Consider the following 72089-nt stretch of genomic DNA (forward strand, 5'->3'; position numbering starts at 1 on the left):
AGGGATTAGCTTTTATAATTCCATCTTTAAGTTCACAGTTAAACGAACAAATGTTAAATCAAAACAAACAAATCAAGAACTAAAAAATCAGCAAACACATTAAATTAGAAAGATAACATAGATGAATCTAGATAGCTTTCAGATACAACAACACACGAGAATTATACTGGTTCAGATCCTAAGTTCAATGTGAACTTGGTCATACTCCAGTTTGAAAGCATTACCACCAATCTTTATTGATAATGAGAATTAGGGATATCAATCTCACAAGCTACAAGGAAATAATCACAGTAAGTCATCTATGGTATAATCATTCAACACTAATTAACTCACTAACCCAAGCCAACATAATCGATAATGTTGCTTAATATAATTTCTCAATCGTAGTTCTCTCTCTCTCTCTCTCTCTCTCTCTCTCTCTCTCTCTCTCTCTCTCTCTCTCTCTCTCTCTCTCTCTCTCTCTCTCTCTCTCTCTCTCTCTCAAATATCTCTCCCAATTTCTCACTCTAACTTTTCTCTCTACTGTGTTGTGTCTCTTTTTTTATTCCTCTACCTCTTCTTTTTATTCTCTTTCTATATTCCCTTTTCAAATGAGATGAGTAGTCTTCTTTATATGGGCCAAAGGACCCAATATGCAAGCTGTCCTTTTTGACAGTTAAGTTAGTTAAAGACTAACTAACTAACTGAATGTTGGTTGGGGTTTAAGGAATAATACCACATAATTGAAATAATAGTCTTTCTGATTACAATAATATTGAAAAAATTCAAAAAAAAACTTAAGAAGCTCATTTTTTTTTATAGTTGGAACACTTTTTTTTTTAAAGTTGGAACTCAATATCTATTCTACATAAAGTGTGCCCATATAACAGAATTCTTGGTTTATGATAAATTCATGGGTGACTTTTTATTTATATTAAAAATAAAATATTTTATTAATAAAAATAAAATGGTTTATGAGAAATTCATGGGTCACTTTTTATTTATATATAATAAAATAAATAAAAGAAATCCCATTAAATAAAAAAAAATACGATTGGGTTTTTACTGTTGTACATCTACGATTGGCTTTTCTAAATATACTTACGTTATTTAGTTTGATTTTATTCTAAATAAGAATTTACTACTGTTTATATATTATATATATTTTGCTAAAGAATTTTTCTATTTATTTTTTTTGGCTCGATCAGGTTATAATTATTTGCCTCCACATCTGAATATATAAAATGTGGCAAATTCTTTGTTTATGAGAAATTATTGGGTGACTTTTTTTTTTAAATATATCTTTTTTTATATAAAATGTGGCTATGCAACAGAATTCTTGATTTAATGCTATTATTTATTTTTCTATCAAAATGTTAACAGAATATTCTGATTAGAAAACGTTAATTATAATTGATTAATTTTAGCTAAATAATCCTACCAAAATTTAATCTAACAAATTTCTCTCTAGAGCAAAAACCTTAACCTCCAACACAACCTTTACCAGTTTATAACCTTAGTTATAATTTCTTAAGCTATATTTTATAATTTTAATTTTCATTTTAAAATTTAAAAAATACTAATACTTTGGAAAGTTCATCTTGAATTAATTATTAATATATAATAAAAGATATTAGTTATTATACTATTACTTCAAACAAAGGAAAGTTCTAGCGGTGCTTCTACTTTCTAATCATAAACCTCAATTTTGGCTTCTTTAACCAGCTGTCACATACAAGTTAATTACTCTGAATTTATAACCATTTAAAATTTTTTAACACTTATAAAGTTACCGAGTTTGTTTTCTATAGCTCTACTTATTAAGGTAGAAAAATATTTTTAGATTGACTCCATTCCATTTATTAAAGGAATTATTTTCAAGTTGACACATTAACTTAAAAATGACACAGTAATGATCTACTACAAAGTATACACTTATATTCATTCTATTTATTAAGAATCAAAATTTCAATCTTCTTCACTAGATTAGCCAGACACACACAATATTTGGACATAAACACAGGACACAATATTATAACTCAAACTCAGAAACATTTAGTCGAAACTTGAATGAATAATGCCACTCTTTTAAGTTTTATGACTGTATATAACTAGGCAATTTTGGTTATTGTATTATCATTCCTGCTACATAGTTGATCATTTTTAGATTTTTGATGTGAAATTTCGTTTTGTGAGCTTTTTAGAGTTTCTAATAGACTTCAATGAGTAATAGATTTATATAATTATACTTGGAATAAATTTTGATAATGTTGTTTGGTGGATTCCTATTTTGTTATTAGGTAACATAATATTATTATTCGTTAGGTCTGTCACAATTATTAAGTGAGAATAAATCAATTTAAAAACCTTTCACTATATTGAAAGGTGAGATTGATTCTAATATGAGCTTAATTATATTTTTTATTTTGTATATCTATTATTTTATTTGAAAACAGGTGAGTAAATGACTACACTATATACAACAATTAAGGACATCACTCTAACTACAGAAAGTTGGAAGAATAAAATGAGTGTCTAAGAAAAATTTGAAAAGCGGACAAATAAGAGTTCACCACTCAAAAATCAAAAGTTTAATGTTAGCAGACAAAAAAGTATACAATTAGTTAATTTACTGTTGAAATTGTCAATTCTCTACTAATAAATGTTATATTTTTTGAATTTTGCCTGTACTCGCGTTGCAATAAAGTATTATTTCATAAATATATTTTTTTTCTTTAAAAATGAATACAGGGTAATGATGTTGAACCTAATAACAATTAATATTTTTTTTTAATTTTTAATTATATCATTTTTTTAATAACGTAGAAAAAAACTAGCATAAAATTTAATATATGTGCCTCGCGTCTAATTTTTTGCTAGTATATATATCTTACCTACATATATAAATGTCTATCTAACCTTTTTTGTTGTGCATTTAACTTCTGTTATGTTTTTAACAGAACATACTTATAAAATTGTTAACTTTAATGGAATCAATTATTATTAAAGGTAATATCAGAACAGTCATATCCATTTACTTTTTTGTAAGAAACTTAAAATTACATCCATTAGCTTTGAATAGACACCTCACTAGAACGTACCGTATGATCTACACAACTATTCACTAAAAATAAGTGATAGTTAAAAACAAAATAAAATCACCTTTGTATATTACATTTGGCAATTGATATATTTTTTCTAATTGAGCTGTTTGCCCAAGGAAAGAATTCATGTAGATTAATGATTGAAAGGAAAAAGGAGAAAATAATTTTGTGGCGCCATCGTTGCGACTCTAGCGGGAGACGATTGACCAGATCTTCCACGACCAGTCGGAGAAGTTTTAGAGAGATCTTGGCATCAGCGGCGCCGCCACTGAAAATGAAATACTCTTCATGAAGAAAACAAGGATGAGGAAGAGCCGCGGTGGGCCAACATTGAAAGGCTTCTGACTTATGACCGTCTTTGTAAAGGGATGCTTAAACAGTTCTTGACATTGGTTGAAGTTCGATATGTGAGGTTATGTATTGAAAGAGATGTGTATGTTGTGAGCAAAGATAAGGTAATGGCATTGTGTATATTATATACACAATATAGGTACCCTGGGATAGTCTCTATATACCTTATACAGAACTACATATATACTATGTATTTGGGTTAGTTGGTGACTTTGTTTTGATGATGACAAAGTACCATGAAATTGGTTGGACTAGCTCCATCAAATAATAACAATAATAAAACAAAGACAGATACTTATCTTGTTTTTCTATTTGTTGGCCTTTGCATTGGCCCTTATGCAATCAATATTTATCAATGCTTCTCACAATTTATACTATTCTTAGCTATAATATTTATGATGCAGAAAACTTTTTTTTTTTCAACTGGTTTAATATCATGGCAGCAATTAATTAGGTTATTTATAAAAATATGAGAAAATGAATATATATTTTGATATATATAGCATAAAAACTTAATTACCCTAAATATGACATTTTTTTTAAAAAAAAAACTTACAAATATGGGAAAAAGTAATGAGGAATGCCATAAAAAACTTTAAATTTGTGTTTCTTTTTATTATTTTTTCTTTTTTTAAAAAATAAAACACTAAAATAAAGAAAAAATGATCTCAACTGTAGATGTTATTTTTTTTTTACAGAAATTAAAGTTGTTTTTTTATTTAAATTACTGTTTCTTTTTTGTTAAAAACTAATTATTTCTTTAAAAGCAGCAGAAAAAAAAAAAACCAGTTTCATCAACATCATCCTGAAAAAAAAAACCAGTTTCATCAACATTGAACGAACCTAATAATTTCATTTAAAAAAATAAAAAAAAAATAGTTTCATTATGTTATTACAAATTTTTTATTTTAAGTTACTTTTTTATTATTTTGTTTCTAGGTTGGAAACTTACACTTATATTTTGTTTTTAATATTTGTATGCATGGTGTGTTGTTTTGATTATATTTGTGATTAATATATATATATATTTTTTTTTTTTGTATTTTTGTGTGTGTGTATTTTTTTTTTTATTTGATTGTCTGATGAAACTAGTTTCAGTTAACTTTATAATTAATATTTATATTTTGTTATGATTTTTTATAGCGTCAAAACTGGTTTCATAGGTCGAAACTGGTTTCACATGTTTTAACTGTTCTGTAATGGGGTTGCTCCATTTTTATGATATTATTGTATTTTTTTTAGTTTGTATAAAACAAGTTTTATTATTGTATTATATTTGAACAATAATTTTTATTTTATTTTAATTAATCAGTTTCTGACACACATATTATTTTATTATTTTCATAACTTGTTTTTTTCAAGTAACTAGTATATATATATATATACTAGCAAAAAACTACGTGCGACGCACGTATACTAAATTTATGCTATTTTTTTTCTATGTTATTTGAAAGTGATACAATTAAAAATTAAAGAAAAAATATTATTAATTATTAGGTGAGATTATTATTATGTGTATCTAAATATTATATTTTATAATGTTGTCAATTAAAAGTGAATACCGAATGCAATATATTAGTGTTTAAGAAAGCTTGATGATTTAAATATGTTCTTAAGTTAATCCAAAAATAAATTAAAAATTGATGTTCCAATACTTAAAGAAACATTACTTAATTGAGTGTAAGATAAAAAGAAAATTAAAAATCAATCTCTAAATTATTGATAATTGAAGATAACATTTGTCTAAAAATTGTAGATAAGAAAACTAATGATAGTCATTGGTGGATTTCAATCTTCATTTGCTTCGATAGAGACAATAGTGTAATTTTTGTATTTTGCACTTTTCATTCTAGCCGAGTCCGCATATATCTGGATTGTCCATTTTTTCGTTGATAAATTGAATATGATAGTGTCGACAAAAAGTGAAAACCATGTTTTACAAAAAGTGATAGTATTCTATAACAAAATACAATTAAATTATTTTAAAATACTATATTTTATTAAAATAAAACTCTATATGATTAAAATTTCATATTTATCTTTTCTCAAAATAAAAAAAAAAAAATTGATAAAAAAAAAGAAAAAAAATGAAAAGTTTCTATTATTATCTCCACTGCCTTTCTAGATGTGAATAATGGTCTCTTCTTTCTTCCATATTCTTCTTTATTTTTTGTATATTGTGTTTGCAACATATATGTAAATTATTACGTAACTTTAAAAAATTTTGCTCCTAGAAACTAATGCATATGCCGAGCACTTAGAATCATTTATTAGCTGTAAACTTTGTTGGATTTTTTTCGCCATTGATGCTTGGTTTTGTGAACTTTGATAAAAGTCACGCTTTTTTTTTATTATTATTATTACTTATATATTTTGTTATTAATTTGTGAAGAAGAAAAAAAAGAAGTGCGGATTGGAATATTATGTGTGATCCCATGGGAATGTCCAAATTGTAATAGGAAAAGGAATACAATAAATAATTAAAGAAAACCTAATCGTAGATGTACAACAGCAAAAACCCAATCGTATTTTTTTGGATTTAATGGGATTTATTTTATTATATATAAATGAAAAGTGACCCATGAATAAAAAGAAAATTAAAAATTAAAAAGAAACACAATGTGTGTAAGATAAAAAGAAAATTAAAAATTAATCTCTAAATTATTGATAATTGAAGATAATATTTGCTTCGACAGAGACAATAGTATAATTTTTTATTTTGCACTTTTCATTCTAACCGAGTCTGCATATAACTGGATTGTCCATTCTTTTGTGTATAAATCGAATATGGTAGTGTCGACAAAGCGGCGGTGTTCCTGCAAATAGTTATTTATTTTCATTTAAGATGATTAGACATGGTGTGCATAATTAATTTAATTAAAAAAATTTACTTATGAAAGACAAGTAAAGTTATTTTATTTCTTTAAAACTACACCTCTGCAGTATAATCCATTAATTGGACACCAGTACACGAAAATATTTTTTCCTGTGAAAAAAAAATAATTAGAAAATTAAATTTCTTTTTTCTTAAGATAAAACGAAATTAGGGTAAGTAATTTTTTTTTTTTTGTTTTGATATTATTTTTATAATATTTTTTAAGATCATCAAAAAAAAAATTAAAAAAATATCAGTGTATATTTTTGTAAAGGATAATTTTATGATTTTTTTTGACTCATGTGGACCCAACGCGCATGGATAATTCAGTTTTTTTTTTATTATTTCATATTAGAGAGAGTAAAAGAAAAGCTATATATTATTTCAAAAAAAAAAAAGCTATATATTATATTTATTAACTATCCTTTCGAAGATAGAAAAGAAAAAGGACTGTATATGAATATACTGCATAGTAAAACACATTAAGCTAATTAAACGTATTCTTCATAAGATCAAATTTTTAACATAATCCAAATATAGAATATAACAACATGTTTTTTGATGTGAAGGTTAAACATAACAAATGTCATAGTTTAGTCTCCGCATAACACAACAACGATGTGAGCTCATTAATTTTGATAGAAACAATGCAGATTTGAAAAGATTCAATAAGGAGACAAAAATTCCAAAATGTTAAAAAATGAAAAATTAATCTTTAAAATTGGGGGATGATTTACGAATAAAAAGAAGACCCAATTGGATCAGAACCTGAAATTGGGGGACAATTTTTTTGAATTTCTCACAACGAATTTGCGTCAGATCCTCCATTTTTCGCAGATTCACTCATCCTTCTAGACAGCAATAAGAATTTGCTTGTCGTCTAGGAGGCTCTGGTGGAGTTGGAACAAAAATCATTCAAGTACACACACAATATCATATATCTTTTCTTTTATTTCATGACTCTTCTCTAGTTCTTAAAAAACTGCCCTTTTTTGATTCGAGGCAGCTAGCAAAACATGTTTTCGGGGCGTCGAAATTGGCTGCAACCGCAAGCACAGCCAAGCTTGAGTTGTTGAAAAGGTTGGGAGCTGATTGGAGTATTGATTACACAAAGGAGAATGTTGAGGAAATTCAAGAGAAATTTGATGTAGTGTATGATACAGTTGGTAAGTTTATTAAGCTTTTCTGAAGTTTTGTTTAAGTTTCAAGGCTAAAAATCTATTGAATAAAAAACAGGACAAGTTGAACAAGGTTTAAAAGTAGTGAAAGAAGGTGGGAAGGTTGTGTCAATATCTAAGCCAGCAGTTGGAGCAATATTTTATGGTTTGAGTTCAAGTGGTATTACTTTGGAGAAATGGGAACCTTACTTGGAGAATGGTAAGGTTAAGGCAGTGATTGATCCCAAAGGCTTATTCCCTTTTGCCAATAATACTATGGAGGCTTTTGCTTATCTTGAGACTTCTACAGCCACTGGAAATGTTGTCATTTATCCCATTCTATGAATGGTTGGGTCTTTTTTGGCTTTAAAGTCTATATTTAGTGTGGTGTTACTCGTTACTGTTTTATCTGAATAAAAACAACTTGTGATCATGTTGTAAATTGTAATTCTGTGAGTGTAAATTCATGGACGATTATTTTATATATATATTTTTAATTTTTAGAATTATAGTTGTGATTATATATAGAGTTAAAATATACTAAATATCAGTTTAAATATTAATAGGATTTGTTTTATTATTATTTTATTATATTTTATTATTTTATTAAATATAAATAAAAAGTTACTCATAAATTTCTCATAAACCAATAATTCCAGTTATATAAACAACTTTATATAGAATAGATATATATATATACTAGCAAAAATCTACGTGCAAGGCACGTATACTAAATTTTATGCTAGTTTTTTTCTATGTTATTTGAAAGTGATACAATTAAAAATTAAAAAAAATATATTATTAATTATTAGGTGAGATTATTATGATGTGTATCTAAATATTATGTGTATCTAGAAGAAAATTACGTGCGAAGCACGTATACTTAGTTTTATTCTAGGTGCAATGATACGATAAATAATTGAACAAAAAATTTTATTAATTATATTTTGAAATTATTTTTACCTAACAAAGCATTTACACATAAATTCCATCAAAATATGCCCAAAGTAGCAATAAAAGAAGAATTATACTAATAAACAAAATCACTCATATAACCAAAGAAATGAGACTAAAGTAGAGGAAACATATTGAATTTAAAAAAGGGCATTTTCTAAAATTGGTAAGCTTACAACATGCAATTGATTCAAACTGTGAAAATAGATCGAGAGCCAAAAATCGATGGGTCAAACGAAGGAAGGGAAAGCGTCAATCGCAACTCAATTGGCTCAACTGTTGCTTACCCCAGTAGGCGCAAATCGGTAGAATTTACATCGAGTTCACTACCTTGTACTCAAATGCCAAAGAAATTTGTTTTTTATGTCTAGCAAAATCATACAAGAACCTTCTGTAGTCCTACCCGGTACATTTTTAACCTTCACTTCCTACACACAACTCATTCTCTTTCAATTAAAAATAAATAAATAAAAGCTGAATAATAGAACCTCTGAATAATAAAAGTATAGTTTTCTTGCCTCGTCATTAGAAGAACCACTTTTTGAATCAAAGCTATCACTTGATTCAATTTTTTGTTTAGGAGTAGAAGTTGGTACATTTATTACTTTAATTTTCTATACACAATCATTTTATTTTGTAAAAGAAAACTAACAATAGATTATCTGAAATATATTACTCAACAGGAGTATAACACTGAAAACATCAAACATACCTCATCAAAATATCTCTCTTCTTCAGAGCTTTCATCTAAATAATCTTTCTTGGCTGTTACAGCAGGAGCTTTCTTTGCTTGTGGAAGAACCTTATCTGCTGGTTTTTTCTGCAGTATCATCAAAAATTATAAGATTTCTTTTTTTTTTTTTCAAACTACAAATTTTTGTGTACATAATAAGTATTGTACAGTACTCACATGCTCATCATCCGAGAAATTATCATCATCATCATCACTTGAATCCTCCTCAAAACTCACTTTACTATTTTTTAGGAACAATTTTTTAATAATAATAATAATAATAATAATAACTGCTTCACTAACCGCTTTGTATGAGATTCCAAACAATATTGGAAGGCACAACAAGATCGTTGCTAGTGACAGCATGAGAAGTTGTTCATTGGATCCATAGTATTCAATGTTGAGATCGAAAGTTTGATATTAATCACTAATAATAATATCATGTTTGTCCTTTATCAATACAGTTAATTTATTGAATTCATCCCACAACTTAATCAATAACGGTGAGACTTGAAGCATGGAGAGCCAAACCAAATTTGTTGGAGCATTTGTAAATGATCGACAATGAAATTCAAAACTTCACAGATTAATAATAAGTATGTACACCAATTCAAAACACAAATACAAACTCAATCCTAAAAAATCTGAAGTAATCATAAAAGGATAAAACCATATATAAGTAAAAGTATTGATTGAAGAGACAAATAAATGCAAAATAAAATTAATAAATTATATTCCTGATATTTTAATATTATATTTATATATAACTGAGTTTTTCATCAACCCTCTTACTACCCATTCAAAATTTACGATAATTGGGAACACATATAATTAACTTTTTTTATATACTGTATACACACGTGTGCCTTAAATGGAACAATAAAACTATAGTAACCACAGTAAAAAAAGAAAGAACGATGACTGGTGAAGGTGATCGGTAGGACTGAGTCAGCAGTTAAACCAAATAATATATATATATAATAAGCAATAAACATATATATAGTGTTTCGGTATTTTATGAATTTTGTAGTGTATACGATTGGGTTGGTTGAGTTGAGAAGCTCATCTCAAATCATCGGTTGTTTTCCTTTTAAATGGGTTGTCATTCTCGAATATTTAGGATCAAATATCAGTTTAAATATTAATGAGATTTGTTTTATTATTATTTTATTATATATAAATAATATTTTATTATTTTATTAAATAAAAATTAAAAGTATGAATTTCTCATAAACCAAGAATTTCAGTTATATAGGCACACTTTATATAGAATAGATATATTTTAAAATATGTAGTACAAATGCTCTTAGGCGAGATATGTAAGAGAAAATTTGCTTCTCTACGTGTCCAGTCGAAGAACATAGGGCCCCAATGATCAGAAGAACCACTATAAGGAGTAAGGATCCATAATCTAAAGGGACAAGTCATGCCCAAGGTCCAATGTGTTGGCCCACAATTATTACACTCTCAAAGTGGAGCGATACAAGGCCTGCATTATAAGCCCACAAGACAGCTCTCAAACTTTTTCCTTTTTTTAATTGACAAAACGTATGATAAGCGCCACTATGGTGACAGTTAAAATAGTGTAAATGCTCCCGCGGAAAGGCAGTTTGAAGGATTAGTTTATTGGTGTGAGCACTGGAAAGGCAACTAAGCTCGTGGGGCTCCCCTTCCTGTCCTCAATCTCATCCATCTTTCTTTTCTTTCTATCTTTCTTATCACTTTTTTCTTTCCCATCTTTCTCTGTGTAAGTATACTCAATCTCTTCTCACTCTCAGGTAACAGAGCCACAATGGTAAAGGAAACCGAGTACTATGATGTCCTTGGTGTCACTCCTTCTGTTTCTGAGGAAGAAATTCGCAAGGCCTATTATCTTAAGGTTCATTATTTGCCATTTTATCTTTTTCAATTACGTCTTATCTTTTCACTCACATGATTGTTGATACCCTTACATTGCTTTGATCATATAGTAACCAAATTGTTCATTGATATTATCTTTCTTAAGTTGTATAATTGCAATAAAATAATATGATCCAAATGGCATGTTTGTATAGGCAAGGCAAGTTCATCCAGATAAAAATCCGAACGATCCTCAAGCTGCTGAAAGATTTCAGGCAAGTCACTCCAACACAAACAATCAAGCATTTACCTACTTTTTAAAGAAAAATATGGAAAAGGGTGTGCCAACTTTATCTAATTGTAGTTTATTGGAGTCTTTAAGTGACTAACAGAAGTAGATAAAATCAGGATCCAGATCAGCCTATTATCATTTTTCCTTATTATTGTAAAATGTTGGCTCAGGTACTAGGTGAGGCTTACCAAGTTTTGAGTGATCCAGTGCAAAGAGATTCATACGATCGTAATGGAAAGTACAGCATATCAAGGTAATTTTCTCGTTTTTCTATGACCCTTACACTTGTCTATATTATATAATATCTACTTTATTTTATAAACCAAATGGAATTGAATTAATATGCGGAACTACGTATACTGGACTCGACAATCGAGATCCTAGCTGATCGGCTAATCAATATCTTTACTGAACTGATTATAGTAAAACTAATTTGATCTCCTTATAATTTCACTTTGAAGGGAAACCATGCTTGACCCTACAGCGGTCTTTGCTCTTTTATTTGGAAGTGAATTGTTTGAAGACTATGTAGGACATCTGGCAGTGGCATCAATGGCTTCTTCCGAATTAGTTGGAGATACTGAAAACCCTGGGAAACTACATGATAAGTTAAAGGCAAGTATGCTCTAAAAATCATTACACAACTAAAAATTCCTTTCCTGACCACATGAATATCAGTCTCTTCAAAGGTTCATTACTATTTTGGATTGAATTAGAGTTCAGGATTAACTTTTCATAAACATACTCTTTGCTAATGCAGGCTGTCCAGCGAGAAAGAGAAGAAAAGCTAGCAAGGTTATTGAAAGATTTTCTAAATCAGTATGTTAGAGGTGACAAGGATGGGTTCATAAGACACGCGGAAACTGAAGCCAAACGACTTTCTGATGCAGGTTTGATTGAGGCACCTTTTAGTTTTCTATGACTAGCTAACAATGCAAGTTATTTCATTCTAGAGGCTTATTATATCATGCAGCTTTTGGAATTGAAATGTTAAACACCATCGGCTACATATACTCGAGGCAAGCAGCACTAGAGCTTGGAAAGAAAGCCATATTCCTTGGAGTACCATTCTTGGCTGAGTGGGTTCGGAACAAAGGACATTTCTGGAAGTCCCAGCTAACTGCTGCAAAAGGTGTGTACGGATAGACTACTGTATATCATTGTATTTGCTTTCATAATGCTTCACCATGCTTGGCTTGATTGATCTTAATGCTGCAAATAAACAACAATTCAGGTGCTTTTCAGTTATTACAACTCCAAGAAGACATGCGTAGAAATTTTAAGATGGAGGGAAATGGGAGTAGCCAAGAGAGCGATTTAGAATCCCACATACGGTTAAACAAAGACACACTTATGAACTCTCTGTGGAAGTTGAATGTTGTTGATATTGAAGTAACCCTTTTACACGTTTGCCAATTGGTGAGAGCCATTGTTTTCATTATCCAAAGGGCTTTCATTATGAAGTAGTATATATATATTTATAATATATGCATGTCTCTACATGTGACTTTTAGGTGCTTAAGGAGAATAATGTTAAGAAAGAAGAACTTAAACTTCGTGCTCTGGCTCTCAAATTACTAGGCAAGATATTTCAGGTCAAACACTTGCAATATTCTTTTCTCAAAACAATGCTATTCCCATATTCAAATAGAAATAACGGTACATTAGCTATGTTGATACTAAGCTTTAAAGATTATGTTACCAGGAGGAAAAACATGCTCGAAATGGCGGGACTTCCAGAAGGAAGAATGAAGCTGATAGTGATGATGATGACAGCAGTTCTGACAGCGAAGACGACTCATCAAGATCACTCACGTATCGAACACCATTTCTAACCCAGGCAAGTAATCCATAAAATATTATGTACGTTGGTTCTTCTATCCGTTTCTTCAAAGTGATACTTAAGGTTTTCACTCAATGATACATGTATTATAGATCATAAATTCAATGAGCTTGGTCAACTATTTTATTTTGTGGCAGGGCATAGGTAGACTCTTTAGATGCCTTTGCAACCCAGCGTTCGATGTGGACGATGAAGAGATTGTGTACAAAAGCAAATGAGTTCGTATACACGGCAACCATTCACTATACGCAATGCTGTTCCTTACGAAATGGCAACATTAACTTTGTATTCTGCTACCGTTGACAAACTAAGAGCTGAAGACCAAACATTGGGTGTATATCAGGAAATAAATATAAGAAAAAGTGTGCATTGATAGGATTTTTCCACTCCGACTTTGAGTTCTTATAACAGAGAAAGCTCTTGATTTGTGTTTGTATTTTCTGTATTTGTTTTACTATTACAGATATTGTCATCTCATTCGGGCACAACATCACTGATTGCAAACTTCACTGCTTTTAAAAGCAAATGAAATTATTTTCGTATTGATTTTGCTAATCATCAAACTATAGAGAAACAAGTTTGGATTCGAAAGAAAGATGTATTGTTTTCAATTTCTTTAAGCATGGTACTCAATATTCATCTTAGATATGGTTATAACTTTAATGTTGAAATGGATAAATAGTTTCCATAACCATAAGAGAAAACGCCACCACACTCACACATAACATACACTACTGGGCCTAGAAGCTTGGAGCCACACCCAGTTTTCCCATTTCATAAATGAAAATCTTGCAAAAGTTAAATAGTAGTAATTCACATAGTCTGCAGGTTCTGAAAAACCCTTGCAGCTAGTCAGTCTCTGAACACTTGGACATAAAACACATATCTACAAGGGAAAGACACTTCTTTATGGAGAGGCTAAAGGAGACAATTGACATAGCCCAGTGAGTTTTAATGAGCTGAAGGAGGCAACATGGTGGGGCTGCGGAACTGAGCTTGGAAAGCGCATGCACAATGAACAGATGTTAAATTCAAACAGCCACTCATGATGAGTGAATGCCTGCCTGAACAAGTGTGAAGCGAAGGAAATGTATCACACACTGCCTGAACAGCGGGAGGAGTAAGCGCCGTGCATTGGCTAATGTTCAGAGTTTTAAGCCCCTCCTCATCGTCCCATGTTTCAGGTTTGTTCTTCACTCGACTTTGGGCCAAAGAATACATTGCCTTGTCGGTGATGTTCTGGCAGTAGTACAGCCCAAGGGATCTCAGATGGACACACCTATTTGCCAAAGCAATCACACTATCATCTGAAAAAACCAAGTGCGGAAAGGGTTAAAACTTAAATGGTCATTATTATCATAGTTAGAAACCCAGTAAAATAATAAATCTTATAATTAAACGAAACCAGTTAATGATCTTAGTACGATTGTACCAGTTATAAGGACACATCCGCACAAGTCAACGGTTCTAAGATCAGGGCAACCATATGCTAAACTCATAACTCCAACATCACTGACATTGTCACACCATCCAAGATTTAAAGACTGCAGCTGATTGCAGTAACGTCCAATAGCCTGAACATAATAAAGAAATTTGTTAAGAACTATCTCAGATCAAACCATGGAGAAATTTGTAAGAGCTTATCATACCTGCAGAGCCCTGTCTGTTGCAGTTTTCACACATCCGCAGAGATTGAAAACTTTTAAGTTTCTGCAACAACTAGCAAGATGTGCAAGAGCAACATCACTGAAAGCAGGGCAGCCACTGATATTGAGTTTAGTAAGGTTTTGACAACCACGAGCCAAAGCATATAGCGAGGCATCACTAAGCTTGAAGCTTTTACTGAGATCAAGGATCTGCAAATCATGACAGAAGTTTGCTATAGCCTCAACAGCATTGTCCTCAAGTTGTGGTTTATCCTGACGCAGAATCAGAGTTTGCAGTTTTGTGAATTTAGGAGCAAGTGATAGGACCAAGTTGTTCATATTCTTGTTACACCTAAACAAAAAAGATAGCAGCTTGAGATGATTAGATGGCCATTCACGAACATGCTAAATAAAGATTTTGAAGCATAGATAACTTAGTTGCTCATAAAATATGAATCATCGCTCATCCTAACACTTATTGTTACAAATTTTATAAAAACTTTTGAAAGTGGAAATTATACACGCAGCTCCAAGAATCAAATTAATTGCAAAAGAAGATGTTTCTCTAAGGTGAATTTGAACTACTTTAATTTGTAATTATTAGAGCTATGTCTTATAAACAGGTATGTAAAAAGGCTTTAATAGAGCTATGTCCAATGTCCAAAACAAAAGACCTGAATTAGAAAAACCTCGATACGACAACACTTGTGGTTTAAACAATTTCTTTCCAATCTCTTCAAAAGCCAATTTGACAAATTTAAGATTTTTTTAGAATTAAAGAGGTTGCAAACACTGGACACCTAAAAGACCCCTTAAGATCATAAAAAAACGACAAATAAATTAATCAAGGTATTCAAAACAATACCATGATAGAGAGAGATGGGTGAGGCCGAGAGAAATAGCATCTCTCCAACCACGACACACCCCAGATGCCATGATCACCGTCTGATCATCCACAATCGAAACGATTTGCAACAACAGCTCCATAGGAATATCCTTCCAATCAGTGATAACCCCACCTTCCATTTTCACTTTTCCACCACTACGATCACAAACACCGAGCATCATAAGCTTCTCAAAGCTGACGTTCAAGTCCTCAGCAGCACCCTGGTGGAGCTCCACTTTTCTTACCATTCTATAACGTGTCACCTTTACTCTCTCTCACCGCCTTAATAAGATGGCTCCTCGTTTCTGCCACCAGCCCAAAAAAAAACAAACAGAAAATTAGATAAGAATGAACAAAATTCGATATTTCGAAAAACGACAAGAAACATTACAGCCCAACTCGACCCACCCAGGTGTCGAATTACAGAGAAATGGATATGTCAACCAAAATCCATGTTTGGTAACGGATAATTACACAAATATCATGTCTCCAATCACTCTTCAAACGATTTTTAACTTAAAATACAGAACAGTGACACAACACGAGTTCTTTTTAGGAAAATAAAAAAGAAAACCAGACAAATTGATACATAGCACCAAAATTTATGGCCTTAAATAAACGAAAAATGATCAAAGGATGGCTATCTCATTACCTAAAATTTAAAATATATAAAATTTAAATATGATCCCAGTTAAATATAAAAGAGAATGATGCATGAAACCATGACTCCTAAACAAATCATTTTAAAGTTTGCGAAAACCAATACAAAATGTTTTGATCAAACTAAAATATGAAGTAGCTCTTCAGACCTACTTTTGAATTTTCTAGTTTAGAAAACGGAAGAGCAGTAATAGATTACCAGAGACTTCCAAATAGTTGTGAATGGAAACGTTAAAAAAAAAAAAAAAAGGCGTTGTTGTGTTGCAATCAATTCAAACCTGAGTTGGACTCAGTTCAGAAACTTGGGTTTGGTTTGATGTGGTTTGTGTGTCTAGATTTCCGTCAAAGAGAGAGACGGACGAAATTGAAATATGGAATATGGATGAGTTTGCTTCTGCTGCTTTTGGACAGGAAAGGAGAGAAGAAAGTTTTTCTTTTTTTTAAAGAAATAAAATAAAATATGGAGAAGCGTATGGTATAGGGAACAAGCGACGCGTATGATGCCACGTGGAGTTTATGATCGATTTATGTGATGTGATTGGTGGGACCCACCCTCGTTGGGCTCTGTAAAGTAAGATCATTTGGTTACTTCATTACTTCAATATGACTTCCGTTTTCTTTTTCCCTTTCTTTTCTTAAAAAAATTAGATACAATTGGATTGTGGAGGGAGAAGAATTTGAGGATTTATATGATATGATATGATAAACGATAGGTTGTGACAAAATGTCTATTTATTTGTTTATTATAATGGATAATATTGCAGAAATGGATTGAGGAGAATAATATGATAAAAGAGGGCCAGGGTGAGAGAGAGAGAAGCCAATGGAATGGAGTTGAGTGGGTTCGGGTGAACATCTGGAAGGTTCTATTTGTTTAAAACCGAAACCGCACTCAAAAGTAATTCCAGTTCTTTTGAAGTCCTTTATTTACAGTGATGTTTTGGAAGGAAAATATTGGAAAGAGAGAATAAATTATGTGTTTAGTAGGAAGGAATGATAGAATTCCCGTTTAAAATTTAATCCTATACAAAATAAAGTAAATTAATCTCTAAAAAAAAAGTAAATTAAATTAAATATCATAAATACTTTTTTATAAAAATATAAATAATTTTCTTGAAGAGGACAATATTAATAATTTTAATAAATAATTATTTTTTTTAGTCTAATTTTATTTATTTCTCTTTTTTTTGCAATGAGTCTAATTTTATTTTTAATATCAAACAAGGAAAAAAATTGGTATCCTCTCCTTTCATCATACTCTCCATTTTCCTTACTCTCCTTCTTAATTTCCTCCCTCACACCAAATATAGTAGATTGGGGGTGAAAATAAACAATGGATTTTTTGGCTAAATGGGGAAGGGATTTTTTTCTCTATTGTTACTTTGTATTGGGGTTGGTCTCTTTAATTTTTATTTATTTTATAATATTATTTTTTTTAAGTTTTTCATTGATACTGTTTAGCACTCAGTGTTCTTAAAGCATCTTCAACAGTAATATTCTTTAAGAGTGTCAAAAATATTCAACATCACTTAAACTATAATATTATATTTTATTTCTCTTTCACATTATTCTTGACACTTTTTTATTCTAAAATGTTTCAAGAGTAAGCAATTCTAAAATTATTAAAATAATATTATATTATTATTTAATATATATTAAATATTTTTTTTACTTTAAAACAAAATAATAATAAATAAATAAGACCGAGAAGACATAAAGAATGTCATTGCATGATATTTTTTTGGCATTTTTTTTCACTACAATGGTAAACATCTATTAAAAGATGTCAAAAATGTATATATGGTACTAAGTATTCTTTAAGGGCCGCTTTTTTTATTGACGTGACGAATGATGATTGGATGGAATGTTAGTTGGAGGTGGAGGAGTTTATCTCCCTTAGCCGGTAATTCTTGTAATGGGATTTGTTGGGAATTATTTTATCAAGATCTAGACTTACTACCATGTATGTTGTTTAACATCTTAAATATGAATTATCTAAAACAATGGAATTTAAACACATATAAAGTTAAGAAACCTTCCATTGATTGCAGTAGAATTAAATGTCTCTTTCCTCTCATATCATTAGCCCTTGTTCCTTTCTGTCGCAGAGTATTATCAAGATTTGAGCTCGATTCTCCTTCAGGTGTTGAATTCTTCACAGTCTTACACATTATGATTAAGTACTGGACTTCTTACGGGTGAGCATGTACTCTTTCACTATGTGGCTCGAAAATTTGAAGAGAAAAAGAGAGAGAGAAGGATTCGAAAATAGATATCTATTCTATATAAAGTGTGCCTATACAACAGAATTCTTAGTTTATGAGAAATTCATCGGTGACTTTTTATTTATATTAAAAATAAAATGGTTTATTAATAAAAATAAAATAGTTATGAAAAATTCATGGGTCACTTTTTATTTATATATAATAAAATAAATCCCATTAAATCTAAAAAAATACAATTGAGTTTTTCCTTTGTACATCTACAATTAGTTTTTCTAAATATACTTATGTTATTTAGTTGGATTTTATTCTAAATAAGAATTTACCACTATTTATATATTATATATATATTGCTAAAGAATTTTTCTATTTATTTTTTTGGCTCGATCAGATTATAATTGTTTGCCTCCAGATCTGAATCTGAATATATAAAATGTGGCTATATAAACGAATTCTTGGTTTATGAGAAATTATTGAGTGACTTTTTCTAAAAAATATTTTCTTTGTTTATATAAAATGTGGCTATGTAACAGAATTCTTGGCTTGATGTTATTATTTATTTTTCTGTCAAAATGTTAACAGAATATTCTAATATTTGACAGAATATTCTGATTAGAAAACGTTAATTATAATTGATTAATTTTAGCTAAATAATCCTACCAAAATTTAATCTAACAAATTTCTTGTAGGAAATTATTTTACCAGGATCTTAGATCTACTCACAAGTATGTTGTTTAACACCCTAAATATGAACTTTCTAAAACGATGAAATAAACATATATAAAGTTTAGGAAACCTTACATTAGGTGTAGCGGAATAATATGACTCCTTCCGTTCAGATATCTAGCCCTTGATTCCTTTATGTAGCAGAGCATTATCAATATCTGAACCTGGATCTCTTTTCTCTGAATCTTTGATGCTGAAACTCCTTTTGCTGAATGTTTTTCTTCACGATCTTCCTCACTATGATCGAGGTATCACTTGCTGTGTGTGGGCACTACTCTTACACTAAGAATTTCGAAATCTCAATGAGGAAGAGAGAGAGAGAGCGGGTTCGGCCAAAGATAGGGAGAGAGAAGGCTCAGTTTTTTCTGAATGAAAAAGTAGAAAATTTAAGTGTAAATTTCCTGAAACCTTCACTATCTATTTATAGCATTCCACTAGGATTAGGTTTGAATTATTTGGCATTAAAATAATGAAAATATCAGTTTAAATTTCCTACAAAAGTGGCTGGCCCTATACTAGTGGATTTGGGCCTCACTTTTTGCAATTTTGCAGTTTTACCTTTTCTGCATCTGATTTTCTCAAAAACGCTAATTTTCTAATTCAACCATTTAAATGTCAATTCTAACTATTTAATAACTATAAATAATTATTAAATAATATTGTCATTTATCATATTTATTAATTGAACCATACAAAGTATCATAATTAACAAATATGCCCCTAAAACTCTTTCTTTACAATTTCGCCCTTACTTAGTGAAAAATTCACAAATAGACATAGTCTAATTTGAGAATTATAATTGATAATCAAAACCAATTACATGAATCTTACAAGCAATATTATCTCAACTAGTGCGGGGACCATGGGTCTATATAACCGAGCTTTCAATAAGTAGATCAAGAATTTATTACTAAAATTCACTAACTTATTAATTCTTTGTTGAATCCACGGATAGAACTTAGAATTGCACCCTCAGTTATATAGAATGCTCTATATGTTCCACCATATAGACACATCATTAGTTATCCATTGTTATAATCCTAATTTGATCACTGATCCTCTATATGAATGATCTACACTGTAAAGGGATTAAATTACCGTTACACCCTACAATGTATTTTTTCCTTAAAACACTTGACCCCGTATAAATGATATTTCAGCTTATATGAAATGAATACTCCACCATTTATGTTCGTTTGGTCAAGCTCGAAGGAGATCATCCTTTGCTTACTATTCGCCAGATAGAAGCTATAGATTCCATGTTTATGATAGCGCTCCCACTCAATTGCACTACCGTGTTCCCAAAATGTACGTTTCACCCTGACCTAAAAGTAGGTTTAACTAACAAATCAAAGAACACGAATAGCCTCTCGAGATTGAGCCTAATCATATCAGGATTAAGATCATTTGATCTAGGATCAACTAGGCGATATTAACTTGAATAGATATTACGGGAAGTTTAATAAATCTAAGTCAATGTTCAATATCGGTCCCTTCCGATGCATACTCCATGCATCCAACCTGAGCTTTACTTTAACCAATGCTCTGGAAAGAACATAGCACTTCTCCAAATGCAAGTAAACTCTGTTGTAGATTATCATATCAGTAAAACGCTATGTCTGATAAATCTAGGAAATTTTATTCACATAGTCATGTTTACTTTCCAATGTGTTGACGGCACAATAAACAGGATCAAGTATGTGAAGAGGGTTTCAGATGAATTTATACATTATGTACATATAATCATGAAATAAATCATGTGAACTATGCAACATTAAATGTTATTTCTGATCTATATTAATAAGTAAATCTGATTATATTGAAACGAGTTTTATTTAGGGCATGAAACCCAACATTTCTCTCTCTAGAGCAAAAACCCTAACCTCCAACACAACCTTTACCAGTTTATAACCTTAGTTATAATTTCTTAAGCTATATTTTATAATTTTAATTTTCATTTTAAAATTTGAAAAATACTAATGAAGACAACATGCTACATGCTATTATACAAAAGTATTGCATTTATATATCCTACGATGTTTCAAAAATACTTTGGAAAGTTCATCTTGAATTAATTATTAATATGTAATAAAAGATATTAGTTATTATATCATTACTTTAAACAAAGGAAAGTTCTAGCAGTGCTTCTACTTTCTAATCATCTCTTGGTTTCGGGCAGAAAGTCATATTCATGTGTTATGTGTACGTTAAATTTTTGTTAATAGGACAGGGAAGAGAGTATAGTCTTACAGAACTTGAAATAGTGAACTTGAGTTGTCAGTATATACATAAACCTCAATTTTGACTTCTTTAACCAGCTCCCACACACAAGTTACTTACTCTGAATTTATAACCATTTACAATTTTTTAACACTCAAAAAGTTACCGAGTTTGTTTTCTATAGCTCTACTTATAAGGTAGAAAAATATTTTTAGATTGACTCTTCTATTTCGTTTATCAATTGAATTATTTTCAAGTTGACACATTAACTTAAAAATGACACAATAATGACCTACTACAAAGTATACACTTATATTCATTCTATTTATTGAGAATCAAAACTTCAATCTTCTTCACTAGATTAGCCAGACTCACACAATATTTGGACATAAACACAGAACACAATATTATAATTCAAACTCAGAAACACTTAGTCGAAACTTGAATGAATAATGCCACTCTTTTAAGTTTTAAGACTGTATATGACTAGGCAATTTTGGTTATTGTATTATCATTGCTGCTACATATTAGGTCATTTTTAAATTTTTTATGTGAAATTTTGTATTGTGAGCTTTTTAGAGTTTCTAATAGACTTCAATGAGTAATAGATTTATATAATTATACTTGGAATAAATTTTAATAATGTTGTTTGGTGGATTCCTATTTTGTTATTAGGTAACATAATATTATTATTCGTTAGGTCTGTCACAATTATTAAGTGAGAATGAATCAATTTAAAAACCTTTCACTATATTAAAAGGTGAGATTGATTTTAATATGAGCTTAATTATATTTTTTATTTTGTATATATATTGTTTTATTTGAAAACAGGTAAATAAATGACTACTCTATATACAACAATTAAGGACATCACTCTAACTACAGAAAGTTAGAAGAATAAAATGAGAGTGTTAGAAAAATTTGAAAAGCGGACAAATAAGAGTTCATCACTCAAATATCAAATACTTAATGTTAGCAGACAAAAAAATATACAATCAGTTAATTTACTGTTGAAATTGTTAATACTCTACTAATAAATGCTATATTTTTCGAATTTTACCTGTACACGCGTTGTAACAAATTATTATTTCATAAATATATATTTTTTTCCTTAAAAATGAACACAGGGTAATGATGTTGAACCTAATAACTAATAATATATATATATTTTTTTAATTTTTCATTGTATCACTTTTTAATAACATAGAAAAAAATTAGCATAAAATTTAGTACACGTGCCTCGCACGTAACTTTTTGCTAGTATATATATATATATATATATATATAGAGAGAGAGAGAGAGAGAGAGAGAGAGAGAGAGAGAGAGAGAGAGAGAGAGAGAGAGAGAGAGAGAGAGAGAAGGCTCTATTTGACAATTTGACTAAAATGCTTATGTTATGTTTATCATGTTTAGAGCCTATGACTATCTATTTATAGGAATCTTTTTAGATTTAGGTTTGAATTATATGGCATTAAAAAATTGAAAAATAAATGGCTAAATACGCCTTAATTGTCCGACCATAGGATGTGGGCCCCACTAATTACAATTTTGCCATTTTATTCAACAATTTATCTTTTCTTTCACAAATGCCATATTTTCCAATTTCAATCTTTAATTAAAATTGTTAACGCAGATTTACGTTAGCCAAATTTGAGCCTCACGATGATAATTCAACACAGAAAAAATAAAAGCTATCAAAAAATAATATATGAACACAAGGTTTCTACGTGATTTTGCAGTTAAAATTCTTCATAACCCACGAGTCAATCTTATTCAAATTTCTGAGTATTTTTTCAGGGCCTCTTTCCTAAAACATTTTCCTCTCTTTTTTGAGATTGTTTGCCACTATTTATAATTGCATAGTGGCAGTTAATTACAAAGTTGACCGAAATATGTGTTAAGCAAAAATCTCACATTTAAAATATTAAAAATAAATGCAAAACACAATTTCACCTATGCCAAATTTATAGCATAAGAGGTTATTAGTTTAAGTTCGACCCATCCAAGATTATAAGAATAACCTCTTAATTACAATCCTTTTATTTAAAGGAGATACCGTTTGATTCCAATTACAATGATATTAAATGATTAAAATAATTTGGGGAAAATTTGGAGTGAATTTTGAATTGCAGTTGAACTCAGTCAATTTAATTAACCGAGCTGCCTACATACCTTCTTTATGAAGGATGAAGCCACTTGTAGTTCAGAATGTTGTATTTTAGAATTTGAATAAAGAATTCCGGTATATGACCATTTTCAAGAATTCTATGCTCTTTTGAAAATTTAGAAAAAATTCCTAGGTGTATGACTTTTTATGAAATTTTGAGAGTTGTTTTTATACCATTTTTGCGGTATTGGCGACTGCACTTAGTCTTAGCAACTAAGTTGCCTACATATCCTTTTATAGGAATCAAGTCAAACGTAGTTCCAATTTTTTTTTTTTAACTTTTTTTATGAGGTGAAGACCTCTTTTTTTTTTTAATGCCATCTAATTTGCTATGGCTTTAAATTTTAGTGTATTTTTTAATTTTTTTTAGGAAAAATTACCCTTTTTAAGATTTTTATGAGGTTAAAGACCTCTTTGAAATTGGGTGAGGTGAATGACCTCTTTAATATTCCAAGATTAATTTTAATGAGCTCATTTGAAATTTTGTGCCATTTTGTATGGATTTGGAAATTTACCACTTTTTTATTGTGATAGATTTTTGTCTTGAAATTCTATTTATTATTATTATTATTAAATAATAAATAAATGAATTATTTGACTGATTTTTTTAGTTATTATTCCCGGAATTTAGAGAATATCATTTGATATTTGATAATGTTTAAAATAATATCTGAGATATTTTAATTTATCAGATAAACAAAATAATATCATTATTTTATAATCCAAATTGAGTTTCCTATTCAAATTTGAAAACGTTAAATGATGATATATAATATATGTGCTTGTTTAAAATGGTCACATCGTGAGTATATATACAGATTAATGCTTGTCATTAAATTTTCACCAGACTTCTTAACCCTTCATATAATACATACACATATATTTGTAGGAAGAGAGTTGAATTTAGTTGACCGAACCAATTCTTACGATAGGAGGATTTCGTCTATATACTTGAAGCACATATATCCATTATAAATTTCTTTGGCCATTATATCTCAAATATGTTAGACATTTATATATATAAACTGAAATGTATATGTTTAAGTATTAAGTGCGGAATTAATCAAACATATATACACTATGAATAAGGATCGAAATACCTCCAGCCATTGAATCTTGAGCTTCAAACCCACATAAGCTTTGATCTGCAAAGGAAATTGACTACCATGGGTAATCGGGCTTCCTCGCTCTCTCAACTCTCTTTAGATGGAATTTGCTGTTATGAACAGAATGAGTGAGGAGCTCGGGGACCGAGACCCTATATTTATAGGTGAGATACTCCATCAGTATCTGTGCCACATTAATTGTCAGAATATTTTGACAATTAATTCAGGAAATCAAATCAGGTAATGAATATAGAAATCTGACCATATATAGAATATTACATAATTGATTTTGTCCAAATTCAATGAATATAAAAAATTCATTTATCAGAAAATCAATTATTTATTTATTTCCTTAAATAGAAATTTATTTCTTTAAATAGAAATATATTTCCTTAAATAAAAATATTCTTATATTCTCCCACTTGGTCAGCATTTAAACTAAAACATTCAAACCCAAACGTTCCTCATTATATAATAAACATACGAATCATAGCGACATGTCCTCATTATAAGTCGAGTATTATCTTCCATGTATTACGATATATTTATTATATAACAATGTACTTTATGTGGCAATGTACTTAAGCGAATAAACCCTAACCCTTATGTTTATTCAGGTCCTCTTACGATAATTTTCTCAGATGAAATTAAGGTGCACATAAATATGAGAAAATATCGAAATTAGAGTTTCATTAAATAATTTTTGGTTGTACAAATAAAAAAACTGCATATGGGTTAACTGAATCCCATATTTACTTTATGATCCTTGAATTTGTGTTGCGGCATGCCTTTAGTCAAGGATCTATGCGATCACCCAATTCAGTTTGCGTGATTAATGACCACTTATCACGCCTTTTTATGGCTAAATACTTAATGTCGATATGCTAGCTTCGACCAGTACTCTTAGAGTTATTAGCCATAAATATTGTAGCTGAATTTATTGCAAAATTTTCTTAATGGCCTAATGAAACTGTAATTCTGAACTCTAGGCCTACTATGAAACTCTATAATACATCATACGAGATGTATCCTCAAAACAATAAATGAATCTGACTTCTATAGTGGAAATAACAATCAAGATTCTCTACAATATAACTTACTGGTAATCTTAAGGACGTAATAAAATATTGATTTACGTGAATCAATACAACCAGTGAAGTACATTAGAATCTAATTGGTTAACTATATTTCCAGATGGTCAATTCATCTTAACAAAATATGTATGAATATAATTTTTTTTAGTATCTTAAAGACACCTCATCACTTTGTATGAAGAATAAAGTGGTCTTAACTTTAGTTATTCTGATACTACTTAACGATCCTGAAACAAATGTAATGTAAAGTCTTATTCAGACTCTTAGGCATACATTAGGCTTCTAAAATAGAAGCAAATGAATGTTCTTAATTTATTCTCATTCCAAATCATGTTTCAGATGCTGGTTCGAGTTGAATTTATCACACTTAAAGATAAAAGTTATATCTGATGAATAATACATAATTTTATTTAATCAGAGATGCTGTGGCTACTCTCTAATTAATTAAAATTATATATATTATTTATATTCCTTATCTCAAAATAATAATTTAAGATATGAATGATTTCAACTTATATAGAAAACTTTTATCATCATTTGCAAGTAACATATTGTCGACGTATAAAACAAATATTACTCCCACTAACCTTCTGGTATATAATTATTTCCATAATTCTCTTTTCAAAACTAAAGGAAAAGATGATATAATACCAATTTGTGAGATGTTTGTTTTAATCTATAGGTAGACACTTTAAGCTTGCATATGTTCACCACTATTAGAGGAAAATCTTTATGGCAGTCTATATACCTTCTCCTCTAGTTCACTATTTGGAATTGATTAATGAATTAAAACAAGCAACAAATGCCAAGGTCTATAATAGAATCTTTTATAAAAACAATTGAGAATGTAAATCTCCTTTGTTATTGATTCTTAGTTCAAAATGAACTTCTTAGCAATGAATATTCTTTTATATCTTTATGTTTCTCAATGTTGCCTAATGAATATTATTGGTGAAAAAAACCTATGCTTAATTAATGTTCTCCACCCCATTAGGCAACTTTACTAAAGATAAACTTTATTGCTATTTAAGATATTCATTTCTTCATTCATGGCATATTGTACTACAACTTCAATTCTTTATCATTCTATAATTTAATTTGTGTCTCAAATTAATATTGTAGTTGAACTCTTATTGTACAAAATGTAATCACTAGAAAACATTGATCTTACTGTTCTAATAAGTCATCTTAAGGATGGACCAACAAACTCTTAAAAGAGCAAATGGTTCAATAACATGTTATTTTAGAAATTGTAAGCAATTACTAAATAACATAACTTATTAGAATTTTACCAATGACTTGTATATTATTAATGATTAGTTATGAATTCTCAATAACCATTAATCTTAAGGGATGTTGTGAATCATAATTAATCTAACACTTGAGGTGGAAGTTTGAGAAAATATGAATGATCTTTCTCGGAAACTAGGTTCCTAGATTGATCACTCCCACTGATCAAGTCAATTCTTAATTCCACAATTCTAGTGTTGTGAGATGGATAATAAAATATGTAACCCTTAAACCTTATAGCTTTTCAAATGAAATATGCTCATTTATGGTTTAGGGCCCAGATCTTTTCTTTGACAATTGTACTCTAACTATATATGGGTATTTATAAAATGTGTACATGTCATCAAGTCGGTTTTCAACCTTATCACAACTCAAAATATGTTTGAGAAACAACTTTGGTTAGAACACGATTCGATATGTACACCCCATTGTTGAGTATCAATAGACAAAGATTTAGAAAAGATTGGAGTTTGCTATGTAGGCTCCACCCCATGTCCAAAAAATGCTTAGTTTCTTAAATCATTAGCACACTATAATTTGGGTGTACCAAGCATATGTATCGGGCAATGAACCCATGCTTTTAAAGAAACTTTACAAATACACTGGGAGTTTATCCATACTCACGAATTTTGATGTAGTATTCTCCATTTTATATTTGATCTCACTATCTTAATATGCAAAATGCACCATTTCTCTACTTAAGATTTAAATGTCTTTGAAACATATAAATCCATACTTTTGTAGAAAAATTATTTATGTGAGTAATCGTTAAAAAAGAGATGCAAAATTTGAGTCCATGTCTTCAAAATTAATTGACTTGTATGATTTCTAATATGATAGAATTCTAGTATGCACCGATTTTGACTTGTTGGAATACATATTCTTAATGAAATTCACACAAGTTCTAAATAAAGTTAGTAAAATCAAGTGTAGTGAAGATCCCCACCATTTACTAACATTTATTCTATTTATGGAGATATGCTATATAATCTTCGATGCCAAAATGTAGAAGAATTCTTATTAATAGCACATTTCTTATTGCCAAATTGAACGTGCATATCTTTATGAGTGACATCATTTGTAGTAAAGACCTCTAAATGTGTCTAAATCAAGTTTCAATAGAATCTTGGAACATAAAGATCTTTGCCAATTTTAAAACAAAGCCACTACTATATTGCTTGTTCCTTAAACTTCTAAATGTGAGAAGTTATCTTGTCTGTGGATAAGATTTGCTCACAGTTACTGACTTTCTTAGGTTTATTTGTAAACCTTGCAAGAAATTATGAATGTGGAATAACAATCTAAAATAATCCACTATGTGTTAATAATCACATTAACTATATTAGAATGAATTCATACACAATAAATTAAAATTTATTGGTGATAATAAAGTGTGATTTATTTTTCTTAATTATACAGTAAAAACTGTATATTTTAGTTTAAATTATCAGAATAAATTTTTGGAAATTTATACTGGTATGGAAGAAATTTATGAATAGTGATGTAATAAAATTACATATATAGTTTTGAGGTTTAAATGAATCATGTTTTTACCAATGAATAAACATGCTTAAATATGAAATCTTATTAAACAAAAATTGCCTGTGGGCTAAATTTTTAATTTAATAAGATTAGATTTAGATGTAGATTATGATAGATTTACACAATTTATGAAAAACTTAAAGTTTAATATTTCTATCTTAATGAAAGGTATGAAACACTTAATTATTTATAAATGTTTAAAAATTTTATACTTTATGATAAAATTATTAAATTAAATCTACATAATTTCCTGTGGGATAAATTAAGAGAATTTAATTTAACATATTAATCATGTGAATATAATAAAATCCCTGTAGGGTAAGATTATTATGTTCACATAATTCATGTCCATTATGTGATCTTAATCCACTTAATATATATAATTTTATATAATTAAGGATGCTGTGGCTACTCCCTAATTATTTAAAATTATGTGGTTCACTAGACACCAAAGTATAAACTGAAGATTAAAATTTTACTAAATCTAAAATTGCCTGTGGGCTAAATTTTAAATTTAATAAAATTAGATGAACTTTATGATAGATTTAATTAAACAATTAGTTTTGAAAAATGAAGGTTTATTATCTATCTTTAATTAAATTTGTGATAACACTATTAAATTAAATCCCCATAACTCCCTGTGGGGTAAATTAAGAGAATTTAATTTAACATATTATCCTAATTAATTATACAAATATAATAAAATCCCTGTGGGGTAAAATTATTATACCTATATAATTAATTACAAGTTATGTCCATTAAGGTGAATTTTAATTAATATATAATTTTATACAAATAAGGATGCTGTGGCTACTCCCTAATTATATAAAATTATATTTTCACTTTGACATTAGGTATTGGGCTCTACCTAAAAGTAATTTCGTTATTAACATAGTAGACAATCACTGAGATTAATGCTCCTAGTGTGGTCGTCCGAAGATCATTAAAAACCGTTCTAGATATGAGCATTTGTCCCAAATTCATGTTTTCTTATGTCAAACCACAAAATTACTTACATTTTATTCATATTTTATTCATTTTAGGAAGTTTTATGAATATTTTATGAAGTTTTATGAAACTTAATGTGCTATATAAAATATTCAACCTATCTTAATGTTTGAATATTTCTAAATATATCTAGCGCTATAAAAGGAATTTATGTATAGCATTTAAATCATACAAATCTAAATTAATTGCATTAAACATAAATTTGCCAAATAAATACAAATTAATACAATTATTGTATGATAATAAATTAAATGCTTAATTCCATAATATATAATTAATTATGCATTTATGACCATATAATATCTTAAATATTTATACTAATAATTAATTTGTATAAATAAGGTAATTATACAAATTAGTACAATTAATTATATGGAATGAATTAAATGCAAAATTAAAGACTATACTTAATGGCAGATTTTTCAAATTTTATTAATTTAAACAATAAATTACATAAATTTGGTAATAAATAATTAAATGCACAATTATACAAATTGCACAATTATTACATGCCTAAATAAATCATGTAATTAATTACCATATTAAAACAAATTTCCATTTTCAGTTTATACTAAATAACATATTAATTCTAAATATATGTATTAAATTAAAAATGGAAATTAATGAATGTAATTTATTGACTAAATTAACAATAGGAGAATAATTTATATTTCCAAATAAATAAAAAATATATAAAAAAAAAAAATCGAAATTTTTTCCCTTTTTTTTTTTTTTTGAAAAATACACTGCCATAAACGACATGATAAAATTTCCTTAAACTTCCAAAAATCATGAAATCAATTCCAAATGAATCTAAATGCAAAAATTAAGACATTCATATAGATTTTATGCATCGAAAATACATAAAACAAAGACTTTAAAAATCACCAAAATTTTCTGAAAAATAATTTTGAGATTTCTTTGTTTTTTCAAAGTGGATTTTCATGCTTAGAACAATCTATATTAATATATGAATGTATTAATACATATACAATATATATAAATATATATACATATATATACAGAAAAATAAAAATACTGTATGTATATATATAAACATGAAATGTATATATGTATATATTTGTATATAGCATTTAGATATATAAATATATATATATATATACAACATATATACGTAATGAAGAAAATATATATATATGTATATGAATATATATATATATGAACTGAATGAATAAACAAGTATATATGTATGAAAATATATATGTATATATATAATTGAGATTCAATGAATATGAATATATAAATATATACACAAACGAAAATAAATATATATATCAACACTGAATTAAATATATATATATAAACACTGTATATACGAGTATATATATATATGAAACTCAAACTAAAATCAAGGCAGAGATAAAAACCGCTCTGATACCAACTGTTAGACATTTATATATATAAACTGAAATGTATATGTTTAAGTATTAAGTGCGGAATTAATCAAACATATATACACTATGAATAAGGATCGAAATACCTCCAGCCATTGAATCTTGAGCTTCAAACCCACATAAGCTTTGATCTGCAAAGGAAATTGACTACCATGGGTAATCGGGCTTCCTCGCTCTCTCAACTCTCTTTAGATGGAATTTGCTGTTATGAACAGAATGAGTGAGGAGCTCGGGGACCGAGACCCTATATTTATAGGTGAGATACTCCATCAAGATTCGTGCCACATTAATTGTCAGAATATTTTGACAATTAATTCAGGAAATCAAATCAGGTAATGAATATAGAAATCTGACCATATATAGAATATTACATAATTGATTTTGTCCAAATTCAATGAATATAAAAAATTCATTTATCAGAAAATCAATTATTTATTTATTTCCTTAAATAGAAATTTATTTCTTTAAATAGAAATATATTTCCTTAAATAAAAATATTCTTATAAAATATTCTTTTGCCAAATCATTTATACAAGGTACATATAAACTAAATATATATATATAATATCAGTACATATACCGAGACCCACATCAAACCCCTATTTTCATAACTTTAGTGCCATTATTAAATTTATACCAATATATATTCACAAAGATTAAAATTTGGCATATATATATTGTATACGATTTGTGTTTTTTTTTTTTTTTAAAGGAATAATTTATTCCTTGGGATCACTTTGCACATCATGAATTAATATTTTTTTCATAACAGATATATTGAGCCTTTGTCTTTTTTGCTTGGGCGATTTCGAATCAACGGGGTTAATCGCCAACCCTTTTTTTTACAGCAACTTGTGGCACCAGTGAGGTATGAATGTAATCAGTGTATTTATTATATTATTTTTTTAAAAAAAAAATAATTTTGATAATAAATCTGTGAATGAGGGCATTCATTTTTTTGTGGAATGAGGGCATTCCATAGATGAGGGCATCCAATTTTTTGTGGAATGAGGGCATTCCATGGATGAGGGCATCCATAAATTTAATGGAATGAGGGCATTCCATAAATTTAAATTTAGTGGAATTAGAGTATTCCATGGATGAAAGCATCCAATTTTTTGGTGGAATGAGGGTATTCCATGGATGAGGGCATCCTTTTTCATTTACAGAATGAGGGCATTCCATAAATGAGTAGAGAAAAGAACAAATACAAAGTAAAAGAGAGAGAGAGAGAGAGAGAGAGAGAGAGAGAGAGAGAGAGAGAGAGAGAGAATTCTTACCCTTGAAGACCTTGAATACTTGGAAGAACAACAATGACAGTGACTTTTTATCTCTTTCTCTCTGTTTTCTTTCTTCTTTTTTTTTTTTTTTTGCAAAATGCGATACTCTCCTCCCTTTCTCAAATTTTTTCCAAAGTATCGATCTCCTTTTTTGTTCTCAACTTCTCCTATTTGTAGACCCTATTTTTTCCATTAAAATTATTATTTTTTTATCCTATAACGTAAAGGATGAGTACAAATAGGGGAGTGGGAGTTGAGATCCTATTTTCTCTCTATTTGACTGATATTTTTTTTTATTATTATTATTATTTTAAAACCAATAATGAAATAATAATACATTTATTTATTCCTTTTTTTTATCGTTCAACAGATGCCCCCTCAAACAAGTGCGTGTCATTTATGTACACACATCTTGCTTGAGAATTTTGTATTTTATTTTGTCTAACCTACTTTTTTTTGTGCAGTATGTCTAATTTTAGGGGACTTGGCTCTCAACGAGCTCCGAACAATTTAGGAAGAGAAATAGAGATTTGACCATCTTATCGGCGCTCAATTTCATTGAATGAAGTAAAAGCATCCAATGATCATCAAGATCCTGTTTCTTTGTGTAAGATTGAAGATGTAATCTCGGGTGACTTACAATATCATTCTTCACTCGATGATAATGTTGTCCAGCACACTCGAGGCTTTGGTCCCAATTTCCAAGCTAAAGTTCTTGGGGATGTTGACAATAAACAGGATGCTGATATGGATTACCAAGTCACTGTGGACTTTTATCCAAGCCTTCATCGTGTTTTAGCAAAGAAAAAGGCCAATAACAATTTTTTCTTTCATGGACATGCTGTATTTGCGACATATCTTATCGAATGGACAGACCTTATTTTGCGCACAAATCGAGATACTTTGAATTAGGCTGAAATTTATGGCGTTGTTTATGTTGGGTTTTATGCCCTAAATAAAACTCCATTTCAATGTAACCTATTTTATTCAACATCAATAAAGAAACAGAAGTATTTTTCATTCATTTGTGTATGTTTTGGTTCACCTTATCAATTGCTTGTCTATTTGATTTATAAATTCATCTGAAACCCTTTTCACATACTTGATCCTGTTTATTGTGTTGTCAACACTTTGGAAAGTAAACATGACTATGTGAATAAAGTTTCCTAGATTTATCAGACACAGGGTTTTACTAATATGATAATCTACAACAAGAGTTTACTTGCATTTGGAGAAATGCTATGTTCTTTCCACAGCATTGGTTAAAGTAAAGCTAAGGTTGGATGCATGGAGTATGCATCGGAAGGGACCGATATTGAACTTTGACTTAGATTTATTAAACTTACCGTAATATCTATTCAAGTCAATATCGCCTAGTTGATCCTAGATCAAATGATCTTAATCCTGTTATGATTAGGCTCAATCTCAAGAGGCTATTCGTGTTCTTTGATTTGTTAGTTAAGCCTACTTTTGGGTCAGGGTGATACGTACATTTTGGGAACACGGTAGTGCAATTGAGTGGGAGCGCTAACATAAACATGGAATCTATAGCTTTTATCTGGCGAATAGTAAGTAAAGGATGATCTCCTTCGAGCTTGACCAAACGAAAATAAATGGTGGAGTACTCATTTCACATAAGCTGAAATATCATTTATACGGGGTTAAGTGTTTTAAGGATTAAATACATTGTAGGGTGTAACGGTAATCTAATCCCTTTACAGTGTAGATCATTCATATAGAGGATCATTGATCAAATTAGGATTATAACAATGGATAACTAATGATGTGTCTATATGGTGGAACATATAGAGCATTCTATATACTGAGAGTGCAATTCTAAGTTCAATGCGTGGATTAAACGAAGAATTAATAAGTCAGTGAATTTAGGTAATAAATTCTTGATCTACTTATTGGAAGCTCAGTTATATAGACCCATGGTCCCCCCACTAGTTGAGATAATATTGCTTGTAAGACTCATATAATTGGTTTTGATTAATCAATTATAATTCTCAAATTAGACTATGTCTATTTGTGAATTTTTCACTAAGTAAGGGTGAAATTGTAAAGAAAGAGTTTTAGGGGCATATTTGTTAATTATGATACTTTGTATGGTTCAATTAATATATATGATATATGACAATATTATTTAATAATTATTTATAGTTATTAAATAGTTAGAATTGACATTTAAATGGTTGAATTAGAAAATTAGCGTTTTTGAGAAAATCAGATGCAAAAGTGATAAAACTGCAAAATTGCGAAAAGTCAGGCCCATATCCACATAGTATAGGGCCGGCCACTTTTGTAGGGTTTTACCTCTGATATTTTCATTATTTTAATGCCAAATAATTCAAACCTAACCCTAGTGGAATGCTATAAATAGATAGTGAAGGCTTCAAGAAAATTACACTTTAACTTCTGACTTTTCATTAAAAAAAAACTGAGCCTCTCTCTCTATTCTTGGCCGACCACTCTCTCTCTTCTTCCTTAAGATTTCGAAATTACTTAGTGATTAGAGTAGTGCCCACACACAGCAAGTGATACCTCAATCATAGTGAGGAAGATCGTGAAGAAAGACTTTCAGCAAGAAGGAGTTTCTGTTGAAAATTATTTTACCAGGATCTTAGATCTACTCACAAGTATGTTGATTAACACCCTAAATATGAACTTTCTAAAACGATGAAATAAACACATATAAAGTTTAGGAAACCTTACATTGGGTGCAACGGAATAATATGACTCCTTTCGTTCAGATATCTAGCCCTTGATTCCTTTCTGTAGCAGAGCATTATCAATATCTGAACCTGGATCTCTTTCTCTGATTCTTTGGTGCAGAAACTCCTTCTTGCTGAAAGTCTTTCTTCACGATCTTCCTCACTATGATTGAGGTATCACTTGCTGTGTGTGGGCACTACTCTAACACTAAGAAATTTTGAAATTGAAGAGGGAAGAAAGAGAAGAAGGTGGCGGCTAGGTATAGAGAGAGAAGGCTCAGGTTTTTCTCTGAAGGAAAAAGTAGAAAATTTAAGTGTAAATTTCCTGAAGCTTTCACTATCTATTTATAGCATTCCACTAGGGTTAGGTTTGAATTTTTTGGCATTAAAATAATGAAAATATCAGTTTGAAAAATCATTCCAAGTGGCCGGCCATGTAGTGTAATGGGCCTTACTTGGATTTTGCAGTTTTCTCTTTTCTGCATGTGATTTTCTCAAAAACGCCAATTTTCTAATTCAACCATTTAAATGCCAATTCTAACTATTTAATAACTATAAATAATTATTAAATAATATTGTCATTTATCATATTTATTAATTGAACCATACAAAGTATCATAATTAACAAATATGCCCCTAAAACTCTTTCTTTACAATTTCGCCCTTACTTAGTGAAAAATTCACAAATAGACATAGTCTAATTTGAGAATTATAATTGTTGCCCCTGATTTTGCCCAATATACGTGGACCAACCAGACAAGGACACGTGGATCAGACAACTTAGCATTCAAATTATTTGCTAAGTCTTTATGTAATAAGGTAGCATCCGGGACATGCCTTCCGGAGAAGACATAGGGAGCCCCATATGCTCCCGGAAGCCCAAGTAACACTAAGGCATCTCCGTGAGGTGTCAGGCTTCCCCTGAGCAATCAAGTCGCATTTAATGCCGTATGGGAGGAAGCGTGTTGGGACTGCTACACGCAATAAAGTCTGACGGCACAACCCCCAATCTCCAGCTACAAAGTAATGATCATTTAAGTCTATCGACGGCTACACTGTGAAGAGTCACATCAGTCAAAAGACAATAAGGACATTCCACATAAAAGCCCTACAACACCTAGGGATTTGACCATGCATTACTCATGGTATATTCATTGGGAATGCCCAACTTTATGGATACTTACAGATACACTTGTACAATAGTTTTGGGGATCACCCCACCAAAAACACTATAAATACCCCCTCAAAGCTCATTAAAGGGGGTCGAGAATCTTTGGTTGCATAAGAGCAAGAAGAGAAAATACTCACCAAGAACATTCTCTGTATTTATAAGAGTGAAACACTCACCAAATACATTCTCTGTATTAAATACATCCATAAATAACAAAGACTCGTGGACTAAGGCTCATTAACGCCCCAACCACGTAAAAATCCTTCTCTAACTTTCTTACAGCTCTCTAAACTTATAATATTTTATCGGTTGCCGAAAACCTCGGTCAACATTTTGGTGCTTTCATTGAGAGCTGAAGAAAGCTTCCGCAAAAATTCACTTCACTTTAATAAAATGGTGGAGACTAGAAGTACTCGTCAACCTCGCCCAATAGAAGATGCTCAAGATCCAAATGAGGAGGATGTAGCCGCAAGTGCAGCTGAGGGTTCTGAGGAAGAAGAAGGCATTCCTGATGATCACTACGAGGGAAACCTCGACGAGTATGCCTACGATGAAGGTAGCTACTCGGAGTTGGTGCTTCTAAGGGAAAAAGCTATCGATCACGAAGTCGAGATCGAAGCCCAAAAAGCACAAAACCAAAAAATGCAAGAAGTAATGCTAGCCATGCAAAAAGCCATGGAGGCGGCTGGTATTCACGTGCATCCCAAGGCAATGACTGCAGGACTCGGCAAGGAACCAGAAGAATCCTCGCCTAGTACCCAACAGCAAAAGTCTAGGGAGCCTAGCCCCATAAGGTATCCCGCTGAAGGGAACCAAAAGAAAAACCCTACCTCTACCCCTGGGCAAAAGAAAAAGGTGCAGGATCCGTGAAAGGTCCGCTCAGATTTCCCTAAAGGAAAAGGTCCGCAGAGGGGCAAGCTCCAAAAAGGGAGTCTTGGCCCTCAGGATCGAGAGGACCGAAAAAGCATTTCCGTGCACCAGGAGCCCGGAGGTAGAGGAAGAAGAGGACAGAGATGTCCTCCCGTTGATTTGAGAAATCAAATCAATGGGAATCAAGGTGACCTCCGGGAGCACCTTGACCAAAAAAGATACGGGTCCGAGGTCTCCACGGGTACGTTAAATGAAGGAATCATGGCGGAACTCGCCATACTCCGAAAAGATATTGCCCGAGTCTCCCGGAGGCAAAAAGGGGATGACTCCGACTCAGACTGTGAGGACCGGGAGCCATGTGCTAAGCACATCCTGGAGGCCGAGCTCCCCAAGAACTTTAAGATGCCCGAAATGGCAGCTTATACCGGGAACTCCGATCCAAGCGACCACTTGTCGTGGTTTAACCGTGTCATGATGGTCATGAGAGTCAGCAATGACGCAAAATGTCTGTACTTCTCGCTTACTCTGAGTGGGTCCGCGGAGGAATGGTTCAAGAAGCTGGAACCAGGATCTGTGGGCTGTTGGAACAAGTTACAGATCAACTTCCGTAGACAGTTTGTCGCCGCAAGAAAGGTCAACCTGGAGGTCAGTGCCTTGACTAACATCAAGCAACTGCCCACCGAGACCTTGAAAAACTACATAAAGAGGTTCCGAGAGGAAGCCTCAAAGACCAAGAAAGTTGATGACGGACAGCAGCTTGCTCTTCTCCAGGCAGGCATCCGTACATGGACTCCCTTCTGGAACGAACTACAACAAGAAGGGGCTGCTAGCCTTCAGGACTTCCAAAAGCGAGTCCAAAAATATATCAACCTTGAAGAGGCCCAAATAGTGGCCTATGGAGGATACTATCCCACCGGGATAGCAGGGTACATGCCCGGAGCACCGCCCTCGGGTACTGTCCCGACCGCGGCTCCTCCATTGAGCGGTATACAGTTCTCTGCCACTCCTGGATATAGTCAGGGCCAGGCCTTGGCGCCCGCATCATCCCATTTTGGAAATCCCTCAGAGATAAATGGACAAGCTCCCTCACACTTCCCTCCAACCGCTAGCCTGGCAGGCCCTTCCCAGGGCTCAAGGAGTAAACGATCCTCCAAAGGCAGCACCCGGACGGACTCCCAAGAGCGTGTGTACTTTGCTACTAGGCAAAATACGCACTACCGGAGACCACCTCCTTTGTCCAAAGATAGCTACCGGAGGGATCCAAGCAAAAGATGCGAGTACCACAACGACATTGGTCATAGCACCAACGAATGCAAGAATCTCAAAGACGAGATTGAAAACCTGATCCGATTGGGCCACCTCTATGAGTGGATCAAGAATCGGCTGCCACACCTCGATCCGGGCCAGGCGATAGGGGTTGTGCCCCAGGGAACACCAGGGGGTGCAGCAGGAGCATTGGCTCCAGTTGCCCCCGCGGGCGATGCCCAGCACATCCCCGGTCTGCCGCCCAGACCCAACAGGAGGGTAGCCATGATCTCCGGAGGACCCCATATTGGAGGAACCACTCGCAAAGAGCTAAAGCGGTATGCTGGGGCCGTAAAGCACAATGAGGTCTGAGAGGTTACTCAACTCCCAGCTCAAAGGCCCCGGCTGATGGATCAACCCATCACATTCACGTAAGAAGACGCCAAGACGGTGCGCTTCCCTCACCATGATCCGCTGGTTATCGAGACCCCCATCGCTAATAAGGTGGTGGCCAGAGTCTTGATTGACAACGGAAGCTCCGTGAATCTAATCTTAAAGGAGGCCTTCACTGCAATAGGCCTGACGGACCGAGACCTCTCACCCAGTGGTTCCCAACTCACAGGGTTTAATGGAACGACGCTTATCCCAATGGGAAAAGTGAGACTTCCAGTCACCTTGTGTCCGAACACCCCCCAGAGCACATTCAAGTACTGCACTTTTGTGGTGGTGGACTGCCCGACCACTTACAACGCGATCCTTGGCCGACCGGCCTTGGTAGATTTTGGCACAGTCACGTCCATTCGGCACCTGTGCTTAAAGTTCCCTACCCAGGAAGCTGGAATCGGGACGGTGAGAGGAAACCAGGAGGAAGCAAGGCAATGTTACAATGTTGCAACCCACCTGCCCGTGCTGATGGTCCGGGAAACCATTGAGCCAGAAATGACTAAAGAAGATGAGTTGGATCCCCGAGTGGGGTCCCCAAAAATTGTGGAACCAATGGAGGATGTCGAGGAAATATCAGTGTGCGACCTCGACCCAACCAAAGTGCTCCAGCTGGGAAAGAGCCTAGATCCGGAGGAAAAAGAAAAAATAATAAAATCACTGAAGGGCGCCATCGACATTTTTGCATGGCGTCAAGAGGACATGACTGGCATAAGTCCCCACGTCATCACCCACGTCCTCAACGTTAACGCAGACATGCCGCCAGTCCAACAAAAGCGATGCCCTCTCGACTCGGTAAAAGCCGAGGCTCTAGAGAAAGAGGTGTATAAGCTTCTGACGAACAGCATGATCCGCGACGTATGCTATCTGGAATGGCTAGCCAATCCGGTCCTATTGCCCAAGCCGAACGGAACTTGGTGAGTTTGTATAGATTTCACTGATCTAAACAAAGCTTGTCCGAAGGACTGCTTCCCGCTACCCAGGATCGACCAGATGGTAGACGCCACTTCTGGATTCAAATTACTATCCTTCATGGACGCCTACGCCGGGTATAACCAAATAAAGATGCACACGGCGGACCAAGAGTGCACTAGCTTCAGGACCGATAAGGGGGTATACTGCTACCTAGTCATGCCTTTCGGACTGAAGAACGCCGGAGCGACCTACCAAAGAATGGTCAACCGGATGTTCAAAGGCCTCTTGGGACGAAACATGAAGGTATACGTGGATGATATGCTCGTCAAGTCCAAAGCATGCAATAGCCATGCGGACGACTTAGAGGAGTGTTTTGAGGTAGTCCAGAGATACGGCATGAAGCTCAACCCAAAGAAATGCACTTTTGGGGTCAAGTCAGGGAAGTTCCTGGGCTTCATCGTCAGCCAGAGGGGCATTGAGGCAAACCCAGAGAAAATCCAAGCTCTCCTGAGCTTGCCATCCCCTAAAAAGCATAAAGATGTGTAGAGCCTAACGGGAAAGGTTGCTGCCCTGAGCCGTTTCATCTCACGGTCTACAGACAAGTGCATCCCCTTCTTCAACATACTGAAGAAGTGTCAAAAGTTTGAGTGGTCGGACGAGTGCGAGGAGGCATTCAAAAAGCTGAAAGAACATATAGCCAAGCCTCCCATCCTGTCAAAACCCGTTCTCAAAGAGGACCTATTCCTATATTTGGCCATCTCCGAGCACGAGGTTAGCGCTGCCCTAGTCCGGGAAGAAGAGAAAACTCAACATCTCGTGTACTATGTTGGCAAGCGCATGATAGGAGCGGAAACAAGGTACCCCATCGTCGAGAAACTAGTTTTCTGCCTCCTGATGGCCTCAAGAAAATTAAGGCCATATTTCCAAGCACATCCGATCAAGGTACTGGCCAACCACCCGCTCCTGCAAGTCCTTCAAAAACCAGAAGCATCCGGAAGGCTCCTCAAGTGGGCAATGGAGTTAAGTCAGTTCGACTTGCACTACGTTCCCCGAATCTCCATAAAAGGCCAAGCCTTGGCAGACTTCATTATCGAATGCAATAAAGCCGAGGCAACCGCAAATGCGCCAACACCATCGGTCCCCACATGGAGAGTGTTTGTGGACGGAGCCTCTAATGAAAATGGATCCGGAGCAGGGGTGGCAATGATATCCCCGACCGGACTGCGACTCCAGGCAGCCCTACGGTCGACTTCCCAGCTTCAAACAATGAGGCCGAATACGAGGCCTTGATAGCAGGCCTGAGGCTGGCGAAAGCCGTAGGGGCCAAAAGAGTGGAAGTCTACAGTGATTCCCAGCTGGTCGTAAATCAGATATCGGGAGAATACCAAACACGCGGCGAGCGAATGGCCGCGTATGTAATGATAGTCCGGGAGCTGCTCCAAGAGTTCACGGACTACAAAGTAGAAAGAATCCCCCGAGAAAAGAACGCTCACGCGGACTGTCTGGCTAAGTTAGCTTCAGATAGTGAAATCGAAGGGCTGGGGGTAGTACCAGTAGAACGCTTGGCAGAGCCAAGCATCAAAGTAAAAGAGGCCATAACAACGGTTGGGCAAGAACCCAGCTGGATGGTCCCCATCATAGAATACATAACAAAAGGTGAGTTGTCCCAAGAAAGGGCACTGTCTCGAAAGATTCAGTATCAGGCTCATCGTTATGTAATGATGGATCAAATTCTCTACCGAAGAGGACTCATCATGCCTGATTTAAGGTGTGTATCGGACCCTGAAGCTAGACGAATCATGCTAGAGGTCCACGAAGGGTTCTGTGGAGATCATACAAGAGGACCCAGTCTCTCAAAGAAAATATTGAGACAGGGATACTTCTGGCCAACAATGAAAAAAGATTGTATAGACTACGTCCAAAAGTGTGATTCGTGCCAAAGGTTCGCGAACATACCGAGAGCTCCTCCCAATGAAATTACCTTGATGACTAGTCCCTGGCCCTTCGCGGTTTGGGGAATAGATCTTATTGGGTCCCTGCCAACAGGAAAGGGAGGAGTAAAGTATGCAATAGTAGCAGTAGACTATTTCACCAATTGGACGGAGGCTGAGCCCATGAAGACTATAACTGCTAAAAAAGCACTAGACTTTGTTATCAAAAACATAGTGTGTCGATATGGCCTGCCTCACAAAATAGTCTCCGACAATGGAAAGCAATTTGATTGCGAAGAATTTACTGACTTCTGCAACCAACACGGAGTAGTAAAAAGCTTCTCTGCGGTGGCAAGGCCGCAAACAAACGGTCAAGCAGAAGCAGTCAATAAAATCCTAAAGGTCACCCTGAAGAAAAAGCTAGTGGCCTGCAAAAACAACTGGCCTGAAGAATTGCCAAGAGTGTTATAGGCCTACCGGACGACCCCTAGAACCACGACCGGCAACTTGCCTTTTTTAATGGCGTACGGTTGCGAAGCGATGGCTTGGTAGAAACGTTATTCCCATCCCACAGGAGAACGACTTACGATCCAGCCACGAATCAAGCTTTACTTCAAGAAGCTCTGGATCAAGTTGAAGAACTCCGGGACGAGTCTCAAATACGGATGGCAGCTTATCAAAAGAAGGTGACCAAATATTTTTACTCCAAAGTTAAAAACAGAAAGTTTGCTATTGGGGATATGGTCTTAAGAAGAGTCTTCCCAGCCACCTAAGAACCCGGAGTGGGGGTACTTGGGCCAAATTGGGAAGGGCCATATGAAATCGAGGACGAAATCGATTCAGGCACTTACAAGCTAAAAAGAATGGACGGAACCATTGTGCCAAGGGCCTGGAACGCCGATCACCTCAAAAAATATTACCAATAGCCAAAAATATAACTTAGACTTTGTTTAAAGAGTTAGTACCGTTTAAGTGTATACAGCCTCCACATGTTAAATAAAACTGAGTGCCTTACAAACAAAGTTTCTATGCCACTCAGGGGGGTACTAAGGTATACCACACGGACAGACAAGAAACAGGCTAAGTAAAATATCCTGGCCCAAAAGGCAGGTAAAAAAAAAGTATGCACAAAAAAGACAAAAAAGCATATGTATAAACATCCTGACCCAAAGGGCAGGTCCAAAAGGAAGATATGTGCATCAAAAAAGATCATATATAAATATATAAATAAAAATCCTAGCCCTAAGGGCAGGTCAAAAATATATACAAATGGCCCGGGGATAGGCCTTAACTATTGTCTCCCCTTTAATAAGAATAGCTATGTAAATAGAAATTATCTTAGGTACCAGCTGTCCGAAGGCTGGAACCAGCTGGAAGAAATGTAAGCTGAAGGGTCTAAGGGAACGGGCTCCGGAGGGCCAGAACCCATCCGGGACCGACCTAGGAAATCTCCTAAGTTGGAAAAATAATATTCCTTCATATGGTCTCCCCACCGGGTCGAGGGCATCCTAAACCTATGGAGACGCTCATCGAACCCTACAGGCCTAAGACTGGCATATTCGCCAACGGAAGGAACGTAATGTACTGCTAAAGGAGACTTACCAGAGCCGGAAGTGCTGGCGCCAGGAGCCCTAGTATTCAGCACCTGAATCGAAGGCTCTGGCCTGGGAGCCCTCCTCTCAGCTGAGTCCCCAATGCGAAGGGGCTTCCCAGCGATCGCCTGGCTTCTCCTCTCGACCGGGCTCCCCACGCGAAGTGGTCTCCCGAAAGTTGCCTGGGCCTTGGAATAAGCCTTCTCCTGGGCCTTCCGGTAGAGATATTCCTGGTACTTCTTCTCGGCGGTGGCAATGAGTTCATCCCGGAAGGTCTTCTCCGCGGCGGGCACCCTCACATTCGGACAGATAACCTTAGAAAGGTTAGAGTCCTCCACTGATTGGTGCGGCAGGATGAGCTTGGCCTTTCGGCAATTCTCCGTCGTGACCAGGCCCCCGACGTCAAGGTCCGCCCGGTCGTAAATTGCAAAGACCTGGGCCCTCCGGAGAAAGACCTGAGTAGGCGCGGTCCGTTCATAGGGGGAATCCTGACCCACTCTGTGAGAAGTTCCGGGTGCTCCACTGCTCGGAACCCAGAGGAGAAGAAAAAACGGTGGCGATACTCCTTAACATGAGTTTGCCTATTATAAGGGACCACCCCATCATTGGAAGGGTGGGCCCGGAATCCGTAAAAACCATCTTTAAATTTGTCCCCCTTCTTGGGGACAGAAACAAGTTCATAAAAATACAAAATCTCCGCCGAACTGGGAGAGCCCCATCCCCGGGCGGAGTAAAAAATAAATAAGCCTGAGAGCAGGCGGTATGCTTGAGGAATCAGTTGGTATGGCGCAAGGCCGACAAAAACTAAAAAATTAATAAAGTAGTCTTGGAGAGGAAGCATGGCCCCGACCATCAAGTGCGTCTGGCTCCAAGCCCCGAAGCCGCCATAGTTGTGGTTGGGCGTCTCCGCATCTCAGGGCGGCCGGTGATACGTCCCGAATGTTGAGGGTTTGATTCCAGCCACCTCCACGATGTTCTCCAGCTGGTGGGGGCAGGTTAGGGTGGAATGAAGCTCAGCCGCCTCCCATCCTGTGGCCCGAGACTTGTACCTCTCCTGGGCAACAGGACCCAGTGAGACGTCTTCAAGGGTAGCCAGACGCTTACCACTCTTCTTGGACGACTTTGAACCGGACGCAGACATGTTTTGATTCTGAAAAAAGAGTTAAGATTCCAGCAGTTAGGCCCCATACCAAACCCTAAACCAAGAAAAAGGGAATGGGGGCCCCTATCCGCTGGCAAGAGGCCCCCTCCGGACATCTGTCAATCAGAAAACCCTAGAAGGATTTCCTGGACAAAAATCGGGTGCAAAGAACTCACAGAAGACAATATCCCGCATAAAAGAAAAAGAAAGGGCAAAAAATCGAGAAAAACAAAGTCTTCTCCATGCCCTTGAAAGGCCAGTACACAAAAAGCGTATGGTCCTTTGTAAAAATAACGACAAACACGTGACAAGAGTAACCCTAACACCATAAATGGTGAATTTAGACCTGTTACGTGAAAAACCCAAAAGAATGCATTCCCAGAAACTTCAAATACCAAACCCAGAAAAACAACAAACAGATAAGTAAAGCATGTCATGTACACAAATAGTAAAGCAAGGGATGCGAGAAACTTACAATGAAGTGTTGAAACTAGGGGTTATGTTGTCGATCAAACAAGGGAAGGTCGACTGATAGTAGTGAATGAAGGTTAATTGGGAAATTTGTAAAGTGTTCAAGGGTGTTCTCTTGGTCTGAGGATTTTTTCTTTTTCTCTCTAGGAAACTCGAGCAAAGTTGGCAAGAAATGGGAAGTAACCGAAATGAAGGAGAGGTGGTGGCTTTTATAGGCAAAAATGCATGAGGAACAGGCACTATCACCTACCAATCGAACGGTTGGGGAGACGCACGATTCGAATTCCCAAAGATCAACGGTTGGATTGATTCGTAATTAAGGCGGTGGAAACGTTTGAGTATCCGTCTGACACCATTAATGCGCCGTATCAATCAATGGGCGTGAAATGAATCGACCTCTGCAAAAAGTGAATTGCTGCATTAAAGGCTATCATTAAATACACCCGCACGCGCTCAAAGCTCGTGCCAGGAAACCGAGGAGTCGACCAGAGGCACTTGAACAAGCCTTGTTTTATTTTTCAAATAAACAAGGCTTGGGGGGTAAATGTTGCCCTTGATTTTGCCCAATATACATGGACCAACCAGACAAGGACACGTGGATCAGACAACTTAGCATTCAAATTATTTGCTAAGTCTTTATGTAATAAGGCAGCATTCGGGACATGCCTCCCGGAGAAGACATAGGGAGCCCCATACGCTCCCGGAAGCCCAAGTAACACTAAGGCATCTCCGCGAGGTGTCAGGCTTCCCCTGAGCAATCAAGTCGCATTTAATGCCGCATGGGAGGAAGTGTGTTGGGACTGCTACACGCAATAAAGTCTGACGGCACAACCCCCAATCTGCAGCTACAAAGTAATGATCATTTAAGTCTATCGACGGCTACATCGTGAAGAGTCACATCAGTCAAAAGACAATAAGGACATTCCACATAAAAGCCCTACAACACCTAGGGATTTGACCATGCATTACTCATGGTATATTCATTGGGAACGCCCAACTTTATGGATACTTACAGATACACTTGTACAATAGTTCTGGGGATCACCCCACCAAAAACACTATAAATACCCCCTCAAAGCTCATTAAAGGGGGTCGAGAATCTTGGGTTGCATAAGAGCAAGAAGAGAAAATACTCACCAAGAACATTCTCTGTATTTATAAGAGTGAAACACTCACCAAATACATTCTCTGTATTAAATACATCCATAAATAACAAAGACTCGTGGACTAAGGCTCATTAACGGCGCAACCACGTAAAAATCCTTCTCTAACTTTCTTACAGCTCTCTAAACTTATAATATTTTATCGGTTGCCGAAAACCTCGGTCAACAATAATTGATTAACCAAAACCAATTATATGAGTCTTACAAGCAATATTATCTCAACTAGTGGGGGGACCATGGGTCTATATAACCGAGCTTCCAATAAGCAGATCAAGAATTTATAAGCTAAATTCACTGACTTATTAATTCTTCGTTGAATCCACGCATAGAACTTAGAATCGCACTCTCAGTATATAGAATGCTCTATATGTTCCACCATATAGATACATCATTAGTTATCCATTGTTATAATCCTAATTTGATCAATGATCCTCTATATGAATGATCTACACTGTAAAGGGATTAGATTACCGTTACACCCTACAATGTATTTAATCCTTAAAACACTTAACCCTGTATAAATGATATTTCAGCTTATGTGAAATGAGATCTCCACCATTTATTTCGTTTGGTCAAGCTCGAAGGAGATCATCCTTTACTTACTATTCGCCAGATAGAAGCTACAAATTCAATGTTTATGTTAGCGCACCCACTCAATTGCACTACCGTGTTCCCAAAATGTACGTATCACCCTGACCTAAAAGTAGGCTCAACTAACAAATCAAAGAACACGAATAACCTCTTGAGATTGAGCCTAATCATAACAGGATTAAGATCATTTGATCTAGGATCAACTAGGCGATATTGACTTGAATAGATATTACGGTAAGTTTAATAAATCTAAGTCAAAGTTCAATATCGGTCCCTTCCGATGCATACTCCATGCATCCAACCTGAGCTTTACTTTAACCAATGCTCTGGAAAGAACATAGCATTTCTCCAAATGCAAGTAAACTCTTGTTGTAGATTATCATATCAGTAAAACCCTGTGTCTGATAAATCTAGGAAACTTTATTCACATAGTCATGTTTACTTTCCAATATGTTGACAGCACAATAAACATGATCAAGTATCTGAAAAGGGTTTCAGATGAATTCATACATTATATACATATAATCATGAAATAAATCATGTGAACCATGCAACATTAAATGTTATTTCTGATCTATATTAATAAGCAAATCTGATTATATTGAAATGAGTTTTATTTAGGGCATAAAACCCTACAATTTCAGCATTAAAGAAGGAGAGAAAAAGATCCAGGTTCAGATATTGATAATGCTCTGCTACAGAAAGGAATCAAGGGCTAGATATCTGAATGGAAGGAGTCATTATATTCCGCTGCACCCAATGTACGGTTTATCAAACTTTATATGTGTTTATTTCATCGTTTTAGAAGTTCATATTTAGGGTGTTAATCAACATACTTGTGAGTAGATCTAAGATCCTGGTAAAATAACTTCCAACAACTGGCCTCAGAGCCATGGTAATTGATTTGCTTGCAAGAAATTTGGACTTTAAAACGATTGTTTGATGTTTTGGATGGTATCATGTTGTATTGAGTGTTATATGATGTTTGATTGATGTTTGTGAATTATCGTGAAAAATAATTGAATATCTGTTTCTGAAATTATTTTTATTGGAGAGTATGGAAAAATTTAAGCAATTTATCTTTTTACAGAACTCAATTTCGATTTAATTTGAATTAGTTATGATTTTTTGAAGTTTCAAAAATATCGGGGTGGTGTCGCTGCACCACGCGCGCGCGGAAATCATGCAGCCTCCCTTTGCGCCGTGATTCCTCGCCCATGCAGCCCTTTGAGCGCGCAGATAGTATGCTGTCCATACAGCTCGCATTTTTTTCGTTTTTCTTCGATTTTTCATGCTTTTTCATGGATTTAACTTCCGATTTTTTGTGTAGTTCTGTATTTATACATTTACTATTCCTAATTCAATTCTAATTAGCATAATTAAATTAATTAATATTTTTGTTAATTTAATTCATGATATTAGTGTAATTTAAATTTGAAAATAGTAAATATCTATCTTTTTGCTTAATTATCTATCTTATTTTTAAATTTGATTATATCTTATCTTATTTTTTAAATTTAAGGTCAGATATTAAAATTTTTTAAATTAAATTTTTTTTTAAATAATTTGACCTTATTTAAATTTAAAATAAGATAACTATAATCATGTAATTTTAAATAGATGTAAGATATTTTACTAACATTTTAAATTTTGTTATTTTATTTATTTAAATTACATTTAAAATCTGAAAAAGATATTTTTTTATCTTTTTTAATTTTTTATTTAATTTTTATTTATAAAATAACATTAAATTTTTAAAAAGTAGTTATCAAATTTTGAAATGATATTTAGGTTGGTTGAAACCTAATTTTTCAAAATTGTAGGTTTAATTTTAAATATTATTTTGTTAATTTCAAAATATTTAAATGTTATTTTATTATATTTCGAATTTTTTATTATTATTTAATTAATTTTTGAAATTATTTATTTAAAATTAAATAAATCCTACATCCAACTATCCAGCGAACCTTGTTGCAGGAGTATGTGTTTTAGCTTGCTTGTAAGTTTTTAAAACCTATTATTGTTTGATTGCAAATAGCCATGGTTAACTTGTTGGCAGATCCAATGATCTGATTTTAACTCATGGCTCCCTTGGTCAAGTAAATAATTTGTAACAGGTAATTTTCACAATCTTCTTTCATTTGTGTATGACCTAGCAACATGATAGGATCCATCCAAATTGTGTGCATGTGTGGGCCTATGTGTTTAATTTTATTATAGATGTATATAGGTTGTTGTTGCTAAATAAAATATCATAGTTTTTGATAAATTTTATTTAGGCCCATTTAGTTTTTGGGCCTATTCAATTAATAACAGTTGTTCATTTTAAGGTTAAATTCCTCTCTTTTGGGCCTTGTGTGAGAGTTGGGAGCCATAGAAGTGGGTACGACATACTGAACCCAGCACCCCCTCACATGAACCACCCCAATTGTGAAGGCCCGTTTGCTTGATTTGAATAACTGTACTAGGTTAATTAAATTAGTTTAACCTAATAAAATTGATTAGCAACATAATTAATTTAATTTATTTTGAAATTAATTTAAGAAAACCATAGTTTAAAGAATTTTATATTCTAAGCTAAACTATATGTATTTTCTTGTATTTAATTAAATATAGAATTATAACCATCTAGATTCTTTCTGAAGCCTAATTTAAATTTTTCATTAAATATTCCTATTTAAGTTGATATTTAGTTATCTATAACTAATCAACTTAAATATGAATATCTTTTGAATTTCAAATTTCAAAATTAAGTTGAGGAATTTTAGGTATTGGTTATTAAGATTCTTTAGATATTTTTTAAGTTGATATTTTTTCAAATATTAACTTAAAAGGGAATATTTTCAAATTAAGTGGTTATAACTTAATTTTAAATTTAATTAAATCTAATTTGAAAGATATTTATGTTGATCTTTTAGATTCTTCTAAAACAACTTAAATTAGATATTTTTTCAAATTTTGTGGAAAAGATACTTTGTCAAATAAGATATTTTCTAGATAGTTATTTCTAGACTACTTATTATTTCTAATATTAAATAGGAAAATATTATACATTGTGAAATTAATTATTTAAATAATTAATTTTGGTACAATTTATTTTAAGTATATTTTTTCCTAGTATTAAACTAGAAATTAATAATTAAGCCTTCTCTACACTTAATTATTTATTTCTTGAATTTAATACATTTATTTAAATTGAAAATTAAATGTCTAAGTTGATTTTCATCATGATACTTAAATATTTTTTTTTTCATGACACTTAATTAAATAGAAAATTATTTTTAGCTGAAATTTATTTTTTCAACTTAAATTTAAATAATTTTCAAAATATATTTTTCTTTATTTTATTAATCAATTTTCGAAATTGCATTTCATAATGGAAGATGATTTTGAATTTATCTTGAAAAATAGATTAAGTTGTAAATTAATTATTTATTTTAATTAATTCTTGGACCAACTTAAATCAGTGATTTTTTCATTTATTGATTAATTTAAAATAAATGAAGTAAAGTATATTATTAGAAATTGAATTAATTAGTCAAATGAAAATCTAGATAGGTGATATTTTTGCTTGAAGTATTTTTTCTAAGTTATTATTATTTAAGTATTTCGAAAATATAAACTTTTTATACTTTCTTTTTCCAAATACAATAAATATATTCTCATGAAAATTTATTTTGAGTTGCAAATTAATTTAAATTAATACAACTTAAATAATTTTCTTAATATTTATATATATCAAAATTACTACTAAGATGGAAATAATTCAACTTATTTTAATCACCATCTAAGTATAATTTTATAAATATTAAATTAAATTCTAATTTAGATTTTTCATTCTAAATTTGATATTTAATGAATATATTTTATTATAAATAATAATGAAAATACATTTAAATAATAAGCTTTATTATTAAGATATTCAATCTCCATTGTTGGTTTTATATTGCGTTTGTTTTAGTGAGTAATCCTCCCTAATGGAGGAACGTTCATTAGCAATTTCGCACCGTTTAATCTCGAAAGATAAGTAGTTTGTAAGTGTTTTATATGGTATGGATCACCCTAATGGTGGCGACCATATTTGACTTGCAAATTATGAAACAATGGTGAAAGCTCATAAGATAGAATTGCCTTGACTCTCGCCTAAACGGGACAACGCTGAATTCCAATCTTGATCGAATAAAAGGTTGCTAGAATGTTTAACATTTTAGATGAGCTGACAACTCTATTCAATGGATGGTAGCTTTGACTCTCGCCTAAACGGGACACTGATATCATTTTGTTGAAAACCTTGGAAATTATTTAGGATTGGATGTTTTAGTATTTTCACTTGTCATTCCTACTTGCTATATGTTTAATAATTTCTGAATTGTGTATGAATTTATATTGAACCATGTTATTTTCTGTTATTAAGTTGTAGTTTAATTTCAAATTTTCATTGTTGGTCTAACTTGTTTTGTTTATCTAATGAGATAAATCCCTAATGGATTTTCACCATTAGACATACATAATAGTGTTAGATCTCAAAAGATAAATATTGTATATGCAACATCTAGTTGTTCATCAATTGATGACACCTTAGACTAGTATTTTTACAATATGAAACAAGAAGATTGTATAAATAAGATTACTTTGTCTTTCGCTAATCGAAGCATCGTTGGATTCTTATTTAAACAACGAAATTATCCTAATTCCTCTTAGCTTATTCATTTCGAATTAGCTCAATAACATATCATTGGATGAATGGTCTATAAATCATTTCATGTCATTCTATTTTCTCTTTAGAAATTAAATGACGCATATGATTACAATCCCGAAATTCTATTCCAAAATGATATAAATCCTCAATCTTAGATATCTCCTACTTGTATGGGCAAATCAGACTTAGAGTTATATTAGTAGTGGTGGTCCAAGAAAGAATTACTCATTATATTTGGTATAAATTTAAGTCTTTGACTTTAATTTTAGATTCCAAACAGAAATTTTCTTATATTTCTAATTCCAGGATACGAAACAGTTACACTTTCACAAGTGTTTAATATCCATCTTCTATCATTGGTTTCAAACTGTATGGAATTTGAGTTTAATATTCTGTGACCAGGATCCACTTGCACTATTCTAAGAACTCTTTGATGTAACTAAACCTAAGTCATCAAAAAGACACAACCATATTTTTTTAATCTATGGCATTTGTATCTTGTTCATAGTGGTTTTGACAAGATCAATCTCTGCAAAGAGTTAATATGCCTATATCCACTGAAAGTTGTTCATCTCATTCGCAGATGGATGTACATTCAGGGGTGGATATGAGTTTTTCGTTGTATTCTTAAAACGATCACTCTAGATTATACCTTATGCAAAGAAATTTGAAATGTTTGAAAAATTTCTGATTTCTAGCAATGGTGGAACACCATTAAGGTAAGTGGTTAAAGATCTTGCGAACTGATAGGGGTGGAGAAATAGTTAGTAGATATGCAGTTCAAAGATCATTAAATTGATTTTTGAATTATATCCAAACTTACCTCCCCAGAAATTTCGATTTGCATATTGATGATTAGTTACTAGTCGTTGCCTAAATCCTTCTATGGTAATACAATTTCAGAATGATGTAATGGTGTATACTTAATGTAAATCATTACTAGATTCATGGATGACCTAATCAAGATCTTAAGAAAAGCTAGAACTGTTAACCATGGTTTGCATGTTTTTTAGCTATTCTAAGTGATTAGGGGTGGACCATCCCATAGTCAATAGATAAGTGTTTGTTTAAACAAATACTACTTTCTAAGATAATGATTAAGTCTGAAAATAAAGGAGATATTTTTCTTGCTTCCAAAAGTGTTCTATCATCTTATATGACATATGATGATCCTGTTGGGTTTTATGCCCTAAATAAAACTCATTTCATATAATCAGATTTACTTATTAATAAAGATCAGAAATAACATTTTATGTTGCATGGTTCACATGATTTATTTCATGATTATATGTATATAATGTATGAATTCCTTTTAAGTCCAGAACATATGTGTTTGTTAAAGATTATAGTGTTGTCAGCACAGTGGAATATAATCTTTATAATATGTTCAAAAGTTTATTCCCTGATTTGTCAGAACACTGGATTTAGACTGACATGGTATAATCAGCGATAGGTATTCTTACACCTTGGAAAAGTGTTATATGGTTTTGAAAATTGGGTTGAATGGGTACTCAATCGCACGCACCAGGCTTCGAACAAGGAAGTCGTGCGCTCGCGCGTGCCTTGGACAAAATTTGTCTGAAGCCGCGTCTCGCCCCACGTTCAAACACGCCCAGAAGGCTGCAAATCCTGCTCCCGGAGGTTGCAGGCCCCGAGAAACCTCGGCAGGAACCCCTCTATGCGCGCGCATGAAGGCTGCGTGTAGCCTGTTGCACGCCCACTCCTGGGCAGCCACCTCCAAAACCCGAATTTTGTGGGATTTTTCCCAAATTTTGATTTTTCCAATTTTCAACCATAATTTCAAAATAAAATATTATTTTTTAATATATTTAAACTTAAATATCAATTTTAAATTAATAATATTTATTGTTTAATGGATTATTTTTAATTTTTTTTAATATTTTGAGGTTTAAATTTAAAAATTGATTATTTTATTTTTTAAATTATGGTCAGATTTAAAAATTTGTTAATTTCTTTATGTATTTATATTTTATTTAATTATAAGGTTAGATATTTTAATATTGGGTATATTTTAAATTGAAGATAGAGTTATCCTTTTAATTTGAAATATTATATTAAAATTACCTTATATGATAAATTAAATAATTAATAAATTTGAAATTAACCTAGATATTATAACCATAATATTTTCAAATTCAAAAATTTGTTATTTTGTTAAATATTTAATTGTTTATAAATTATAAGTTTGAAAAATGATATTTTACTATTTTATATCATTTTACTTATTAGAAATTTATAAATTATATTTTAAATATTTAAATAACTTAGATAATTTTGTAGAAATTTGAATAATGCTTAATTTGGGATATTTTGACATATAATTAGCATAATTATTATTTATTTATTATTTTATTCTTAAAGTAATAATTGCCTAAACATATCTATTTTAAAATTGGTTTATTTTATTATTTTAATTTTATTAAATTATAATATTAGAAAATGATATAGAATTTTTTTTTCAAATCATTTATCTTATTTGATATTTAATTTAAAAAATTTAAATACACCTAGATATTTTAAATTAGTTTTTATTTTTGAATTTTAAATTTTGATGAGATTTTTTAAGGTTGGTTTTAACAACCCTAATTTTTTAAAATTTAGTTGGTTAGTTTAAAATAATAAATTAATTATATTAATATTTTATTTCACAATCTGTTACATGGACATGTTTGTTTATTTATACTGTTTATTCAAAAAAAATTTCAAACATATTATTTATTTGATCTAAATTGCTATGATTAACTTGTTGACAGATCCAATGATCTGATTTTAATCATAGTTCAATTATCAATAGATCTTATAAGGCCCACCAAATCATTTGACCTGTGTGAGCCTATGTGTTTAGTTTTGGGCTTAGATGCATATAGGAAGCCCATTTAAGTTTTATAAATTAAATGGACTAGGTTGCTAAAATAAAATTTCACTTAGATAATTTTATTTAGGCCCAATTAGAATTAAACTTATTCAATTAATAACAATTATTTATTTAATGGTTAAATTCCTCTCCTTTGGGCCTTGTCTGAGAGTTAGGGGGCCAATAGTAGTGGGTACGACATACTGAACCCCGCCATCCCTCACATGAACCACTCCAATTGTGAAGACCCATTTGCCTTATTTAAATAATAGTATTAGGTTAATTATATTAGTCTAACCTAATTAAAATTGAATTAGCAACATAAGTAGCTTTAAAATATATGAAATTTATTTTTCATTGAATATTTTAAAGTTAATTTTAGAAAAACACTTAGTTAATGAGATATATTGTAGATAGTAATTTCTAGTGACTAGTTATATTTTCTAATATTTAATTAGGAAAATATTTTAAGTTGAAAATTAATTATTTATTTTAATTAATTTTGGACCAAGTTAAATTAAGAATATTTTTCCTAGTATTAAATTAAAATTAATAATGAAATTTTTTTTTTTATACTTGATTATTTAATTCTTGTATTTAATACAATTAATTAAATTGAAAATTAAATATTTATGTTGATTTCATTCTTGATACTTAAATATCATTATTTCTCTGAATATTTAATTAAATAGAAAATTATTCTAAGTTGGAAATTTTAATTTCAAAACAGCTAAAATTTGAGTAATTTTCAAAATGTATTTTATTAATCATTTTTTTATATAGAAATCGAAATTGCATTTTTTATTTAAATGCAGAAAAATTTTGAATTTTTTAAAAAATAGATTAAAGTTGAAAATTAATTATTTGTTTTAATTAATTTTGGACCAACTTAAACCAATAATTTTTCATTTAATAGTTAATTAAAATAAATTAACTAAAATATATTATAATTAGAAAATAAATTAATTAGCCAATGAAATCTAGATAGTCATTATCTGTTTGCTTGAAGTACTTTTCTAATGATATTTAATTAAATAGAAAATTAATATTTATTTTGATTTTTATCATGATACTTAAATATTTGATAATTTTCTTAATATTTAAATAAATAGAAACATTATATTTGTGTTGAAAATTAATTTTTAATTAATTTTGGATCAACATAAATTAGAATAATTTTTCCAAAATTTATTTTATTTTATTTTATAGCATTTTTGAAAATTGTATTTATTTTAAGTACATTATTTTTCGAATTTTGCATTATATATTTATAGAAAATTAAATTTTAGTTGAAATTTTTTAATTATTTTTAGATCAACTTAAATTGAATAATTTTCGTAATATTTATTGAAAGTTTAGTACTAAGGATGGAAAATAATTTATTTTTTATTTTTCCAAATCTTCCTTAAGTATAATTTTATAAATATTAAATTAAAATTTATATTTAGAATTAATTTATTCTAAATTGGTAATTTTAATTAAATAAATATATATATATTAAAATAAATAGATTAAAATAAGTATCAAATAAAAATACAACTCTTTAAAATAATGATCTTTAGTTATTAGGATATTCGATCTTCATTGTTGGTCCTACATGGTTAATATGTTTTCAATATAACCTCGAGACGCTAGACTTCATACCCTAATTGATTATTCGTTGAAGCATTTAACACCGTAATGATCTCTTATGATAAGTATTTTGTAAGTTTCATCTCTATTAGACTCTCCCCTACGGTGACTACTTAGAGATAAATTTACGAAGTATGAAACAATCGTAGAAGCTCATAAAATAAGAATAACCTTGACTCTCGCCTACCGGGACAATGTTGGATTCTTATTTTGATCGAATAAAAGGTTGCTAGAATGGTATCCATTTTAGATGAGCTGAAAAACTCTATTCAATGAATAATACTTTGACTCTTGCCTACCGGAACACTGTATTACTTTTTTGGAAATATTGGAAATTATTTAAGATATGATAGTTTTGTATTTTCACATGTCTTTGTTATTTGCTAAATGCTTAATAATTTCTGAATTGTGTGTGAATTTATATTGAACCATGTTGTTTCTAGTTATTAATTCTAGTTTAATTTTGAATCTTCATTGTTGATCTAACTTGGCTTGTTGTTTTTAATGGGACAAATCCTAATGAATTGTCATCCATTAAACAAACATAATAGTGTTAGATCTCGATAGATAAATATTTGTAAATGCAACATCTAGCTGTTCATCAATAGATGACACCTTAGACAAGTATTTACAATATGAAACAAGAAGTTTATACAAATAAGAATAACTTTGACTCTCGCCTACCGGGACATCGTTGGATTCTTATTTTAAATCGAAATTATCCTTAACTTATTCCTCTTAGCTTATTCATTTTTTTTTAATTTGCCTACATAGTATATCAGAATGGTTTATAAATCATCTGCTTATAATGACATTCTATTTTCTTTTATGAAATTGAATGGCAAAGATGACTATAATCCCGACATTTTATCCCCAAATGATATACTCTTGGATCTTACAATCTCCTACTTATATATGCTTACTTTAGCCAAATTAGACTTAGAGTTAAATTAGTAGTGGTCGTCCAAGCTAGAATCATTACTCATTGTATATTTGGTATAAATTTAAGTTTTTGACTTTAAATTTTAGATTCCAAATAAAAATTTTATATTTCCATTTCGAGAATACAATACAGTTCAACTTTCACAAGTTTTTAATATCCATTTTCTGTCAATGGATTCAAACTGTATGTTAATATATGGAATGTGAGTTTAGAATTCTGTGACCAAAATTTACTTGAACTATTCTAAGAACTCTTTGATGTAACTAGACCTAAGTCATCAATTGACCACAACCACATTCTTTTATAAATCTATGGCATTTGCATCTTGTTCATAGTGGTTTTGACAAGATCATTCTCTGTAAAGAGTCAATATGCCTATGTCCACTTGAAAGTAAGATCATCTCGCATATGGATGTACTTTTAGGGGTGGATATGAGTTTTCCTTATATTCTTAAGACGATCACTCTAGATTTTACCTTATGTAAAAGAAATTTGAAATGTTTGAAAAATTTCATGAATTTCTAGCAATGGTGGAAAACCATTAAGGTAAGTGGTTAAAGATATTGCGAACTGATAGGGGTGGAGAAATATTTGGTAGATATGCAATTTAAAGGTCGTTAAGTTGATTTTTGAATTATATCCAAACTTACCTCCCCAGAAATTCGATTTGCATTTTGATGATAGTATAAGGTCTATGATTAGTTACTAGTCGTTGCCTAAGTCCTTCTAAGGAAATACCTTAGTGATAGGAAAATTTCAGAATGATGGAATGGTTGTGTACTTAGTATGAACCATTACTAAATTCATGGATGACCTAATCGTGATCTTAAGAAAAGCTAGAATTGTTAACCAAGATTTGTATGTTTGTTAGCTATTCTAAGTGATTAGGGGTGGACCATCCCATAGTCATTAGATAAGAAAGTGTTTGTTTTTAACAAATACTATTTTTCTAAGAAAATGACTAAGTCTGAAAACAAAGTAGCAAAGTAGAGGAGATATTTTTTTCTTGATTCCAAAAGTGTTCTATCATCTTATTCGATATATGATGATCCCACTGCCTCTGTTGTTTTCACACAACTGAAGAGGACAATACCATTTACTATTCTTAGACAAAAATTCACGGTACCTTATCGTAGTGGGAGGGTTTCAAGGAACTCACACTGTAATGACTTGGAAGACACCGGTGATTAAAATCCATTGTTAGTTTAAATAGGTAATGGATTGTCATAATAAGAAACTAAGAAGCAAAGCCAAGAGAACTATGGTTAAAACCATTCATATGGAACAACCAAAAGTTTTCTATTACAAGGACAAGAAAGGAAATTTTTTTAGTAAGTTTATTCAATGGACTTAACAAAACTTCCTGTTCCTAATATTATAGGTTTGAGCTTATCTAAACCTATGGCTTGTGGTAAACCTGATAATTTACTTACTCTAGTGCAAGCAACTTACTTTAGTAAGATACTGGAGCATTTTTTTTTTTTAATAGCAATCTATAGAAGCTTCTCAACTTCTAGATATAGATTTTATTTATCTAAGGAAAAGTTTCAACTATTCCAGGAAAGATAAAGGCCAAGAAAAGAATTCCTTGAATCAACAGTGAGAGGTCTCAATATGCTCTCTATGCACTAGACCAGCCACCTATTGTTGAGTGGGAGTAATAAGTAGGTATCAGATTAATCCAGGAAATGAACATTGGAAAACAATCAAGTGAATCTTAAGATCAAGAAGAGGAACTATATGTTAGTCGATAAGGGTATATTTAAAACTCTTAGACTACACAAAATCAGATTTCTAGACTTTCCTTAGTGCTAGAAAGTATGCTGATGAGATGGTGATTACTCTGGGGGTGGAGCAGTGATTTTTGAGAAGTGTAAAAACCTATCTGAATTCTCTAACTCTACCAGAGAGAATGAAAGTTAAAGTTGCAAGAAAGATACTTATTTAGTCTAAGGAAAGTTCTATACATTTTTGGCATTGTTCCAACATTTAATTAACTACTAGTGTTAGTTCCTCACTAACGCAAAAGTAGTTGCCAAAAAGTAAAGAATCCAGTATCCCTAGAGGAGTAGACATATAGAGAGGAATTTCACAATATCAAGGATTCTGTGATTAAGGAAATCTAATGGTGGAGGAAAGGTTGTATTGAATACATTCTGTCAGGTCCTATTACGGAGAGAATACTACATACTACAGTTGATCTGGATATCAAGGTGTTGAGATTATTTGAAATGCACTTTTTATTTTATATTAGTGCAAGTGGGAGTTTGTTGGGTTTTGTGCCCTAAATAAAACCCATTTCAATATAATCAGATGTACTAGTTAATAAAGATCAGAAATCATTTTATGTTGCATGGTTCACATGATTTATTTCACGATTATATTTAATGTATAGATTCTATTAAGTCCAGAACATATGTATTTTTACATGATTATAGTGTTGTCAGCACAGTGGAATAAAATCATGATTATATGTTCAAAAGTTTAATTCCCTGATGTTTCAGTTCACTGGATTTAGACTGGGATGATAATCAGCGATAGGTATGCTTACACCTTGGATAAGTGTTATGTCCTTTCCAGGGCATTAGCAAAGTTTACCAGTATCAGATGTATGGAGTATACATTGGAAGGGACCGATATTGATCTTGGTAAAGATATTATAATACTTACCGTTGTATCTTTCTGAGTCAATATCACTGGTTGATCTTAGATCAAAAGATCTTAATCCTGACATGCTTAGGTTCAATCTCAGGAATGCTATTCATGTTCTTTGATTTGTTAGTTAAGCCTACTTTTTGGTCAGGGTGATACGTACATTTTGGGAACATGATAGTGTGATTGAGTGGGAGCGCTAAACATAGATATGGAATCTATAGCTTCTATCAGGACATAGGAGTGAAACGATGATTTCCTTTGAGCTTGGCTTAATAGAGATAAATGGAAGAACTCTTGTTTCAGTGATTATATTTTAGTTCACTAAAATATAATTTACAGGAAGCTAAGTGTTTTAAGGATAAAATACATTGAGGGGTGAAACGGTAAATTTATCCCTACTCGGTGTAGATCATCTATAGAGGATCTTTGATTATTGAGATTAGAACGATGGTTAAAGGTTTATAGCGTATCTATGTCGTGGAACATATAGAGCGTTCTATACGACTGAGAATGCAATTCCAAGTTCTATGAGTGGATGCAATAAGAAATTAATAAGTTAGGGAATTTACTTGGTAATTCTAGTTCTGCTTATTGGAAGTTCGGTTGTATAGGCCCATGATCCCCATACTAGTTGAGACCATACTGCTTGTAAGACTCAGATAATTGATTTTAATTAAACAATTATAATTCTAAAATTAGAATATGTCTAGTTTATGAATTTTCACTAAGTAAGGGCATAATTGTGAAGAGAAGAGATTCCAGGTCTTATTTATTAATTGAAAGACTTTATTATGTCTAATTAATAAATATATTAAATGGAAATTTTATTTGATAATTAATTTTGGCATTTAAATGGTTAGAATTGGAAAAATAATATTTTTTGAGAAAATAAAGGAAGGATTGTCAAAAGTGGAAAAATTCAAAAATGGGGCCCATTAGTGTGGCCGGCCACTTGGTTGGTAATTTACACTTAATATTTCTATTATTTTAATGCCTAATAAATCCTAACCTAAACCTAGTTTGTTGCCTATAAATAGATAGTGATGGCTCACATTTAAATGATGATGAAAATTCACCTTCAGTCAAATTTTCCTGAGCCTTCTATTCTATTAATTTCGAACCAGCCACTTCTCTTTCCTTCATAATTTCATACCTTGAGTGATAGAGTGAGTGCCCACACACATCAAGTGGTATCTCAATCATAGTGTGTAAGGCTGTGAAGAATCTAGATTCAAGAGAAGGACATTCGGGCTTAGATCTTGGTGATACTCTGCTACAAAGAGGATACAAGGGTTTAAGATCTGAGTGGAAGGAGCCATTAATATTCCGCTGCGCCCAATGTAAGGTTTCCTAAACTTTATAATTTTTTATTTACATTGTTTTAGAATTCATATTTAGGATGTTAAACAACATACATGGTAGTAAATCTAGATCCTGGGAAAACATACTCCAACAGACATATGGTTTCTCATTAATACACTAAGTGCCAGCTCGTATATTGACTCCTCGCCTAAGACCTTACAGTCAGCGGGTTACAAATATACTCTAATACTTACGCAATTAATGAGTTATTCCATAAAAAGATATTGCACCGATTCACATTCCATTTTCCTTGACACGTGTCCTCCAGCCGAATTTCGGGTATAACAAGAATTAATTATCAAATAAAATTACCATTTAATTTATTTATCAATTAGACTTAATAAACTCTTTTAATTAACAAATAAACCCTAACACCTCTTTTCTTCACAATTAAGCCCTTGCTTAGTGAAAATTCATAAATAAGACATAGTCTAATTTTAGAATTATAATTGATTAATTAAAACCAATTAACTAAGTCTTACAAACAGTATTGTCTCAACTAGTGTGGGGACCATGGGCATGTATAACCGAGCTTCCAGTAAGTATATCTAGAATTTACCTAGTAAATTCCCTAACTTATTAATTCCTCCTTGCACCGCTGTAGATTTAGAATTGCACCCTTAATTATATAACGCGCTTTATATGTTCCACGATATATATACGCTATGAATTTATCCATCGTTCTAATCCAAATAATTAAAGATCCTCTATAGATGATTTACATTAAGTAGGGATAAATTTACCGTTTCACCCCTCAATGTATTTTATCCTTAAAATACTTAGCTTCCTATAAATGATATTTCTGTAAACTAATATAATTAATAAAATAAGAGCTCTTCCATTTATCTCTATTAAACAAAGTTCGAAAGAAATTATCATTTCAGTTCTATGTCCAGATAGAAGCTATATAATCTATATCTATGATTAGCATGATGGGTTTTATGCCCTAAATAAAACTCATTTCAATATAATCTTATTTACTAATTAATAAAAGATCAAAAATTATTTTATGCTGTATAGTTCACATAATTTATTTCATGATTATATACTTATTGTATAAATTCTATTAAATCCAGAACATACATAAATATATATATTTGTTCATAATTATAGTGTCAACAACACAGTGGAATATAATCATGATTATATGTTCAAAAGTTTAATTCTCATGATTTGACAGTTCACTGGATTTAGATTGACATGATAATCGGCGATAAGGTATACTTACACCTTGGATAAGTGTCATGTCCTTTCCAGGGTATTGGCAAAGTATGCCAGTATCGGATGTCTGGAGTATACATTGGAAGGGACCAATATTGAACTTAGACAAGATATCATAAATTTACCGTTATATCTTTTTCAGTGTAACGCCCTAATGCTAAGGATCTTAATCTTGATATGGTTAGGTTCAGTGTAACGCCCTAATGCTAAGGCACGCTAAAGTGATTTTTCAATTACAGTACTGAGTTTGCTAACCAAAGTATTTTCTTAAAATCGTGTCAAATTAGAACTTTTATATTAAATATTAAACTTTAAACTTTACATAATCGTTTACAAGTACCGGGATCCCGTTTCTAAACTTTTTGCCAAATATACAAAATAAGTATTCAGGTCGCAAAGCGACTACAAAATAAAAACCCCATATGTCTTGAGACAGAACGCTCCAGGTCGCGCCACCACGACATGTACAACTTCATCCCAGCTCAGGCTCACTCTTGTTTAGTTTTTGCCTTTCCTTTACCTACACATAAAGGCAGAACTGTGAGTCGAAAGACTCAGTAAGAAAAGCATATAACATATCATATAATACCGACTTGTATCTAGGTGCCCATACACCTATTTACAAGGCTTAACAGATGAGTAAGAACGTTCTAACTGTTTGTGCTATTGACCATGATATCACCCACTACCAGCACTATGATCGTACTGCAGGACCGGCACTATGTTCGTGCTGCTATGATAGCATCAATAGCATCCAAAAGTATAATTGGCCATGATATCATTCTTAACCAGTACGATGCCTGTACTTCCCAACCGACACAATGTTTGTGTCGCTATGATAGCACTAATTCATACTTTCTGGGGTGAATATCCCTCTTATCCAGTATGATGCCTCTACAGCTGAACCGACACAATGATTGTGGGGCTATGATATCACACAAACATATACAATTATACACACATCATGTATATATATCATACATATATACATTCGTATAAATATCATATATTATACATAGTTCTTACCTTCTTTCCAGATTCAAGTGAATTGGCCGACCTGAACGGAAAGTCCTGTCCTGAATGGATGCCCTAATTACATATTGAAACCGGGTAAATCACATGTTTGAAACCCTAATCTGGGAAACCTAAACCTATAACTCTAGGCTCTGCTATACTCTTAAGGGATTACACTAACTCGGAAAATAGAAAAACACCCAACTACGACAATGAAATGCACGAGAGTTGAGAAAATGGCTTGTTCGGGGACCCTGCCAAGCCAGCTTTACAAGTCTGGCAAACCGGCTAGCCAGTATGCACCAGGATTCCCCCAACAATCCATTTCTTGCTCAAAACTCATCCAAATGTTACCAAACTTTCCAGAGTACCTATATAGTGCATACACAACGCACTCCAACTAGTAATTCACAAAAAAATAAACTAAATCAAATTATGCCATTAGAGATCAAAACTTAAGTTTTTAAATTCAAACTTGCATAAATCCATCCCCAAACACCAAAACCAGTTGTAAGAAGTTATATCTAAAAATTAACATTACAATTCGAACTATACAAACACTAAACCCTAACATCCCCCAATTTTTAAAATCACTACATGAAACCAAAGTGAAAGCTTCAAAATACAAAACCATAGGTTCTAGGTTTACCTTAGCTCCAAGAACACCTGAATTCCTAGCTGAATTCGAGAAAAATAATGGTGAAGAGCTTGGTTTCCTTCTGGTCTAGGTTGGTCGAGCAAAGAGAGAGAGAGAGAGAGAGAGAGAGAGAGAGAGAGAGAGAGAGAGAGAGAGAGAGAGAGAGAGAGAGAGAGAGAGAGAGAGAGAGAGAGAGAGAGAGAGAGAGAGAGAGAGAGAGAGAGAGAGAGAGAGAGAGAGAGAGAGAGAGAGAGAGAGAGAGAGAGAGAGAGAGAGAAGGGATGAGTTTCTCAATTTTTGACTTTTCTTGATTTTCTTCTAATTTGCCAAAATGAAAAGGATTTCTAATTAATCCTTTGTTGAAAAGGAATTTGCTAGGTGTCACTAACCTAGGCAGCCACCTATCCCTCCATTTAAATTACTAAAATACCCTTTAGGTTAAAACTTAGGTATTTCTCAAGACTAGGGGTAAAATTGTCAAATTCCATGATCCCGCTTAACCACGGTATTTTATTTTCTCCAATATATATACCACTAAGAAATAAGGTTCTAAACTTACCCATGTGATCAAACTAGCCATCCATCGCATTTTCCGTTGTCGCCGAGGAAAATTTACAAAAATAACATACTTCACATATAAGTCAAATAATACTCCTAGAGTTTAATAAAATCTCTGGAATTGAGAAATTATAACTCTAATGTCCATTTCTAATAATGGGGCCCACAAATAATTAAATTCATACATAATTATAAAAGTACTAATAATTAATGCTAATTGCCTTTGATAATCCATATTATAAAATGCGGTCATTACAATTATCCCCCTGTTAAAAGGATTTTGTCCTCGAAATCTAATCTGAATAATTTTGGATATTGAGTCCTCATATCAGACTCTAACTCCTAGGTGGCTTCCTCCACCTTGTTGTTTCTCCAGATCACTTTGACCAAGGAAATGGTCTTATTCCGAAGAACTTTCTCCTTTCTATATAGGATCTGAACAGGCTGCTCTTCATAGGTTAAGTCTGACTGCAGTTCAAGGGCTTCATAACTCAAGACATGAGTCGGGTCTGAAACATATTTCTTCAACATTGAAATGTTGAATACATCATGAAGAGCCGACAGTGCTAGTGGTAAGGCTAGCCGATACGCTACCTGCCCGACCTTCTTTAGTATCTAAAATGGCCCAATGAACTTAGGGCTTAACTTACCGCGCTTCCTGAAGCGTCCAATACCCTTCTATATAGGATCTGAACAGGATGCTCTTCATAGGTTAGGTTTGACTGCAGTTCAAGGGCTTCATAACTTAAGACATGAGTCGGGTTTGAAACATATTTCCTCAACATTGAAATATGGAATACATCATGAACAGCCGACAGTGCTAGTGGTAAGGCTAGCCGATACGCTACCTGCTCGACCTTCTCAAATATCTAAAATGGCCCAATAAACCTAGGGCTTAACTTACCCCGCTTCCTGAAGTGTCCAATACCCTTCATTGGTGAAACCCGCAGGAAAACATGTTCCCCTGCCTGAAATGTGACACCTCTGCACTTCGAATCAGCATAAATTTTCTGCGTGCTTTGGGAAGCAAGCATTCGAGCCTTGATCTTATGAATAGCTTCATTGGTCCATTGAACTAACTCTGGACCTAATTACTTCCTTTCTCCAATTTCGTCCCAATGAATAGGGGAGCGACATTTTCTACCATATAACATCTCGTAAGGAGCCATCCCTATCGTACTCTGGTAGCCATTGTTGTAGGAGAATTCAATTAGAGGCAAGTACTTACTCCATGAACCCTCAAAGTCCATGACATAGGCTCGCAACAAATCCTCTAGTATCTGAATTGTTCTTTCTGATTGACCATCAGTCTGAGGGTGAAAGGCTGTGCTAAACTTCAGCTTGGTACCCATAGCCTTGTGAAGACTCACCCAAAACTTAGATGTAAACTTTGGATCTCTATCTGACACAATGGATTTAGGAGCTCCATGGAGACGAACTATCTCCTTTACATATAGTTCAGCGTATTGATCCACTGAATATGCAACTTTCACTGGTAGAAGGTGAGCTTATTTTGTGAATCTGTCTACTATGACCCATACAGAATCATACATTCCTGTGGTTCTAGGCAAACTAGTTTCAAAATCCAACGTAATGTCCTCACACTTCCACTCAGGAAGGGCTAAAGGTTGCAGTAAACCTGCCGAGCTTTGATGTTCATCTTTAATTTACTGACAAGTTAAGCATTTGGGCACGTAGTCTATCACATCTCTTTTCATCCCATACAACCAGAATTAAGATTTTAAATCCTGATACATTTTGGTGGTTCCCGGATGCAGTGAATAAGGTGTGGTGTGAGCTTCATCAAAGATCTCTTTCTTATGCTCATAAATACTAGAAACACACACTCGAGCTTTATACAATAACATTCCATTATTCGAGACTGAAAAGTCTTTAGGCCGACCAGCCATCATCCCATCTCGAATCTTGACTAGCTCGGAATCCTCTAACCGTGCCTTTCTGATTCTTTCTAATAGATCAGATTGAAGTGTCAAGTTGTGCAATTTTCCAACTACAAACTCAATCCCTGCACTAACCATCTCTAAAGCTAGTTGAGGGGTTATCATAACAGTAGTGGAAATCTGCCCAGGACCTCTTCTACTCAATGCATCAGCCACAACATTGGCTTTCTCGGGGTGATACAGAATCTCACAGTTGTAGTCTTTAACCAGTTCTAGCCACCTTCTCTGTCTCATATTTAAATCTTTCTGGGTGAAAAAGCACTTGAGACATTTATGATCAATTTAAATCTCGCATTTTTAACCATAAAGATAATGTCACCATGTCTTTAAAGAAAAAACCACAGTAGCAAGTTCTAGGTCATGAGTTAGATAGCACTACTCATAATCCTTCAGTTGACGAGAGGCATAGGCTATGACTTTGTCAGCTTGCTTCAGAACACATCTTAGACCCTGTCTGGATGCATCACAATAAACAACAAATTTCTCTTGATAAGATGGCAAAGCTAACACCGGAGCTGTTATCAAATGTTGCTTCAACTCTAGAAAACTTGCTTCACATTTGTTTGACCACACGAATTGCTAATTTTTCTTAGTTAACTCGGTCAGTGGCACAGAGATTTTAGATAATCCCTCGACGAAATGTCGATAAAACCCTACTAAACTGAGAAAACTTTGAACTTCTGTTACCGATTTTGGCCTCGGCCAATTCTTCACTGAATCGATCTTGCTTGGATCAACCATAATTCCATTCTTTCTGACAACATGCCCCAAAAAGATACCTCTAACAACCAGAATTCACACATTTTGAACTTTGCATACAGCTTGTGATCCTCAAGTCGCTGCAATACCATTCGAAAATGATGCTCATGCTCCTCTTCTGATTGAGAGTATATAAGGATGTCATCGAGAAACATTATGATGCAGTTATCGAAGAAATCCTTGAATACCCTATTCATGAGATCCATAAAGGTCGCAGGAGCATTAGTCAATCCGAATGACATTTCTAGAAACTTGTAGTGCCCATATATGGTTCAAAACGCGGTCTTTGGTATATCTTCTTCCCGTATTCTGAGTTGATGATAACCGGATCGCAGGTCGATCTTTGAAAATACTGTCTTTCCAAGAAGATGACCAAACAAATCGTCAATTCTAGGTAACGGATACTTATTCTTGATCGTCAACTTGTTTAGTTCCCAATAGTCAATACACATTATGAGGGAACCATCTTTCTTTTTCACAAACAGAACCGGAGTTCCCCAAGGCGATACACTGGGTCGGGTAAACCCAATATCAAGCATCCCTTGAAGTTGTAACATAAGCTCGTTGAGTTCTGTTGGAGCCATTCTATATGGAGCTTAAGGAAAAGGTTTAGCTCTAGGTTCCAGATCAATTACAAAGTCAATTTCTCGTTACAACAGTAATCCCGGCAACTCCTCGGAATATATGTCGAGAAAATCTTAAACCACTCTAATTACTTCAGGCCGAAATGCTTCGGGTCTGCTATAGTCTACCACCACTTCTAAAAATCCTACACATCCACTGTAACACTCTAATGCTAAGGCACGCTACAGTGCTTTTTCAATTACAGTGCTGTCTTTGCTAATAAAAGAATTTTCTTAAAAAACATGTCAAATTAGAACTTTTATAGTAATTAATAAACTTTATAATATACAAAACTATTTACAAGTATCGGGATCTTGTTTACAAACTTTTAAAACATAATATTCCAAAATACATATTATTCAGATCGCACAGAGAGTACAAAATGTTGGGTTTTATGCCCTAAATAAAACGCATTTCAATATAATCAGATTTACTTATTAATAAAGATCAGAAATAACACTTAATGTTGCATGGTTCACATGATTTATTTCATGATTATTTATATAATGTATGAATTCTATTTAAGTCCAGAACATATCAATTTGTTAATGATTATAGTGTTGTCAACACAGTGGAATATAATCTTAATTATATATTCGAAAGTTTATTCCCTGATTTGTCAGTTCACTGGATTTAGACTGACATGATAATCAGCGATAGGTATTCTTACACCTTGGATAAGTGTTATGTCCTTTCCAGGGCATTGGCAAAGTTTACCAATATCGGATGTATGGAGTATACATCGGAAGGGACCGATATTGAACCTTGATTAGATTTGTTAAAATTTACCGTAATATCTATTCAATTCAGTATCACCTGTTGATCTTAGATCAAATGATCTTAATCCTGATATGGTTAGGTTCGATCTCAAGAGTATTATACATGTTCTTTGATTTGTTAGTTAAGCCTACTTTTGGGTTAAGGTGATACGTACATTTTGGGAACATGATAGTATAATTGAGTGGGAGCGCTAACATAAATATGGAATCTATAACTTCTATAGGAATTTAGAAGTGAAACGATGATATCCTTCGAGCTTGGCTAAATGGAGATAAATGGTGGAGATCTCATTTCACTTCGTTGAAATATCATTTATACGGAGCTAAGTGTTTTAAGGATAAAATACATTGAAGGTGTAATGGTAACTTAGTGCCTTTTCAATGTAGATCATCTATTAAAGGGTCATTGATCACATTAGGATTATAACAATGAATAACTAATGACGTATCTATATCGTGGAACATATAGAGCGTTCTATCTACTGAGAGTGCAATTCTAAGTTCTACGCGTGGATTCAACGAAGAATTAATAAGTCAGTGAATTTAAGATATAAATTCTTGATCTGCTTATTGGAAGCTCGGTTATATAGACCCATGGTCCCCATACTAGTTGAGACCATACTGCTTGTAAGACTCAGTTAATTTACTTTGATTAATCAATTATAATTCTAAAGTTAGACAATGTCTAGTTTGTGAATTTTCACTAAGCAAGGGCGAAATTGTAAAGAAAAGAGATTCTAGGTTTATTTATTAATTAAGAGACTTTATATGTCTAATTAATATATATATTAAATGACAATATTATTTAATTATTAATTTTTAGTTATTAAATAATTAGAATTGGCATTTAAATTGTTGAATTTGAAAATTGACGTTTTTGAGAAAATCAAATGCAGGAATGATAAAACAGTAAAATTGCATAAGTGAGGCCCATTATCCAAAGCCCATGGCCGGCCACACTTATAGAGTTTTATCATTTATTTTTTCATTATTTTAAGCCCAAATAATTCTAACCTAAACCTAGGTGGTTACCTATAAATAGATAGTGATGGCTCTCATTCACACTTAACTTTGTCAGATGAAATTGAGCCTCCTATTCTCTATAGCCTAAACCACTTCCCTCTTCTTTTCTTCTTTTACTTATCAAAATCCTTGAGTGAATGAGTGAGTGCCCACACACATCAAGTGCTATCTCAATCATAGTGTGTAAGACTGTGGAAAATCAACCAACAAGAAGGAGATTCAGCATCAAAGGAAGGAGAGAAAGAGATCCAGGTTCAGATCTTGATAATGCTCTGCCACAGAAAGGAATCAAGGGCTAGATATCTGAACGGAAGGAGTCATTATATTCCGCTGCACCCAATGTAAGGTTTACTAAACTTTATATGTGTTTATTTCATTGTTTTAGAATTCATATTAGGATGTTAATGAAACATACTTGTTAGTAAATCTAGATCCTGGTAAAATATATTCAACAACTGGCCTCAGAGCCATGGTAATGATTTAATTTTCATGAAATATGAATTAAAACGATGATATGTGTTGATTTGGATGGTTTCATGTAGTTTATGTGCTTATTTGATGATAGTTTAGAAATCGCAATATATGTTACTGAAATATTTTTTATTTAGATCTAGAATTATTTTTCCTGGAAAGTAGACAAAAAATTAATAAATTTAGGCTTTTACAGAACCTAATTTGGATTTTTTATGAATTAGTTATGATTTTTTGAAGTTGAATGAAAATATCTGAAATCGGGTGGCACACACGCGCGCGCACGAAGGGATATCTCGGCATTTCCATGCATTTTCAGACAGCCTGACCGAGGAAACTCAGACACGGGCTGTCTGAAGACGCATCCTACTGAGCTCCCTCGGCCAAGTAGGCTGCGTGCAGCCTCAAAGCTCTGCCATCCCCTTCATTCCGCGCGCGTAGGGGTATGCAATGCATACCCCTGTGCACCAATTTTATTTTCATCATAACTTTTGATTCAAAAATCGTTTTTCATTGAAACAAAAGCCAAATTTTGGTATAATTTTGTGTAGAATCTAAATTTTCAATTAAAAATCTATTTTTCAGAATAAAATTAATTTTTATTAATTTTTTAATTAATTAAAATTAGTTTCTGATATTAGTTGGCTTTGAATTTTGAAAATTTGATTTCTCACAAAGGAGCCTTATGGTTAATTTTGAAATTTTAGATTATTTATTTTAATTATAAGATCAGATATTATTATTTTTTTTATTAAATTTTAAATGATCTTACTTTGATATTAAAATATTATCTTTTTAAAATATTTTTTTTCTCAAATTTCTAAATTTGCTAGCCATATCATATCTTTTTCAAATTTGTTATTTTCAAAATATAATTTATTAATTAAAATTATAAGATTAGGAATATGTTAGGTTTAACATTTTATCTTATTAGACATTTTTTTATTAAAATTATATTTTGGCAAAAATAACATGAAATTTGAAAATTTGGTTAGTTTAGTTTGAATAGATATTTTAGGGTTTCAAACCATAAATTTTTCAAACTTATTATTTTAAAATATTCTAACCATATAAAATATCTTATTTTTCAATTAGTTTATTTATGTAATATTTAAATTTATTAAATTATAAGACTCGGAATATAATAAAATATCTAAATTCAAGATATTATATTATATTATCTTATTAGAAATTTTAAATAAATTTAAACTTTGAATAAACTTGATATTTGAAAAATTGGTTAGATATTTTTGATTTTTTGTTAGAATTTAAGAAATTTAGGAGTTTGTTGAATTTTGAATTTTTTCAAATATTCTCTAACAACCTAAATTTTAATTCTAGTTATGATATTTATTTTAAAATTTAATTTTATTTCAAAATTTAAAATTGAGATATTTTAGCTTACTTTCCAGATATTCCAGATCAGTTATTTGTTTGTATTGTTTGATTATATTATTATGTATTCAAAAAAAAATTTACAAACCTATTATTTATTTGATCTAAATTGCTATGATTAACTTGTTGACAGATCCAATGATCTGATTTTAATCATAGTTCAATTAACAATAGATCTTATAAATAATTTGTAACAGGTAAATTTTGCAATTTCTTTCATCTGTGTAAACCTAGTAACATGATAGGGCCCATCCAAATCTTTTCACCTGTGTGAGCCTATATGTTTGTTATTGGGCTTAGATGCATATAAGAAGCCCATTTAAGTTTTACTAAGTGAATGGACTAGGTTGCTAAAATAAATTTTTGACATAAGTAAATTTATTTAGGCCCAATTAGATTTGGGCTTATTCAATGAATAACAATTGTTTATTTAAAGGTTAAATTCCTCTCTTTTGGGCCTTGTGTGAGAGTTGGGGGCCAATAGAAGTGGGTACGACATACTGAACCCAGCTCCCCCACACATGAACTACCCCAATTGTGAAGGCTCATTTGCCTTATTTAAATAATTGTATTAGGTTAATTATATTAGTCTAACCTAATTAAAATTGAATTAGCAACATAATTAACTTTTAAAATATATAAAATTTATTTTTTCATTTAATATTTTAAAGTTAATTTTAGAAAAACACTTAGTAAATGAAATTATTCTAAATAGTTATTTCTAGTACTAGTTTTTTTTTTCTAATATTTAATTAGGAAAATATCATAGATTGTAAAATTAATTGTTTAATAATTAATTTTGGTACAATCTAAGTTAAGTATATTTTTCCTAGTATTAAATTAAAAT

The 72089-nt window shown here is 32.4% G+C and overlaps 3 protein-coding genes across 7 annotated transcripts; 2 read left to right on the forward strand and 1 right to left on the reverse strand.

Moving 5' to 3' along the window:
- The first annotated feature begins 3451 nt into the window (after nucleotides 1-3451).
- Nucleotides 3452-7811, forward strand: LOC133038244 (2-methylene-furan-3-one reductase-like). Its single transcript, XM_061116334.1, has 3 exons — nucleotides 3452-3538; nucleotides 7316-7475; nucleotides 7546-7811. The coding sequence occupies exons 1-3, from the start codon at nucleotides 3452-3454 to the stop codon at nucleotides 7809-7811; spliced, it is 513 nt and encodes a 170-aa protein (XP_060972317.1).
- Nucleotides 7812-10685: 2874 nt separating this feature from the next.
- Nucleotides 10686-13679, forward strand: LOC115716728 (chaperone protein dnaJ 10). Of its 2 annotated transcripts, none has more exons than XM_030645608.2 (11): nucleotides 10686-10811; nucleotides 10932-11032; nucleotides 11208-11267; nucleotides 11455-11537; nucleotides 11746-11899; nucleotides 12045-12174; nucleotides 12258-12416; nucleotides 12519-12703; nucleotides 12799-12879; nucleotides 12990-13124; nucleotides 13265-13679. In XM_030645608.2, the coding sequence occupies exons 2-11, from the start codon at nucleotides 10946-10948 to the stop codon at nucleotides 13343-13345; spliced, it is 1155 nt and encodes a 384-aa protein (XP_030501468.2). In that variant the 5' UTR covers nucleotides 10686-10811; nucleotides 10932-10945; the 3' UTR covers nucleotides 13346-13679. The 2 variants fall into 2 exon arrangements, with proteins under 2 accessions (XP_030501468.2, XP_030501469.2); XM_030645609.2 differs by having other exon boundaries at nucleotides 10702-10828.
- Nucleotides 13680-13842: 163 nt separating this feature from the next.
- On the reverse strand, nucleotides 13843-17182 carry LOC115716603 (F-box protein SKP2B). 4 transcript variants are annotated; one of them, XM_030645435.2, is made up of 5 exons: nucleotides 16519-17182; nucleotides 15639-15964; nucleotides 14777-15125; nucleotides 14560-14701; nucleotides 13843-14434 (listed from the first exon to the last, which is right to left on the reverse strand). In XM_030645435.2, exons 2-5 carry the CDS (start codon nucleotides 15905-15907, stop codon nucleotides 14079-14081), a joined length of 1116 nt encoding a protein of 371 aa, XP_030501295.2. In that variant the 5' UTR covers nucleotides 15908-15964; nucleotides 16519-17182; the 3' UTR covers nucleotides 13843-14078. The 4 variants fall into 4 exon arrangements, with proteins under 4 accessions (XP_030501295.2, XP_030501294.2, XP_030501296.2 ...); XM_030645434.2 differs by having other exon boundaries at nucleotides 16598-16975; XM_030645436.2 differs by having other exon boundaries at nucleotides 16068-16892.
- Nucleotides 17183-72089: the final 54907 nt, after the last annotated feature.

Source organism: Cannabis sativa, chromosome 5 (assembly GCF_029168945.1).
Source record: "Cannabis sativa cultivar Pink pepper isolate KNU-18-1 chromosome 5, ASM2916894v1, whole genome shotgun sequence".
Classification (NCBI taxonomy): Eukaryota; Viridiplantae; Streptophyta; class Magnoliopsida; order Rosales; family Cannabaceae; genus Cannabis; species Cannabis sativa.

Bases quoted from the DNA above. Each gene is read 5' to 3' on its own strand.
- LOC133038244 (XM_061116334.1), top strand. From the start codon at position 3,452: ATGCTTAAACAGTTCTTGACATTGGTTGAAGTTCGATATGTGAGGTTA. The intron at 3,539-7,315 runs GTAATGGCATTG...GATTCGAGGCAG, and splicing joins ATGTTGTGAGCAAAGATAAG to CTAGCAAAACATGTTTTCGG. The intron at 7,476-7,545 runs GTAAGTTTATTA...AATAAAAAACAG, and splicing joins TGTAGTGTATGATACAGTTG to GACAAGTTGAACAAGGTTTA.
- LOC115716728 (XM_030645608.2), top strand. From the start codon at position 10,946: ATGGTAAAGGAAACCGAGTACTATGATGTCCTTGGTGTCACTCCTTCT. The intron at 11,268-11,454 runs GCAAGTCACTCC...ATGTTGGCTCAG, and splicing joins AAGCTGCTGAAAGATTTCAG to GTACTAGGTGAGGCTTACCA. The intron at 11,538-11,745 runs GTAATTTTCTCG...TTCACTTTGAAG, and splicing joins GGAAAGTACAGCATATCAAG to GGAAACCATGCTTGACCCTA.
- LOC115716603 (XM_030645435.2), bottom strand. From the start codon at position 15,907: ATGGTAAGAAAAGTGGAGCTCCACCAGGGTGCTGCTGAGGACTTGAAC. The intron at 14,702-14,776 runs GTATGATAAGCT...TATTATGTTCAG, and splicing joins CAACAGACAGGGCTCTGCAG to GCTATTGGACGTTACTGCAA. The intron at 14,435-14,559 runs GTACAATCGTAC...TGGTTTTTTCAG, and splicing joins CGGATGTGTCCTTATAACTG to ATGATAGTGTGATTGCTTTG.